The 66,259-nt window shown below is 32.0% G+C and overlaps 5 protein-coding genes, 2 long non-coding RNA genes and 1 pseudogene across 12 annotated transcripts in view; 4 read left to right on the top strand and 4 right to left on the bottom strand.

The window, feature by feature from the left end:
* Nucleotides 1–585, bottom strand: part of LOC114166313 — an 11,856-nt gene extending 11,271 nt beyond the window's left edge. For all 5 annotated transcript variants that reach the window (XR_003599894.1, XR_003599895.1, XR_003599892.1 and 2 more), the window contains exon 1: nt 147–585. This is a non-coding gene — a long non-coding RNA (uncharacterized LOC114166313). The remainder of the gene's footprint in view (nt 1–146) is intronic.
* Nucleotides 586–6,292: 5,707 nt separating this feature from the next.
* Nucleotides 6,293–12,491, bottom strand: LOC114165437 (annotated as a pseudogene).
* Nucleotides 12,492–17,894: 5,403 nt separating this feature from the next.
* On the bottom strand, nt 17,895–18,959 carry LOC114165436. Its single transcript, XM_028050062.1, has 5 exons — nt 18,819–18,959; nt 18,556–18,745; nt 18,322–18,397; nt 18,101–18,228; nt 17,895–18,025 (listed from the first exon to the last, which is right to left on the bottom strand). The coding sequence occupies exons 1-5, from the start codon at nt 18,957–18,959 to the stop codon at nt 17,895–17,897; spliced, it is 666 nt and encodes a 221-aa protein (XP_027905863.1).
* Nucleotides 18,960–22,086: 3,127 nt separating this feature from the next.
* LOC114166444 (germin-like protein subfamily 1 member 20) lies at nt 22,087–23,179 on the bottom strand. The gene is made up of 2 exons (XM_028051178.1): nt 22,993–23,179; nt 22,087–22,785 (listed from the first exon to the last, which is right to left on the bottom strand). Exons 1-2 carry the CDS (start codon nt 23,105–23,107, stop codon nt 22,238–22,240), a joined length of 663 nt encoding a protein of 220 aa, XP_027906979.1. The 5' UTR covers nt 23,108–23,179; the 3' UTR covers nt 22,087–22,237.
* Nucleotides 23,180–27,647: 4,468 nt separating this feature from the next.
* LOC114167310 (germin-like protein subfamily 1 member 20) lies at nt 27,648–28,866 on the top strand. Its single transcript, XM_028052363.1, has 2 exons — nt 27,648–27,837; nt 28,152–28,866. Exons 1-2 carry the CDS (start codon nt 27,723–27,725, stop codon nt 28,697–28,699), a joined length of 663 nt encoding a protein of 220 aa, XP_027908164.1. The 5' UTR covers nt 27,648–27,722; the 3' UTR covers nt 28,700–28,866.
* A 2,242-nt stretch (nt 28,867–31,108) lies between these two features.
* On the top strand, nt 31,109–33,037 carry LOC114167649. Of its 2 annotated transcripts, XR_003600287.1 has the most exons (4): nt 31,109–31,497; nt 31,585–31,705; nt 31,794–31,926; nt 32,349–33,037. It is a non-coding gene; the product is annotated as an uncharacterized LOC114167649 (long non-coding RNA). The 2 variants fall into 2 exon arrangements; XR_003600285.1 differs by lacking the exon at nt 31,794–31,926.
* Nucleotides 33,038–49,707: 16,670 nt separating this feature from the next.
* On the top strand, nt 49,708–50,779 carry LOC114166500 (germin-like protein subfamily 1 member 20). Its single transcript, XM_028051243.1, has 2 exons — nt 49,708–49,897; nt 50,108–50,779. Exons 1-2 carry the CDS (start codon nt 49,783–49,785, stop codon nt 50,653–50,655), a joined length of 663 nt encoding a protein of 220 aa, XP_027907044.1. The 5' UTR covers nt 49,708–49,782; the 3' UTR covers nt 50,656–50,779.
* Nucleotides 50,780–63,532: 12,753 nt separating this feature from the next.
* LOC114166440 (germin-like protein subfamily 1 member 20) lies at nt 63,533–64,595 on the top strand. The gene is made up of 2 exons (XM_028051175.1): nt 63,533–63,719; nt 63,927–64,595. The coding sequence occupies exons 1-2, from the start codon at nt 63,605–63,607 to the stop codon at nt 64,472–64,474; spliced, it is 663 nt and encodes a 220-aa protein (XP_027906976.1). The 5' UTR covers nt 63,533–63,604; the 3' UTR covers nt 64,475–64,595.
* Nucleotides 64,596–66,259: the final 1,664 nt, after the last annotated feature.

Raw genomic sequence — 66,259 nt, 5'->3', positions numbered from 1 at the left:
AAATATTCAAACAAAAATTAACATCTTCACGTGACTACTAATGTTAATGCAAATAAAACACTAAGATAATACAAAAAATAGGAACCTTTCAAAAAGACCAATTAATTGTTGAAAAGACGAGAAGGAAGGGTGTGACGTTGTTTTACCAGAAAGGGGCGTTGTATGCGATTCACGATGATGATGTTGCATGAAGAACAAAATAAGACCGGCAAGAGAGAATGTTCTGAGAAGCAACCAGAACCAATAATCTAAACGTTTCTGAACTAGGCGACGAAAATGGGCGGCCACTCGCCTCCTCGTTGTCGCTACTATCGTAATCGCCAAGCATTTGAGACGACAGGGAAGACAATCCCTAACTTCGTCGTCGGTGAAGAGGTGAGGGGATCGGAGATGGTGGAGATAGGGGAAGAGGAAGAGAGCAAAATTTCTGTCATCGTCGCCGGAGATCAAGGCATCGTCTAGGTTCCAACGCGGGTGAGGTAAACAAAGGGGCCGCAACAGTGGTTGTCCGGAAAGGGTTCATGAAAGGAGGATTTGGTTCAAGGGTTTTCGTAAGAAAACATTTTCAGAGTTAAAAGAATTTGCTTCCCTAATCTTTATGGAACGAGTTTTATTGGGATGTTTTATTTAAAATTATATATTCAATTTTAAATTTTTTTTAATTTTTATTTTATCTACGGATCAAATGATATTACTCATTGCATAAGTTTTCCCACGTACCTTACATTCATAGGTAAAATATCTGATTCCGTTTTTTCTCTCTTATGTAAATAAAATCATTTTCTACTACTACGCTCCGTAGATAATAATAATTTACATATAAATTTTATTCCGTAAATAATTATTTGTAAATAATTTGATATTTTCTAGTAGTGGGCGAGATATAAACTTAACAAAACCATATTGTATTATAACTGCTTCGGATTATTATCTATTTATTAAATCTTTATAAGTATATGAAACTTATTTTTTATTTTTTATTAATCATTTTAATCTTTATAAATATTATTTTAATCTCTTCTAATTGTTGTATATGTTATTTTTAATCCTTTTATTCCCGATGTGTATTATTTTTAACGTTTTCATTCCTAAGATTATAGGATTATTTTCTTTTAAATATGCGTAAAAGAAATAGTTTTTAAATAAATAATATAAAAGGAAAAGTTGTTCCCGTAACTTGTGTTCTCTGCAGAATCTATATCGGTACAAAAATTCTCTGGTAAGTTGATAGTTTTTGTTTTACTCATGCATTGCATTGTATACTTTGAAAGGCACGCCGTTTTTCTAAATATATGTATTACAATTTTCAGAGATAATCTTCCGATTAGGTTCTTTGCCTAATTGTGGTGACAAATGTGAGAAAGAGAAAAAGCGGGAAATGAAAAAAAAAAATTGTATGACTCGGTTATTCATATTCTCTTTTTAAATTTTAATAACTTAAGGCTTCGATTATTTTTTCGATTATTTTACTGACAGTTTTCTTTTTTTGCTTCGGTTGCAACTGAGACAGAAAGATTAATTCTGTTTTTTTAACTTTTAATGATTATTAGGTCTCAATTGGTCTAAAAACTGAAGTAGTAGCATTTGGATATGTTTTGATTTTCAACTTATGTCAAAAGTTAACTTTTTTTTTTGTCTCGATTTTATATATTTTTGTCTCAAAACAGAATAACAAAAATAACTGTTATTAGATATTTTTTCTGCATTTATGTATATTAATCATTATAAATTGTTTGGAAGTTGTATTTGTGAAATTGACTTTAAATAAAACCTTAAAAACTTCTTTTTTCTGTTGTACAACATTGGATTTTTGATATTTTCGTTTAATCGGAGGATTTTACTTAACTGAAAATATAATAAAGATTTAATCCTTATTTTTTCTCAAATGAAAGATATTTCTTTAAAAAAAAAAATAACACTACCACTCATCCCTTGATCTAGTCAAACTTTCACTCAAGTCAGGAAATTTTTTCTCCAACGAAGGAAATTTCGGAAATGAGCTACTTTTCGCTTAGGTGAAAATATATTCACTTAAGCTAATTTTTTTTAACTTTTTTCTTTTTCTCTTCTTATCAAGAGATTATATGTGAATGTTTAATAAAAAAATAAGGTGATTATCAATTTTTATATTTAATTTATAAGTTAAATATGATTTGAGTTGTTAAACTTTGATCTAAAATTGAAATTTGTCCTTATTCCAAATATTAAACAATATTCTAAGTTGGTGTTGAAATTGTTTAAAATTTTTTATACATGTATAACAATATATAGTAGTATAATAATATATAGTAGTGACATTTGAAACAAAGAAAATATAAAAAAAAGATATGAACTAGAGTTTCTTTAATTTGAGAACTATGATAGTTATTTTTTTTATGTCTGCAATGATTATTTTTTTTATCATCAAAACTAATGTTACTTTTTGTTATCAATTTGTTAGACTTTTTTTGATACACTACGAGTAAACTTTCAATTAGCATTAACTAAGATTGTATTTTTTATAATGTCAATTGGAGAAAATTTCCCATCAACATTAATATAAGAATTAAACAAAAAAAAAAAAAACGCCCAACCAACAAAGTTGTAAAAATAACCCGTTTTTTATTAAAAAAATGTAAAAATAAGCTTAACGGAGATCTCAAGCTGAATAACTATGATGAATTTCACTAATTTGACTGATAACAATCAAGAAACATATTTGTTACTAGTAGTTAAACAAAAATCTTAATAAACTTCGACAAAAATTTGTCATCAACCTAGATTGATTAGAAAAATCATCAACATTAATATTTTTAATAGTTAAAATGATTTATCATCAACCTAAACAATAATTCATTAAATTTAAACTGTCTTACCAAATAAAATATTTAAAAAATAAAATAGTTTTTAAAATATACAATTGATCCCTATTTTTGTTATTTTTATTCAATTTGGTCCTATTTTCGTTTTGTGTTCAATTAGGTCCTCATTTTCGTCAAATTGTGGTCAATTTGATCCTTTCCACTAACGGTGTTTAAATAGTTAACGTTTTTGAACAGTACATGCCACGTGTCAACTCTTGGTTCTTTTGATTTTTTTTATTTTTTTAAAAGTATTTTTTTAATTTTTTTAATTTTTTAATTTCAAAAAAATTGTTCATGTATCAAGTCACAATTGTGCCACGTGTCAATGCTAGTGCCACATGTCAATTTGTGGTAGTATTATTATTTTTTATTCAATATAGTCCCTATATTCATTATTTTCATTCAATTTAGTCCCAATTTTTGTTAAAACTAGGTTGAGACACGTGCATACGCACGGGTCGTTTTTTTTTTTCTTTGTGTTTTTGGTTTTGGATTTCACATTTATTTATGTTTTATGTAAGTATATATGGAATTTTTGATTAATAGAAATTTTAATTATAGATATTGGTTTTTAAGTAATAAATTTAATTCAAAAGGGAAAATATTATTATAATATAGTAATTTTTTCACAGCAGAAGTAGTATGATTATGTTTAAGATTCGATTTGGAGAATCTAATTTTGGCAGTAGGTTCTTATGTTTATTGTTTATGTTTTCGAAATATGTGGCGTTTTGTTATATGTGGTGTCTCGATTTGATTAAAGGACGAAAGGAAACGTTGGAGTAAAAGAGGAGAGAAACGCTTTATTAAGTGTATTGTTCGGTTTTTGGAAAGCAGAACAAAAGAAAACCGTTCAGAGTCCATAGGTTTGGGTTTCGTTTGGGTAGAAGGGAAAATGTCAGCTTCCAAACGTTTGAGTTTCAAAAATTTTTACCAGAACTCGGTCATGTTCTTGGATCCTTCTGAGGTTAGTGTTAATGCAGTTTTCTATATTTTTGTTTTTTTTTTCCTTTTTAATGTGATTTGGTTTGAAAGCAGTCGTTTTTAATGTGATTTTGTTTGAGAGTAGGAAATTTCTTAAAAACAAAAATTATTGAACGCATTCCTTTCCGTTTCTGTTTTTGCCAGGATTTTTTAGTGTTTGATGAAGGCTTCTTCTTGGAATGGGGTAAATCATTAGTAATAGGGACGAACTATTTTTGTGATCCGGCGGGAAATGTGCTTAACATTAAGTTTGATGAAAATCTGGTCGCAAAGAGGAAATAATGTGGTGTTTTTCATATATTAAGGTTCTATAATCTGCGATTCATGTGTTACGTGTGCACTCTGTTTTGTGGAGATAGGTACTTTCGATTAAGAGTCTTTGACTCATATTGGAAGGAAGTTGAGTATCCTGTGCTAGGGCAGTCAAGGATTGGGATGACGTATGACCCTTTTGGTTCACCAAGATTTTTTCAATGTTTTAGAGTGAAGCTACTGCGGTTGACGGTAAAGTCTTGTAATCCTTACATAGTTTGATTAATTTTGTGCAGGTTTATCTATATTTACTAATTGTTGATTAACTTGTATTGCTTGTTAACAGCCATACATTATTCTCCTAGACGAATTTCAGATGTTTTCTCAGGATGAACTAAAACTTGATCGTAAAGTTGAACTTTATGATCCTCTTAGGAAAAAGTTTGAGCTGTCTGTGGATACAACAGATGTAGGCACTATTGTATTGTTTGGGTTGGCGGAATTTCTGAAGTACTATGGGTTCAAGAAATGTTTTTTCTTACATTTGAGTTATGTAGGAAAAAATCAATTTATCCATAAGATTTTCTCCCCTGAAGGAGTATAAATTGTGTACTGTAGGGATTCGGTGAGTGAAAATGATATACAGCATGGTGCTGTTAATGAACCTGATGGTAGTGCCATTCTTGATAATGCTGGTGTTAGCGCTATTGCTCATAATGCGTCACCTATTAGTGATGATGGACTGGTGAAATACTTAACTCGTTATGATGTTCGAAGTTCATGTTTGGTATATTTTATGTTTATGGCTGTATATTTCTCATAGTTGTATTGTTATGGAATTGGTGTTTAACAGAGCAATTTTGTTTGCAGTATCTGAATTCCAATTTTGCTGGACAGTTTTTGGATAAAAGCTGCAAGAGCTATTTGCTGACAAATGAACTGCTATATATTGGCCTTGTTCAATCCGTTGGACTGGAAAGAGCAATTTTGAATGCTATCTGACATGTGGATGGAAGACGTTTTGCAAGGACAATGGCTTAGCAGCTGGTGATGGCATAAAGTTTGTAATAGACGATGATAAGAAAAATATCATCCATGTTGTAAAGGTTTAGGTGTGTTGGTTAATTTAACTTTTTGCAAGGACAATGTCTGTTTTGTGAACTCGTGTTTAACTTTGGATTATTATTTTGTTGAATGATGATATTTGACCAAGTAGTCGACGTTGATATTTGACCAAGTAGTCCAGGTTGATATTAAATATTGTTAAAATGTTTTAGATATTGATTGAGACTATACGTAATAATATTTCATTACTTAAAATGGTTGACGTGGTTTTAATGTAGTAATTAAAGTAATAAATTATCTGGTATAAAATTGTTTAATTTTTGTTGGTATATTAACGTGGGCACTAAATTACATGAATGTAACATTTTAAATAATAAATTCAGCTGTACTAATTAAAGTAATGTGTATTTTCGTATAATTTTGGATGTTATATAAAATTTATTAATAGAGCACAAGTTACATAGAAAATTTATTAAAAAGAGAATTAATCCCAAAAATTAATTAATAAACCAAAGTTTTGTAGGAATATGATGAAAATATTTAACTGCAATAATTGATTAATAAGGAAAATTGTTTAATCTTAATGTTAATCAAATAATTAAGTGCGATGATCCTGTTGTGTACCGATATTATAGTCATGGCTAATGATATATTTGTACCTAAGCTTTTGGGAACAATTGAAAAGTTGGAACAATGGAAGGAAATTGATATCTGTTTTGGTGAGTTCTTGTGGCCTCAATAACGTTGAATTGGTTATTCTTTTTTTAATCTCATATTGATCAATTGCTCTGCAAACCATATTAGTCAGATCTGGATGTTTTTTTTTTCTCGAAATTTATTGAACATTTTTCATTTTTGCAGTTAAGCTTGCAAAGATACATGTATGATTGTTTGCAATTGGGATTTCCAGGTTTTATCATGGGTAGATCTTGATAAGCTTATTGCAATGGTTCTTTCTATGCACAAAGGTAAGAATTTTTTCGCATCTTTGGTAATGTATTTTGGTATCACCTGTAAACTTAAATAATAGATCGAACTTCTTTGTATGGAATCATAATAGAGTAATATATCTTTTTCTAATAATTTCTTTGGCAATCTTGTACAAAATGTTTAGTAAATAGTAAGAAAAAGTTTTGTCTTAAGAACAACTATACATTTTGGAACACTTCTTTGTATACAACATTAGTTGTTGTATTCGAAGGTTTGTTGTTCTTATCATGGATTAGGATTCTTAACCCAGATTTACTTTGAACTCGAGAGACTGCAACATATAGCTGACCGTGACTAAATACCGGTGTCGATAAATACAATCCAACAAAACGTAGAGATTGACCTTGAGATTTGTTTATTATCATTGCATATGATAGCATGATAGGAAATTGTTTTCTGATTAGCTTAAATGGCCATGGGGATTGTGAAGGGGACATTGACATTCGTGGAATATAAATGTCTTGATTATCTTTATTACCTGTAATCATCTTAGCTCCAATAACATGGTTTTCAAGTCTTGTTATTATTAATCTGCTTCTTTTGCACAAACCTTCTGCTTGATCCAAGTTCCTCAAAAGCATTATTGGTGCTCCAATCTTCAGTTTGATTTTATGGTTAGGAAGGCCAGATGTAGAGAGAGAATTTAGGAATTCGGAAGTTATAGTGTTGTAGCTATCATTTGTAGCAGATTCTGTTTCATCAACTGAATCACAGCTGAGATACTCCTTCTCCTCCCTTGTATTAGTAATAACATTAGTCACACTAAATTTCCAAATCATAATCATCAGTTTGAGGGTGTAGACTAATATACCTGGAATTAGTGATAACATGTATTAATTGATTTCATTGACTCTCTCAATCCTACTTGCCAATATTGCCCTACACTGTAGATAGGACTCGTCCGTATGGTTTTGTATCAAATTTGGGTAAATGGCAGACACAATTGCTTTTATAGGATCATTGAACTCTGAAATTAGGAATTCTTCAGGTATTTCAATTTCAACTAAACCGTCATTAGGTTCTTGTAACTTACCATCACCAATTTGAACAATCCAATCTGAGAATTCTTGAATCTCTGATGCAGTACTTGATTGTAGGCCTTCTTGTAATAGACGCATGTTTTTTGTCAGTTTTAAAACTTCACAGTGATCCCATATATAAGATGAATTAATTGTAGCGTTGACAATATCTGATCTTGACCCTCCTGGTATAACAGGTAATATTTACCTAAAGTCTCCTCCAAATACTATGACTTTTCCTCTAAAAACTGAACCTTCTTTTGTAATACCGTTCATTATGTCATTTAGAGTTCTATCCAGAGCTTCAAAACAAAATTTGTGTGCCATAGGAGCTTCATCCCAAATAATTAGTTATGCTTTCTTTAACAACTCTGACGCTTTGGATCCTTGTGAAATGTTACACATCGAATGTTCTAGTGTTGGAACCGGTATCTTGAATTTAGAATGTGTTGTTCTTCCCCCTGGCAATAGTAGGGAAGCTATTCCACTTGAACCTACTGTGAGTACAATTTTACCTTCAGAACGAACTACTGCTGAAAGCGTCTTCCACATGAACGTTTTGCCAGTTCCACCATACCCATACAAGAAGAATACACCTCCTTGTTTATTAACAATTGCTTGCTTGATATTTTGAAAAATATTTTTTTGTTCACCTGTAATTGAATGGTTATTCAAACTGATTGCATAATGTAATTCGATTTAGTATTCAAGTACAAAAAACGATAATAATACTTAACTTGTCATGGATTTGAAATTTGATTGGAATAAATGTCGTTGGTCAGCAGTGTTATAGTCAAGTTCTGCATATACCAATCTATTTCCACAATTTTGGTTAACGAATCCATTTGGGTATGGCATTGTTGGGAAGAACTTTAAACTGCTTCTATTAGACTCCAAGATCTTTTCAATCTCAATCAAGGTTAGATTTTGGATTACTTCTGGAGTAAGATTCAGTTCTGCACACAAAAACATTTAAGACATTTAATTTTGCATTATATATTTATGAATACAATTTATTGGAGCTAACCTGGAATTCTTGCTATTATTCTCTCTCGGTAGAGAATTCCATCTGCTAACCATTCCCATTTCTTGTTCCATAGGTCTTCTGGTCGATTAACACTATTTGACAACATGATAGTGACAAATAATTTTCTTAGATAATGTCCGGAACCCCAATCCTTTTCTTCTTTTATAGCTTCAACATATTCTGTATCATCTGCTAATATTCCCAAAGCTAAGCAAGCTTCTCTAAAAGTAGAATATATTACATTGTTAACTGTTCTGATATCAATGTAGGATGTTGGTCCTCTTACATGGGTTAGCATTTTTCTAAGATAAAATACTTCACCAATACTTGGAGGAACCCAAATCAGTCTTCCAATAGTATTCTCAATTTTCCTTGGTTTCCAACATCTATCTTTCTTGAAATATACAAACTTAGAAACAAATTCAGCATATGTTAATTCCCTGGCTTCTGCGTATTTCTTATTACATTCCATCCAACCTATAAACATTGATTCCGAAACTGTTGTCTTTCCCATGATATCATCAATCACGTCATCATCTTTAAAGTATACTGCCTGTTCTCCACGAAGATGGAAAAACAATCTTTCTACTGCTGGATTTCGTCCATGAATTGGAAACGAAAATATTCTCCAACATGCTTCACAAGGAGATACATATCTGCAATCAAGATATTGCTTAATTTCATCTATTGGTTCTTTGTTCAAAAAGAATTCATTTTGCTCGGGAACTATAACAGTCGTTATTCTGTCGTAACCCTTGTTGATATATTTGAATAAGTACTTGATGGAAGTGCTACGATTACACCATTCAACATTTATATGTGCTTGGTACTTCAACAATAATTGTGGATTGTAAGGAACCACAAACCAATTGTTTAGACAAACCCCATTCTTGGTTACTATTAATGAATCGTTCCTTCTACAATAATAAGGAAAACCATCATCTGATATGGTAGTTGTCCTTCGAAATTTTTTTGGAAATAGGCGTGAGCATTTTTCGTTTTTCATGCAAGGCAGAGATTTGTTTGACATTCCACAAGGTCCATGAATCATATGATCTTGAACACATTTATGCAATTCAAGATTACTTATTGGATAAGGGATTTTTGCAGATATTACCTTATCAATATCATCAGGAATTGGGTATTTGCTACTGGGATGCAAAAAAATCAGTAGGTGTGCATGAGGTAGACCATGCTTCTGAAATTCTATGGTATACATGACTGCAAATGAAGAAAAAGACATTTATTGACAAAACAAAACAATCCAAACTGATTTGATAGAAACCATATTAGAGAACAATGATTACAAAAAGGGATGACTTACATGCAATGGTTTTGCTTAGTAGATGATTATTAGTTAAGTCTGTCAAAAGTTGTTCAAACTTAATTTTGAAGACCCTTGAAACTATATCAAGACGATCTGTTGGAGATAGCTTTAGCTTAGCAAGTAGTCTGGTTATTTCTGGCCATTTAGGATTGCATGTGAAAGTTATAAAAAGGTCTGGGAATCCCATATAACTACAAATAGTCATTCCATCAAAATATAGTTGGTCCATGAATCTGCGACTACCAATAAAAGATGACGGAAGATCAACCCTCTTTACCTATTGTGATTCTTGAGTTTGTGAGCTGATGGAAGCCTGACAGAGGTTATTGTATTTATCAACCATTAACTTCGATTGATTATATTTAATGAATGACAATCTTTCAGACTCCATCATTGTATATCCATCAACTATGAATTGTTGAAAAAGTCATTTAGATCTAAGCAAAGTTTGTGTTTCAGATTGTCTCGTTTGTAGTCTAAAACAAAACCATTCCCTAATTGTGAGTCTGTTCCTTTTGTTGTTGAATCCTGGTTTCTCTCGATGATTGACATCATGTCTATAACCATCTTCCCCATATGGGAAGAGTAAAGGATATTGAAATCCTAAATAGCTAGTGTGCAATTCATTTATTCTTTGCAACTTCCCAGACTGCTTTTCCATTATGATGTCTCTCCCTGAAGCACTATCTACAGAGGCGGAGCTTACAAGGAGCAGGCGGGGGCCACGGCCCCCCCAAACTTCTCCAATTTTTTTAAATTATTTAAATTAAATATATCTTTTAAAATTAGATAGTATTACATTAAAAATTAATGAAAATTAAATTAATTATTATTTTTATTTCTTTTATAAACTATAATATTTAATGTTAATAAATAAAAAAATATAAAATTAAATATAATAAATCAAAACAATTATTAAGATAATTTTTATTTTTTCTTCTTATTGTTTTTTGAGTTTTTCATATGTTGTAGTCATCTCTCACTTTTACCTAATTTCTTTTGTTACCAAAGAAAAAAAAAAGTTAAAACAGAAACTCATTATTTTTGTTCTCATTCTTTATATTTTTTCTTCCATTTTTAAAGAAAAATACTTGTGTCACTTGACAGTGAAATACTTGTTTAATATTTAACACTATTTTTTATCTCATGATATTTTGTATATTAGTTTTTACGAATATAGAAGAGTAAATAATGTATTATGTGATTTTTTATAAACAATTTTTAAGTGGACTTGATTATCATAATTTTTTGTTGTCTCTTAATTTTTTATTAGATTATGATAAATTATTTGTTAGTCTTAAACTTATTTTTTAAATAGGTATATTGATGAAAAACAAAAGAATAAATCTATTTTTTAAAATTGATAAAAGAGAAGTAAAGATCAAAATAGGACAATATAGTTGGTCACCGCATAACAATGAAATAAAATGTTTGTGATGACTTTTGTATCGATATGTACACATTAGTAAAATAGAAAATGAATATTTGTAGATAATATGGTTATTTATATTGAAAAAAAAGGTGAAAAATTTAGTTATGATTGAATAATTTGATAAGTTCAAGAATATGAAAAAATAATGGATAATTCTTCGTATATGTGTAGTTTCTTTTATAGTTATAACTATACTAAATTATCTATTTATTTTTTTATTGAATTAGTAATAGTAATGTTAAATATATAAATTTTAAGTATATTATTTTGGCTCCCCCAATAATTTTGGTCAAGATCCGCAACTTCTGAAACATTGGGGATATTATATATCCTTCCATTTTTTGTCCTATCTGCAATAAGTCGCAATTTCAAGTCATCAAATGGTTGGTCTCTATATTTTTCTCTTGCCATTCTAAAACATTTTGCATGAACATTGAATTCGTCTAGCATCATCTTTAATTTGTTGACAATTTCTGAATCAATCCTGTTTTGATTCCTGCAAAGGTTAACTGGTTAAATAACCAATTGTTCTATTTGATTAACATTGAATAGAGGAAACATTCATGTACCTTAAAGATTCCATTTTGTTTTGAAGTTCATTTTCAGTGTCGTAAATATAAAGTTAGGCAAACTTTGGAAGTCTTCCAAGGATTGGTAAGAGGCTTCCTATTCTATGACAAGATTGACCTTAAATTCGTAAATTAGGTGGCCATTTTCCATTTTTGAAAGTGGTATCGACTTTTGCTCCGGGAGATGTAAACGCAAACATCATATTGTATGTTCTAATGTGATTTTGATAGTTCTTGCTCTCTTTTGATTCATTATCAAACAAAAGACGTTGCAAAACAATTGGCAAGTCCTTTAGAGTTGGTAATTGAACTTTACCATTACCACAACACATGTGAAATGCCTGATTGCTGGACCTTCTGTTCTTGTTAATCCTTTCCTCGTACCACATATAGGCATTGTATTCCTTACATATGAATAGTGGATCACCAATGTCTGCATACATTGTGCATAATTAAATATATGGTCAGTAAATAGAATTCAATATACATTTAGTAGAAACTATAACTATGAAATACAATCTTATCTTGGAACTATGTTTTGTGGAATTTCGTCATCTTGTTCTATACTTTGATCTTCCATTTCCTCATTAGTATCAGCTGCTGAATCTGAAACACTTTCTCCTATGTCTAAAATGATGTTGTTATTTTGTCAATAGATACTTCTTTAGTAAATAAGAAAGTATAAAATTTAATTTAGAATGTATAGTCATATGCGCAGAAATTTAGAAACTACTACCTGTACCCATATTTTCGATTGGAGTAGTTGTACTTGGACATATTGTAGTATCATTGAGTACTCTTTGGAAAGATGATTGACCTATGGATCCAGCAACCTCAAACTTTCGAAATAAATTTTGACGATGAAAAGTCTGATGAAATAATCTATGGTTCATTTCGTTAGTCCTTCTCTGTGGTGGTTGACCTTTATAATAGCCACCTATATCATTATGTGTTGGAGTATCTTGATTGAGGAAATCATTCATTGTTATATCACATAATGGTGTGAAATTCCTTTTCTTACGTTGTTCCTGGTCAAGTAGGAGACTTTGAGTCTTTTGTGCACACTTCATTTTCTTTTCTTTTAGCACTAACATTCTCTTTAGTCTTGCATTTGCACAACCTAGATTTGATAGCACCTTCGGATCACTCATATTGGTTACTATGGCAATAAAAGTTGGAACTGAAACAAAAGCAATTTGTACATTCACATTAATCTGTTAAAGGTAAAGTCATTAATGGTGTACATAGACAACTTTAAAAATTTTCCCAATACACAAACACATTGACATAACATTAATGTTGAAAAATTAATTCCAAGATGGAATAAAGAGAGGGTAGATGTCTAATATGTGCAAGAACCAAACATTAAAAATAGCATTTAATCCAAGTTACCTCACACTTCATTTACTTAACTGGTTGGCTACATGATCCCTTGCATTGCCTGTTGCTGTGTGTATTAGTTTTTCTGATGTCTGAAGCTTTGAAACAGTTCTTCCTAAAAAAGCTTTTCGTTCACGGTCCATGAATAATGCGCGCCAAAAATAATTTAATTATTAAATTAATTTTATTTTATGAAATCCTTTATTATAGAAATGATTGATTGCATGGTATGGGGGCAGTTCGACTTCTAAACGCTTTTCTAAAACGTACTTGATGTAAATGTCTACATCCATTAATTAAGCTTTCATTTCTATGGTTTTTTTTTGAATTAAAAAAAAATAACTGTAACGATAGAACGCTCCATTTGGATAACCCCTTGCGTCGTTTCAGCATTTATATATATTGTTAACTTTTTGCTTTTTGGAACTTCACCATCCAAACTCTTCAATGGCAACCTCTCAGGAAAATGAAAATAACTCTGCAAAACGTTACTCCTTCAAGAACTGGTTCCAGACTTCGATGACTTTGGTTCATCCACAATGGGTAAGTCTTAAAGTTGTGATTTCATTTACTTTTAACGCTTCTTTTATTGTTAGATTGCTGGAAAAAATCAATCTTTCATGAAATGTTCAACCACTGCACTGTGTATAGTTATTAGTTTTCTAAAAATTCCATCTTTGTTGGCTTTTGTAATTGTTTGTAGGAATTCGTATAGTTTGATGAAACCTTCTTTGCTTACTAGGGACAACACAAGCTAATGGGCCCAAACTATTTTCGTGATCCGGTAGGAAATTTTATTATGGTTGAATTTGAAGATTCTTTGATGGAAAACCGCAAATTTCGGATAGCTAATGAACTTGCAAAGTTTTATAAGTTTGATGATCTTTATTGGTTAGTAATCCTTTATTGTGGAAACCGGTATTTCCAGTTTACCCATGGAAGAAATAAATTATCCTGCACCCAATATGGTTCCTATGCCGCAACGTACTTTGTCTTCTTCAAGGTTTATGACTTGCTTTAAATCCGAGATATTAGTATCTGAGGTATTATTTAAAACTTCGAATCATTGTATTCCATTATCTGAAACATTTGCTTTAAATAATTTGTTTATGTTTAACTTGGTTGTAGAAAATCATTCGCCTAGACGACTCCTTTGTTATTTTTTGGGGACATGAATTGACTATCAACAAATTTAAACTTATTGATCCGCGTCAGAAGAAACATGATGTTGGTATCCAGAAATTAGAGAATGGAGATTTTATAATACATGAAGGTCTCTTGGAGATATGTCAATACTACAATCTGAAGGAAAACAAAGTCATACATGTGAATTATGTTGACAAAGATACGTTTTTATTCAAGGTTTTTTCCGCTGAAGCCATTGAGATTGATTATACTTCGTAATTGGTCATTAGTAACAATTCGGAAGCCTTATCTTCAAATGATGGAAAATCTTCAAATGATGGAGGTTATGATCCTGCAGACTTCTACCATTCAATGTCAAAATGCTTATCTTCAAATGATGCAAAATCTTCTTCACTGGTAACGGATTCTTAAACTTGGTTATTTGAATTATCAATTTGTTTGATGTGTTCTAATTTATTAAAATTCAAACTTCTTTCAGTACTTGGATTATGAATTTGCTGGAAAAGCTTTGGTTAAACAGAGGAAGCGCTATTTATTGGTGAATGCAAAAGGTGATTGTTGGCCTTGCAAAATTAGATGGTCTGGAAGAAATAACAGTCAATGTTATTTAACTTGTGGATGAAAAGACTTCTGCAATGAAAATGGATTCAAGGAAGGCACTATGATCCAACTTGGTGTTGATATGGACCTCAGCATGTATATTCATGTAATGGAGATAAAGATTTAGTTCCGGTCTTCATCATATGTTTGAAAACATTATCTATATTTTGTGAACATGTTTAATGAACTATTAGCTATATATATATATATATATATATATATATATATATATATATATATATATATATATATATATATAGCTAATAGTTCATTAAACATGTTCACAAAATATAGATAAAGATTTAGTTTCGGTGTTCATCATATGTTTGAAAACATTATCTATATTTTGTGAACATGTTTAATGAACTATAAGATATATATATATATATATATATATATATATATAATAGTTAATTAAACATGTTCACAAAATATAGATAAAGATTTAGTTCCGGTCTTCATCATATGTTTGAAAACATTATCTATATTTTATGAACATGTTTAATGAACTATTATATATATATATATATATATATATATATATATATATATATATATATATATATTGCATACTATTTGCCTAAATGAATCTTTATGCTTCTCGTTGTGATCTCGTAATGCTCCATCTTAAGTATTAATATTAATGGTCCAGTGTTGATCATATGTTTGAAAATATTACATAAATTTTGTAAACATCTTTAATGAGCTATTAACATACTCGCATACTATTTTGCAATCAACGTACTTTTTACACCAAATAGTATCCCATTTGGGTTCTTGTCCATATAACATTTAAACTTGTAACAGCACTGGTATCATATCACAATCAATAATCAATACTTAACTCTTTAACCCGAAATATATGTATAACGATTCTTAGAATAAAATTACCATAACATTAGATATCCAAAAATATTTACATTGTAATAATAATGTGCGATATCCTTTGGTTCTCCCAACATTAATTATAACCATTTTGCATCCTTGATAGCCAACTCCAACAAAATACACCCAAGTCCACCACAAAAAACATTAACATGGGTATGGTTTCCAAAATCCAAGTTACCATTTACCACCCACATTTAATATATATTATATATATATATATATGTCTAATTACAAACAGCAGTGGCCCACATAACTGTTTTTCCTGTTTCATTCGTTTCTTAGTCTTGGACCTCGAAAATTATACACTTGGTATATCTTCAAGGTGGTCGCAATCAACTTCAAAGTCCAGCATAAGTCCTTTGTAGGGGTAACACAAAAATCAATATAAGGATCATGATCTGTTGAACCACTCACAGTCAACTGCAGCATATCAAAAAAGTATTACTATGACATCCATTTTGTTAGTTATAAAACATTTCATATTTAATAAAATTACATATCTTATCTTACCATGCAATTGTCAGCTTCGGTATTTTTATTAACACTTGGCTTACCCCTAGATTCTTTAATCTGTCCATTTTAAAAAAAAAAGTGCTTAGAAAATGGGAAATTTAATGCAATGAAAAAAGTATACAAACAATTTTAATTATAGAGACCTTTCCTGTATGACTTGGAGTTTTAATGGAAGCATGTGTTTTAGATTGCGTATTGCAAGGACTTAGATCTACAGGATCAGACTCTTTAATATGTAAATTGCATAAAAATAGCATATCATAAATTTAGTGTCAACTGAAAACTATAAAAATTGGTTGAAGTATAGATACCTCATTTCCATGAAATCCAGTTTTACTCGGATTTGTAGCTTTCGATTGTGTACTGGAGCCACATATTACAGTGGGACTGGACTCTTTAATCTAAAATTACCATAAAAGTACCTCATTAGAAAATTAGTGTGAACAGAGAAGTATAAATATAGGTTAAAGTACACATACATTTTTTCCACGAGATCCACTTTTAATCAAACCAACCGCCATAAATTGCATCCTGGAACCACATATATGTGGGACTGGACTCCTTATTAATCTATAATTTCCAAAGCAATAATTATTACATCATTTATTTAGTATCGCAAATAAATGACTAACATAAATTTAAATGAGTCTTACCACATCTGTCTGAGACTTGTAAGTAATAATGGGAATTGATTCATTTTCGTTGTTAGAGTCACATACAAGTAGATCAAAAGACTGTTTACCCTGTGCGTTTAGACAAATATTTATTACATGATAAAAAACTACATACAAAGCAATTAGTGACAAATTATTTCACCTTTGTATTTGGTCTCTACCCTTAGAATTTTCCTCAGTACTGGAATCAGACGTAGCTTCAGCGCTGGAGTCTTTAATCTACATATCAAGAATCAAAAATTGAGTAGTTAAAAAGATTTAATTCGATGTAACTATTCTAGTAGGGTATCTAAACTTAAAGCATCATATAAATGAGTTACCATCTTTGACTCAAGTTTACTTCTAATAAAAGCAATGGTTTCAAGATTGTTTGAAGCTTTCATGACCGATGAAGATCTGTTTTTTGGTTGAACTCTAACCTTGAATGCAAGAGTACATCCCAACATAACATCTATATCCTCTGAAAAACATTTCGGATCATCCTCCCCATCCTAAGAAGAAAAGAAAAAGCCATTAACAATAAAATTTTGTTAAATTAATAAATCAACATAGCAATACTACCTCAATCATCTTATTCATTAACTTAACAGCTGATACACCAATCAAGTTAATACAGTCTTGATCCCATATGACGAAATTCGCATAACTATCTCCATCACAGACCTGTAATTCCAACTTATATCTACAACAAAATCGACCTTTTTAATTAAAACCATACAACATACATTAACATATACAATACTAAAAGAAATACAAACCTAATTCTAGGTTTTTCATTATTAAACCCACACATGACACACTTAAAAACACTTATCTCTTCATTCTTCTTCTTGCAACCATTGCATACTGGATAACACCATCCATCATTCCCTAAATTAAACTTGACGGTAGTTGCAACAGTAACACAATACACTTCCTATATACATAAAAAAAAGTCATTACAATAACAAACTTAAAAATTCAGTAAGGATGTTAAAACCATTACTTAGTGCTATATTACCTCCTTCATTGTTGTGATTTCGGATATTGTACTCACAACAGCTTTATACATAAAATTTTCATGTTCACTATATTGAGACGGTGAACACAATTGGCTAGCTTCTTGACTTTGACTAACTTCATTGCCAAAACGTTTGTAATTCCAATATGTATGTGAGTATAATATAATATATGGAAAACAATATTCTAAGAACTAAGTAATTCAAGAAATGTGTACTGTATCCATTGCTCCTTGAACCGGACCAATTCAGAACATTCATCACCCATAAACAACTTTGAACCATTCCAAGAATTTGATATTGACACTGGCCACCATCCTAAATCCATCAGAAAAATAATGATTACAAAATCACATTACAAAAGCACAAAATAATGAATTTAAATTCACAAACCTGAAGACGACTTGATCTTAGCTTGAGTCAACATAACAACAACAACAAAGGAAACTGGTTCTCCCCTCCAATTACTCATAAATTTAAAGTAATAGGAATCCCAGAACGTACACCCAATAACAACAAAACTGTAAAATGAAAACACAATACATTATAAATTACAACACATATACAAAACCCTAATAAATTAAAACACTATACTTATATCAAAATACAAAAACCTTAAATCCCTTATATGAAATACAACATTCTTGGACTGGGGATTACACCTCACATTATCCACCACTCCAATAATATCTAAAACCAATATTACCACGAAAACAAAATAATTAAATTTCTACAGGGTAAAGTAAAAAAGCATTAGTATATGTACCTACCATACACCAAATCAGCAGAGAATTTTCCATCAACTATATCCTAGATACTTTTGAAATTATAAATGTTTAGAGGAATACTTGAAATTGGTTGTTCTTTTATAGTTGTTGCACCTATGAACAATAACTTGTAAGGGTGGTCACAAACACGAAATTGTCCTTGGTTCTTCATGATTTTAAAATTATGCATTATGTAGGTATGACCCTCAACCAACTTCTCTTCCCACAAATCTATATCTTCTTTTTTTACCATTGCAGGAATCATATCTCCCTGGAAAAATAAGGTAAACAGTAAAGATCATTCCATATCCCAAAAAATAAAGAAGACAACAAACTTTATTTACCTTCTGATCCAAAAGAATAAACTCCATATGACGATTCGTATCACGGTTTTGAACAAACCACAAATCCTTTACTCTCACAGCAAGCTTCAAAGTCTCTTTCTTCTCATCTATATCTTTGATCAAATCAAATTTTCTAGCCATTTGAAGACAACAAATGCAACCTACACGAACTGAAAAAGCACACACGAAATAAAATCCATTTACACAACCTGAAAAGTATACAAATAACAAAAAATAAAACTAAAAAACAAAGCAAAGCAAGATCATACCTCACGTAACTGGGGAAACGAAAATAGAAACCAAAAGCGTTAAACACATCCAAAACACAATAACAATAAACAACAAACAATGAACTGCAAAATACAAACACGAAATCTAAAATAATTTTAGAAAATATATTAAAGAGGAACGAAGCAAGAGGAAGAAAAGAAAAATTATCTCAGAGGAATTGAGATACACGATCACAGTAAACAACATCCAAAACACAGTACTAACAGTGAATAATCAACAATGCACTAAAAATACAAACAATAAACAGGATCAAACCAAAAGGAAAAAACAAAAAATCATCTCAAGCCAACTCAGCTACACCTTCAAACGAAAACGAAAAATCATCTGAAGCCAACTCAGCCTGGACACAACAACAGAGAAAATAGGGTACTATATGGAAGGAAAAATTCAGACAGTAAACTGGAAAAAAAATCGCATACCCAAACTGGAGAAAAGAAAACGCAAAAACCATATGAAAAAATCAAACCACTAAACACTACCCTTGAAAAACGATTTCAAACACGGTTGAGATAATTAATGCATGCAACATCAATCACCTCATGCACAGTTTCCCTTTTTCTAACACTTAACAGGCGGGAAATACAAAATTACTTTTAACCCCGCACACTAAACGAAATTCATTCTGAAGTAAAGGGTTACAGCAGTAAAATATCGAGGTTTGGGTTTCTGATCAGTCCCAAAACGTTATTTGACCAAAATACCAGTTTAGAAGACAGGTGTCAATGAATTCAGTTGGGGTATTTGGGTAATATCCACCTATGAAATTACTAAAAAACCTGAAAAAGGGACACATGTCAATGATTTGAGTTGGGGTATTTGAGTAATATCCAGAGGTGATTGTTTTCTTATAGTTTAGATAAATCAATTGTGTCCCTTTCAAATTGATACTAAATTTAATATCTTTTATACAAATTATATTAATATTTTTTCTAAAATTGACATTTGAATTTATTATTTTTTAAATTCAATCATAAATTATTAAATTTAATTATAAATTGAATAAAATTATTATATTTAATTGCTAAATAGAATATAATTATTCAAAATATTATAAGAATGTAATTATTAATTTTTTTTCTAATATTTATATTCTAAAATACTTTTAAAATTGATATATAAAAATATTTTAAATATTCAAAATATTTTAGAAAAGTTAACTAATATTTGTAAAATTAACATTTAAATATTAAATATTTTAAATTTTAATATCTAAAATGCAATAAAAATATTAAATATTTTAGATTTAAATTTAAATTTTACAAATGTTAATATATATTTTTAAAATTTTAATAATTATATTTTAATAATATTTAAATAATTATATTCTATTTAACAATTGAATATAAGAATTATATTCAATTTATAATTATAATTTATAATTAATAATTGAATTTAAAAAATAACTAATAATTATGTCTATTTCAAAAATTAAATGGTTCCATTTTAAAAAAATTTGGAACTAAATTAAACAAAAATAACAAATATAGAGATTGAATTGAACAAAACTAACGAATATGAGGACTAAATTGAACAAAAAGAAAATAATACAACTACAAACTGATACGTGACACTAGCATCGACATGTGACATAATTGTGACTTGACATGTGGAGAATTATTTTGAAATTAAAAAAATTTAAAAAAACTAAAAAAACTAAAAATAAAATAAAAAATCTAGGAGCTGACACGTAACCTATATTGTTCAAAATCGTTAACTATTTAAACACCGTTAGTGAAAATGACCAAATTAATTAAAATTTGACGAAAATGAGAACCTAATTGAACACAAAACGAAAATGAGACCAAATTGAATAAAAAAAAAATAGGAACCAAATGTATATTTAAATATATTAAAAATTTTGAAATTGGTATACCAAGAACATTGCCTCTCTTATTCCACCATCTATTTCCAATGTTAGATCGTTTATCAAGCATCAAGCATGGTAGTTTCCGTCAACCACATCTATTATTGTCCCATTTCTTTGTATTTGTGGCATACCCTTTTCTAATTCACAATTGTTTTATTTATTTCATTTAATTTCGTTTCCTCTATTCGATCTTTATCTAACTAGTTTAGTTTGAACAAAAATATACCAATATTCTAATATTTATGTCATCATTAGCATAAAATATATAATGATTTTAAAGTAAAATCATATGTACTTTGAAAATAAAAGTAGGAGTGATAAAAGGTGGCTTAGTGATCGGATAGAAGGAAAAGGTGGTGAATTTAATTTCCTTGCTAATAATTTGGAAAACTAATATTGGTTTTGTTGGGTTTAGAAGGGAGGGGGAGAGGGACTGTGAGTTCACTTCCCTGATAATGAAAACTAAGAACTAACATTTGATGATAAAAAAAAGTCTTTGAAAATAAAAGTTATTTTCTAAAGTAAAAACTATGTGCACTTCTATGGTGTTAACAAATGTGCATTTTTTTCTGCTTGATGATAAAAATACAATGTTCAAATATGTTACTGACCGTAATATAATTATTTAAATTGTATTAGCAATGTCAAAAATATGTTCTAATATGAGTGAATCTAATTCACTAGGAGTTAGTTGGGTTGAATTGAAAAAAATTAAGATATTTTCTATTTCTAATTATGTATGTTAACAATTTTATTTTTTAAAATATTAGAGTGTTGATTAATTATGTTTGAATAATTTAGATGTTTAATTTATTTATTACATAGAGTGTGTATTTATTATATAAGTTCACCAATCTATGTTAAGTTAAACTCTATTAAAAAAATTTCGACTTTCCAAAAAATGAGTTATTGAACTGATTATGTTTTACCAAACTCATAATGAGTTAACTCGTGTAAGTTAGGTTGACTCGCTTTAACCGAAAAAATGGAATAATATAATTCAATTCAAATAGTATTATTATTGAGAAATTATTTAAGAAAACATCAACAAACCGCACTTAATCAACCACATTATCTTAAAGACTCTAATATTGGATCCAAGCATAACTCTTGCAAGAATAGATTGTTTCATTAGATCGACAAACATTGGAATAAACGAAATCAAACTACAACAAAAAACAATACTACCATATAACAATCAATATGCATTTTATTTATTATATTATTTTTTTTTTGAGGTCTAGTGCATGAGGGTTGTAGTCTAGTCCTTTCCGTACCATGACTTCCTTTGAAGATCTTCAATTACCCTGTTATCCACTTGAAGAGCTCTGGCAAGAACCTCAACAGAAATAGGTGGAACAGCTTTAAACAAAGCATTTGCAACTATAACAGTTCCTGGATTTTGACTGCTAAGACCAGCAATAGCAACTGCATTGCCATATCCAATGTTGAGTTGGAAGTGAACGAGACCAATTGGGAAAACAAAGACATCACCCTTGTTCAACACTTTGGTGAAAAGGCGATTTCCATCTTGATTCGAGGTTACAAATCCAACATAAAGTGTTCCCTCGAGAACTATAAGGATCTCTGTGCCACGAGGGTGGGTGTGGGGAGGGTTTAAACCCTTTGGAGCAAAATCTATGCGAGCCAAAGATATGCCCAACGTGTTTAGTCCAGGTAGTTGATCAACAGCCACGGGAGTCACCTGTGCATTCAGTGGGTTGTCGGTATTCCCAGGTTCCACGTGTAAGAAGAAATCTTCAGCTTTCACAGTCTTAGGGTCTTTGCAAAATTTTCCATTCACAAACACTACAAATTACAAAGCAATGGTTAGTATAATTTGAATAATATTTTGAAAAGTGCATGGATAAAAAAAGGTGTTATAACACCTGATATAAAATTAGAAAGATAATACAAATGAATGTTTATAAGTTATATATGATAGGATAAGAAAAGAAAGACATATAGATAAAATCAAGATATATGTGCATATATTTCTTGGAATATTTTACGTACCACCATCGGATTCCTTGATTGCCACACAAAAGTCTTGGAGGGGACTAGGGTCATAGGCAGACACAAGTGAGGAAGTGAGAGCCAAGACAGCAACAAGCAAGTAAACACCTTTCATTTTTTTTTTTTCCTTTTGGTATACTCAAACGATTCTTCTGCTATGTAATGTTGTGAGAAGTGAGTTATGATTCATTTGGAGATGGGTATTTATAAGGATGAATCATCAATTGGTTTGCATATTGTATTTAGCGTACCTAATATTTTATTTAGTGAGGAAGCATTCCTTAACAACTACATGCATACTTGATCAAAGAGTAGACTAAGGAGATGCCCCATGTGAAAAAGAAAACGCAAGTGTTTCGGTCTTACCTTATCACCTGCCTTTGCTTCTCATACTTGTTCCAGTAATATTATTTTATGAGGGGATCATCTTTAACTTAATCAAACTTCAGTTTAGACTTTTTCTCAATATATTAATTACATTGATGACGATACTTTAAATGGGCTGAATACGAAAAGTTCTGTGTGGGACTGGGCCACACTTATCAAACAATGGATATTCATCACTTTTCATGCCGCTGTCAACTTCAGAAAATGACGACTAAAGTATTTCAATAGCAGAAGAGTGTTTGAAGATGTATATTAACTTGAAACCATTCACAAAATAAATTTGCCAAAGTAAAAACGTTTTTCCTTGGACTCCATGCCATGTAATGCAAAAGTGCACTTTGAATCATATTTTTCTATCATGGATCCAAGTGAATGACAAAGAGATAGTAAATAAATAAGTAAATATAGAAAGATACATTATTTATGTTGAGAATACTTACATATCTTGAAACCATAAATCGAAAGCAAACCTAGATGTTTGGATTCACCTATTCTAGAAATTCACTACAAGAATACATTAGATTAACAACGAAAAGATAACGCCGGCCTCCAACGTTAAATTGGACGTAACTCTCACTATAAATTCTCATATTATATTATATGAGAATATTTTTGCAAATTTGTTAAAAAAAAGTTGCAAAAAAAAACTTTTTTCTGATTTTTTTTTAAGAATTTTAATTAGTAGGTAATTTCTTCATGGATAATCATTTTCTACAAAATTATAAAATTTGCAAGTATTTCTTACAAAATATGTTGCGAAAAGTGTTTTATACAAAATATTTTGCAAGAAAATTGGTAGCAATTTCTTACAAAAAAATTTTCAAAACAAAATTGACGGTATATATGAATTTTTTTAGAAATGTCTTATGTGAGTGAACTAGTATAAATTTTTTTTCTACATTATTATTTTTGTTTTTATCAATTTGTAATTCCTTCTCTTTGGATCAAGAAATTTAATTAGTTGACTGTGTGTGACAAACTTTAATGTGATTTAGTGTATAATCAATTAATGTGTCATTTTCAAAAAGTCTTGCAATTCAACACACAAACAAACTAAACAAATTTTCCTTCAAACCCCCAAACTCATGTAAAATAATGTAAGCGCACTTGCAAATCCTCAAACATAAAAACAAATAATTTTCGTGAATCAAATGTAGAAATACATAATGTAAACAAAGAGCAGAAAAAAAATAAAAAAATAAAAAAAAATAAGACAAACTAAATGGTTAAATATGTTTTTGGTTCTTTAACTTTCAGTGAAAATTGTAATTAGTCCATTTTTGAAACTTTGAACCAATTTAGTCCCATAACTTTAAAAATGTGCGAATTTAGTCTTTCAATCACATACTGTTAAATTTATTTGTTGATAGCATTTAAGCTAACATTAAAGCGAAAATGTGTCAAACAGTGTAAACAACTTAACTGCTATCATGAAACACGTTTGAAACATCAAATAAACTTAACAAAATTCGGTTAGAAGAATTAGTAGTTACTAGCAAACCGTCTATTTTAATATCAATCAGTAGAAATTTCCAATTACATAACTACAAATTTCAATGAAAAAGAAAATATTCTATCAATGAAACTTCATAATGCAATAATTGAACTCAAATATTCTCTTCACCCAGCTTAGTTTTTGTCTTGTGTAAATTTCTACATATAACAAAGTAGTATTTTGTGTGTGCGAATATGCCATTTTTTTTACTGAAAGAGTTAAGTTATATAAGAAGAAAAGGAAATGAAAAAAAGTTCAAACCATGAACAATGCTTTGATGTGACCATTTGCGAGATCTATGGAGAACAAACGTTGCTTCTTTAGAGAAAGCAAGATATCTATTATGTCCTCGTTCTCTGGGGTTGTTCTATTTGGATCATTGTGTTCATCAATGGCTTCTTGGTAGATCTTAACCAAATCCTTGAAAGTACGTTCAAGACATGCATGCAGTCCCCTGATTTTATCAATCCTCCCTAAGACTCTAAGTCATGGTCTTTCATTACTTCTTTGGCCAATTTAGGATATGAAACAACTATTGACCTTAAACCTAACTGAAGGGAAAAAATTCGACCATATTTATTTGAGAGTTGCCATAGGTGCAGATAAAGAGTTGAATTATTTAGTTGATGAAGATTTCCTATGATGGGAAGGCCTCTAGGACCAGGTGGAAGGGTTGAGTTCTTGAAGTTTCTGCGGTTTTGGAAGAACAACAACAAAAGAAGAGGAAGAGTTAGGCATGGAGTTAGAATCATGATCGTACTGCATGTATTATTTCTTTTGTTTTAGCCATGAAAGAAACATGTCCAAACTAGAACACCTAAATTAAGAACTAAGGACTGTTAGCACCTGAAAAAGTCTCACTAAAATGGTTTTTCTCCTTCTATGTGCGAAATCACTAAGTTTAATGATTTTGAGTTTGGTTTAAGTTTGTATTATTGTCAGGCATGTTGTAAAATGCAGGAAGTTTGATTAATTTGATTAGTTATGTTCTAAAATAAGTTTCTTCATTAATATTACAAGTCAATGAAATGAAGATAATTATGAGTTTCTTTGTAGAAAACTATTAAGGAGAATTGCCTCATGACTTTCCTGTGTTTCATTCATCATCGGTAATATTTTAATGTTTAGTATATTAAAATATATATTTTATATTCTAAAGAATGGTACTAGCTATGATTATTTTTTATATTAGGTATCTGATTAAGGGAGTGTTTCTTATGAAGAAACAAATGATTCAGATCAAGATTGATAGTTGAAAAATCTTATTAGACTTTCATTATGTTTGACTTTGAAACTATAAGAACTAAAATATTGCAATATTTCACTAGTTTGAACATTTAAACTTTATATTTACCTTGAACTTATAAACAATGTTACTTATTTTTATGAATGTTATATCTAGTTATAAACAAATGTCAAAATGTCAATTTTTTTGTTTTTTATATCATATGTTTAAGGAATTATATGCATTAAAAAAGTGTTACAAATAAAATTAAGGGAATTTGAACATAAGTAAAAACATCGAGTAAAAAACACTCAAAATGGGCTTTCATTAATGTCAAAGATTATAAATGGTTTAAAACAACTAGTAGAGGTTTGCAAAACCTTGCCAAGTACCAAGGATTCTAGAATCGTCGACTGGTAAATAACAGGCATTTCAACACGACTGGTGAATAACAGGGTTCTAAAACTGTCGGTTAATACCATGGGTTCCAAAACTGCTAGTAAATACTAAGGGTTTCAAACCCTTGGTAAATACTAGGGGTTCCAAATTGCCGGTAAACACCAGATGTTTCAAAACCGCGAGTAAGTACAAATTTATTAGAAGTTAGTCAAAATCACGGAGAATCTGTTAATGACGCTGGTTTTCTAGGAAAAAAACAAACCATAGTAATTCCTTTAGTTAGGGTTAAAACTCCTGAAAATGTAAAAAATAACTCCTGATAAAAATTATTTTTTTTGTAGTGTGTATATAATAATTAACATAATATTGTGTATAAATGTTAGAAACTTTGAACAATTTCTAGAAGGAGTGAATCCAAACATCTCTCGAAGAGAAATAAAGTCTAGGATTACTTTGGATTTCCCAATATTATGATTTCAAAGATATGTAGTATTGTGAATGTTGATAATTTATCATTTTATATTTACTTATTTATTCATCATTGACTTTTAGGTTCATGATATTGATAGGGAAATATGGTTCAAAGTCAAGTTTTGCGAGACATAGTCCAAGGAAAAAAGGTTTTCACTTGGCCAATTTTTTTTATGGATGATTTGAAGATCATGTACATCTTCAAACACTCTTCTGCTATTGAAATGCTTTAGTAGTAATTTTCTGAAGTTGTTGACAGCAGCATAAAAAATGGTCTCTATGTATGACCCAGAAGGTCTAGCCGTGATCAATATACATTGGTTGATTGATAAGTATGACCCAGTCCCTCACAAAAATTTTCGTATTCAACCCATTTAAACTATTGTCATCAATATACTATATTGAGACAAAGTCTAAACTGCACTTTGATTAAGTTAACGACAATCCCTTCGTAAAATAATATTACTGGAATAAGTATAAGAAGCAAAGGCAGGTGATTAGGTAAGACCGAAACACTTGCGTTTTCTTTTTCACATGGTGCATCTCCTTAGTCTACTCTTTGATCAAGCACGTACGTAGTTGTTAAGGAATGTTTCGTCATTAAATAAAAAATTAATTGCGGTTAATACAATCTGAAAAGAAATTAATGATTCATCCTTATAAATACCGATCTCCAAATGAATCAAAAACTCACTTCTCACAACATTACATAGCAGAAGAATCGTTTGAGTATACCAAAAGGAAAAAAAAAAAATGAAAGGTGTTTACTTGCTTGTTGCTGTCTTGGCTCTCACTTCCTCACTTGTGTCTGCCTATGACCCTAGTCCCCTCCAAGACTTTTGTGTGGCACTCAAGAAACCCGATGGTGGTACGAAGAAATCTTTATTTTATCTACACGAATTATATTTCTTTTTAGAAAAATTATTTGTTGACAATATTTTTTTACAGACTTCACAAACTTTCTATAAATAGAATTAAATAGATTAATTTTTATTTTTTAATCAAAATATAGAAATAAAGTAGTACCTTTTTTACCTAAAAATGTAGTTTGTCAAACTTTATTAAAATTTTGTTTGTATTATCTTTTTAAGTTTATACTAGGTGTTATAATACCTTTTTCATATCCATGCATTTTTCAAAATATTATTCAAATTATATTAACCAATGCTTTATAATTTGTAGTGTTTGTGAATGGAAAATTTTGCAAAGACCCTAAGACTGTGAAAGCGGAAGATTTCTTCCTACACGTGGAACTTGGGAACACCGACAACCCATTGAATGCACAGGTTACTCCCGTGGCTGTTGATCAACTACCTGGACTGAACACATTGGGCATTTCTTTGGCTCGCATAGATTTTGCACCAAAGGGTTTAAACCCTCCCCACACCCACCCTCGTGGCACAGAGATCCTTATAGTTCTCGAGGGAACACTTTATGTTGGATTTGTAACCTCGAATCAAGATGGAAATCGTCTTTTCACCAAAGTGTTGAACAAGGGTGATGTCTTTGTCTTCCCGATTGGTCTCGTTCACTTCCAACTCAACATTGGATATGGCAATGCAGTTGCTATTGCTGGTCTTAGCAGTCAAAATCCAGGAACTGTTATAGTTGCAAACGCTTTGTTTAAAGCTGTTCCACCTATTTCTGTTGAAGTTCTTGCCAGAGCTCTTCAAGTGGATAACAAAGTAATTGAAGATCTTCAAAGGAAATCATGGTACGGCAAGGACTAGTCGGGCAACATGGTCCATCATTTCTTATTCTACAACTATAATGAATTTCTTGTTTCTGTAATCCCTATACAATAGGACTCCAGATAATTACTAATATAATAAATGAAATGCATGTTGATTTTTATACCTAAGTATTGTTTTTTGTTGTAGTTTGATTTGTTTCTTCCGATGTTTGTCAATCTAATGAAACAACATATTCTTACAATAGATGTGCTTGGATCCAATATTAGAGTCTTTAAGATAACACGTGATTGATTAAGTTCGGTTTGTCGATGTTTTCCTAAATACTTTCTTGATAATACTATTTGAACAGAATTATATTGTTCGGTGCTTTTTGGTTAGGGATGTTAAAGTGAATTAACCTACTTGTACGAGTTAACTCATCATAGATTTGATAAAAATGAATCAATTCAATCACTCACTTTTTAGAAAGTAAAAAATTTTGTAACCCAATTTAACTTAACATAAATTATTGAGCTAGTAAGTTGACTCACTTAAAGATTTTTTTTTTTACTTATTTTATATATTTATTGGAGTATAATCTAACTATATTAACTCAATTATTTATTTATAGTATTATAATCATTGTGTTCATATATTTATGTAATATAAAGATACCAGTGAAAAACTAAAATGTCCACCTATATAATAAATAAATTAATTTTATAAGCTATTCAAATATTACAGTATTTAAAAAAAATCAAATTATCAACTTACAAAATTAAAAATAGTAAATAATTGAATTTTTTTCCAATTCAACCTGAATTAAATGCATGGTGAATTAAATTGACTCAGAATCTATTTTGACATTCCTATTTAATATAATTTACATAATTATATTACGGCCGGGAACATATTAAAACCTTATTTTTATCATCAAGAAAAAAATATTCCAATTTGTTAACACCATATGGAAGTGTGTATAGCTTTTACTTTAGATAATAACTTTTACTTTCAAAGTACATTTGCTTTTACTTTAAAAACATCGTATATTTGATGCTAATGATGGCACAAATATTAGAGCGTTATAATTTTGTGCAATAGATAAAGATAGAAGAAAAGAAAGAAAATAAAATGAAATAAATAAAACAAACAATTGCGAATTGAAAAAAGGATATGCCTCAAATAAAGAAAAATGTTACAATAATAGAGGTGGTCGACGGAAACTAAGATGGTCGATGAACGTTCTAACATTGAAAATACATGCTGGAATAAGAGAGGTAATGTTCTTCGTATACCAATTTCATAGTTTTTAACATATTTAAATATATCAAGTTTGAATTAACTTTATGTTAAAAAATATTTTATTTTTTTCGATATTTTATTTGATAAGACAGTTTAAATTTAATGGATCATTTTTAGGTAAAATATTTTTATTACTACTAAAGATAAAAAAAAATTTAAGTAAGAAATCATTGTTAACAAGTAAAAATATTAACGTGGATGCTTTTCCTAATCAATCTAGGTTGCTGACAAATTTTTGCCATAAGTTTATTAAGACTATTTTTACTACTATTAACAAAGATGTTTCTTGATTATTATCAGTCAAATTATTGATATTGAACATAGTTATTTAGATTGAGATCGGTTAGGGTTACTTTTAAAATTAATTTTAATAAAAGAAGGGTTATTTTTACAACTTTGTTGGTTTTTATTTTTTTGAAGTTCTTATATTAATTTTGATTGAAAATTTTCTACAACTGACTTTATAAAAAATACAATCTTAGTTAACGCTGGTTGAAAGTTTGCTCAATTAGTATATATGAAAACAATCTAGCCATTTGTTGACAAAAAATAACATTGGTTCTGAGGATAAAAAATAATCGTTGCATACGTCAACCAAAAAATAACTATGACAGTTGTCAATTTAAAAAAAAAAAAAACTATTTCATTACCAATAAAAAATATTCTCCTCAACATACTACAAAAAATTGTGTACATAGTGACACTTACTTTTATATATATATATATATATATATATATATATATATATATATTTTTATATCAAATGTCACACTATAAACACATGTAACGATTTTAAGAAATACCATAGATTTTGTCATCACAAAATATAATATAATGGTCTTTATCAAACTTTTTTAATACTTGTCATTTAATATAATGTACAATGACATTTAAAAGTGTAAATAATATGCACTAGAATGTTTGGTTTTTGCTACCCAATAAGGTTTTGGTCACACGTCAGACATAATTAGCGTCGGTCAAAATGACGCAAAACAGACGTAATTATGTTGTTCAATATATAGCGTGGGTTTAGCCGACGCTTAGTAAGAAAAAATAAATAAAATATTCATTCAATAAAAAGAGATAAAAAAGATTGAATTTAACATTAAGTATTTAAGGACTAGCGTGAGATGACCGACGCAAATGACGCGAGAATAAAAAAGAAATTGCAGAAAGGGTTTTAAAGTTGTGTTAAGGAAAGGAGCGAAAATGTCATTTTCCCCAAATTTTTCCCTTTCCCCTCACAAACGCATCTTCAGAAACCCTCGCTTTCTTCACTGCATCGCAACGCAATCGCAAGGTCCACGATTTCCCCTTCTTTGGCCTCTGCATTGCGAAATAGGGTAGTTTTCCCTTTGATTGCGAAGCTAAGCATTGCAAAACACTCCTCCCCTGCAATTGCTAATCTATATTTGACGGCGATTGTGGGGGTGATTGCAATAGTGAATCTGGCAATGATTGCAGCGGTGATTGCAAAGCGCATCCTGAGATTGCGAAGCGTCCCGATTTTGTGTCCATTCGAGCCATTCCAACTGCATTGGTGACTATACCTGGTAAGGATTCAATCCAAGCTTCCATTAGTCATTGATATGAACTGAGAAACCCTAATGAGTGACTAATTTTTTTATGATGGGACCCAGATGTTGAAGGTGATCATGTTGGTAGGAGTTTTGGGTGGAGGTGAAGCTTCTTAGGTGGAACTGAAATCCTTCAACCTTTGGTGAAGCTTTAGGAAATTGAATCTTTGTTGAAGCTTCTTGGGTACGTGTGTTGAGTTGCGTAATTTAGTATATATTAACTTGTATATTGTTTAATTTTAGTTTTAATTTGGTTTTATGATTCGGATCAGCTGGTGTTGTGATTGGAACAAATGGTTCTTTGAATCATTGGGGTGAAGCAAAGGCTTTTGGAATCAATTGGTCTTTCCAACTACACGAAATATGATTTGGCTATTTGGATTGATTTTGAAATAGGATCGAGAGGTATAATGTATTTTTGAATGTGTATTATTAATAATTGAACCTATTAAATCAGTTTGGTTCAGTTTGTTTAAAAACCTTTTTCTCAACCTATGCTAAGAACAGAAAACTCATTCAACATGATTCTCAAACTGTAACCTCTTTGCTTTATTTGTTTGGATTTATGAGTTTGGATTGTTCAAAATACTTCATGTGTCTAGAATTGTCCATTTACTTGTAATATTACACACAAATATATATTGCATTCATATGTTCCAAGTGAAACACCAGTAGCATTAGTGAGCTTAGAGAAGAAGAAATGGAGACTTTGACAGGGTATCATCTAGTTTATTTATTATACATGGTAATATAACTTTTATAAAATGAATCATTTCGGCTATTGCTTTTAATAAATTGTAATAAACTTTACCTTGTAATTTATGCAGGGGTTAGAGCTGATGCTGAGAATCATATCCCAGAAACATGTAATGCTACGATAAACCAGCACATATCAAACAAGGCAAGGTCAATTAACAAAAAACTTCGAGCATGATCTTTTAGTTGAATTCTTAGGAAAGGTAAATCTTCCTTTATTTGACTTTTTACTCGTGTGTTTGCAATGGTAAAAAATGTTTGTATGTTGTGTTTAATATCTACTATTTTCCAGTGTGCACTTGATCATACACTTTTGAGTTGTGATGCATCAATTTGAGGATAGTCTGTGTTTTTTTATTGTCATGGCAATGCTTGATTTGTTTGCGCTTTTCTATAAGTCAATTGTGGTGGTAAATTCTAGATTCAATTATGCATATTTTCTTATGCATCGGCTAAGCGCACGAAAGTTGTTTTAAATATTTTATTTTGTTCATATAATGTGTGGGCTTAATCAAGAAGCAACCATGCGTCCCCAATTGACCGACACAAAGAGTCTTTGCATCCCTGAAATTAGCGTTGCACCCCTATCGTCGCTAGACCGACGCCAACTTGCTATTGGAGTCGGTTTTGCCCCAGTTACGTCTTGTTTTGGCCAACACTATATGGCTGCATTCTTGTAGTGATTAGTTAAAATTTTCATAATTTCTTTCACTAGAAAACAATTTCAATGTAATAAATAACAAAATATAAGTAATTGAAGTTCAATGTCTATTCAAATAAATAAAGATAGCAATATAAGAAATTATTTAACTAATTTTCTTACATAAAAAGTATACCTCATTAACATAAGGATGTACCAAACCAACCGTAGTTACAACGAAATGTTTTGAAACATCTTATCTAAAGCAATGTAGGCAAGCAATGTTTGTATTTGATTTTTGAAAGTTGTAACCTCATTTTTGCATATTCACTACCTTATCCTCCATATTTGGTGATGTTGCACGAGGTGAAGCAAATTTTTTACAATTTAATCTTGTAATAGATTGCTTAAAAGCAAGGGTAGGACAAGCTCCATATGTCATACTAGAGACTAACATTTTATCTAAACAATTACTTAGATTTACAAGTGAACCTAAGAATAATGATCATAGTACGTTCATTCTAATGCAATTCCGCATTACTAAACATGTCATGAAGTGTAAAAATTTTCTCCTCAGTTTCTCACCACCTGATTTCTTAATCTATATGAATTAGACCATCAGTGAAACAAGGTAATGTCTTTGTCTTCTCAATTGGTCTAGTTCACTTCGAACTCAACGTCAAATATGGTAATGTGATTGTTATTGTTAGTCTTAGCAGTCAAAATTCAATAATTGTTATAGTTGAAAATCCTTTGTTTAAAGTTGTTCCACCTATTTTTGTTGAGGTTCTTGCCAGAGCTCTTCAAGTGGACAATAAAGTAATTGAAGATCTTTAGAAGAAATCATGGTACGACAAGGAATATTCGGGGAACATGGTCTATCATTTTTTATTCTACAACTATAATGAATTTCATGTTTCTATCTCCGTCATGCACTAGATCTAGACATTCAAATAATTGTTGACAAAAATAAGAAGATGGGCATCTTTCTTCAATAAGAAGTTTTGATGATGATGACGATGATGATGATGATGATGACCTATGGAGAAATGTTAAAAAGTTAAAGAATGCATGGAGCTTGGATTCAAGAGATTAATTGAAAACTTAAAAGTTTAGTTGTTTAGGTCTTGTAATATGTGTATTTTTTTTAAAATAGTTAAATTAGTATGTCAAGAGTCAAAAGGCAACATCCAAGTAGTAGAGCACCAAAAGAATTTTATTTATTTGCAAAACTCACTGGAATAATAGATTATTCTTAGTGATAATCGATTATCTCAATTAAAAATGATTCTTGAGAAAAACCTATGTGATAATCGATTATCACCTGCTGATAATAGATTATCCACGTTGATAATATATTATCACTACGAGAATTTTTTTTTTAATAAATGTTTCCATGATAATTGATTATCTGTGGCAATTATGACTTAACTTAATCTCTAAATAGGCTTCTATAATTAAAGTGGTAGGCTTTTATTTATAAATAGAGAAGTTTGAGAAGTTTGAGAACTTGAGAAATCTCTATGGGAAGGCTTTGAAAAACCTAGTGTGGGTAGAGCGATAACTTTCATCAAGTGAGATCTTGAGTGATTGAGTGTTGTTGTTGTTATTGCTCGGAGAAGTCGATCATCCTTTATGTGATTCAAAGGATGTGTTCATTCCTTGTGTGATTCAAGGAAGGTGTCTTCATCTCTTGTGTGATTCAAGAGAGGTTTCCATCCCTTGTGAATTTCAAGATAGGTGTTCACCCATTGTGGATTTCAAGGAGGTGTCTTCTAAACCTTAAAATTTCTTATCTGTGATTGTATTTGTGTTTTATTTTAGAGATTGAGTTAATCTCGTTTTTGAAAGATTAACAACTGGACGTACGGTCTTTTGATCTGAACCAGTATAAATACTCTATCCAATTTTCTCTTCCCTTATCTCTTTATTTTATTGTGATTATTAAAATAAAGAAAGAATTTTAATTGAACTTTTATATTAAAAGGGAAAAAGATAACATGTGTTGATTTAGTTTAGTTTGTCGATGTTTTCTTAAATAATTTCTTGATAATACTATTTGAATTGAATTATATTCTTCCGTTTGTTTGGTTAGTGATGTTAAAGTGAGTCAACCTAACTTACATGAGTTAACTCATCACGAGTTTGGTAAAAGGAAACAAGTTCAAAAATTCACCTTTTGGAAAGTAAAAAAATGTGTAACCCACTTTAACTTAACATGGTTTTTGAACTGACTTGAAGTTATTAAGTTGATTGACTTGAAGATGTTTCTTATTTTTGTTTTTGTTTTTTATTTTATATATGTATTGTAATACAACCTAACTAGATTAACTAAATTCATTTTTTATAGTATTATAATCAAAGTGTTCATCTATTTCTCCATTATAAAGATAGTAGTTGAAAATTAAAATATCAAATTACATAACTTTGCAAATAAATATATTAAATATCTAAACTATTCAAACATTATTAATAAACATTCTAGTATTTAAAAAATTAAATTGTCAACTTACATAGTTAGAAGTAGTAAAAATAATTAGAATAAAAAATGTATGAAGAAAATTGGTAAAAATTCAATACAAGATCGTTATTAATGGATTACGAATCAACTCACCTTCAACCCGACTGTTAAAAAAATTGACAAGTGTATCTAGATATTGTTTCCAACATAGACTCGTATTATTTAGAAAAACTATGATTATTTACTAATTAAAGTCAAGAACTTTAAAATAGTGAAAAATATTAATCTTTGTTTATAAAATAATTCAAAAGTATGGAAAGCAAATTAATTATATGAAATTAAAATATATGATAAAGACTTCACTGAGATGGATTTCATGCATCAAATCAAAAAGCACTAAACAATATACTTCCAATCCTAACTCTAGCCTTTAGATCACTTTGTAGCAAGTCTTATTGTCTTAGATACAAGTCTAAGTTTATTAATAAGAATTATAATGTCTTAGAGCTTTCCTTTTTAAAAGTTTGCTTTAAGACTTACGTTAAAATGTTAAGAATGACCAATGATGAACTTTATGTCTAGATGCCCAATCAATTAGTTGTTCGATGCTAGTCTAGGTTCTAATATCGCGTCTAATGATTAGATATCCATAATCAATAATTATCATGCAGTTAAGATTGAGAATAAAACACAAGAGTAGGAAAAAGAAATATATTTGTTAGGTCTTTAGAGGGGGTTTCATTGGAGAGAAACAATACCAATGACATTTGAGCTTGGGATTGATACCACTCTCAATGCAAAACTTTAAGGCATTGAGTTTATGGGTTTTCATTCTTATATAGTATTCTATTTTCTAATTTCTACCCAATGTGGGACTTAGACTCACACTTGGATTTTCAACAATATTGAATAGCTCGAATCATAAAGAGTTAAGATACATTACATTCAACCCCGTGAATAAGGGAGTTAGTTATTCTTATACATTCTGAACACTAGGAAAAGAATAATGATGAATTTCTCCAACTTCGAGAATGAATTTCCACCAAAGAATTAATTTCCCTCTCTCTCCTAAAGGAGAGGCTTATTTCCCAAATGGGGGGTTAATATTTAACTATGTAGCGACTTTCAGGATTTGACTGGACTTGAAATTTCTACTTGAATTTGTAATTGAATTAATTAAATCTATTGATAATTGATTATGTTGATAACTTCTTATATCTATGATGTTTACACTTATCTGCCAAATATAAACCAAATACTTATCTTTATCAATTTATTAAGTAAAACCTTAGTTATCTAATAAAAGATAAAATAGTTATCTTTTATAAAATTATTTAATAAATCCTTAATTATTTAAAAAGATAATAATAAAAATATCAATAAAAAATAAAAAGTAAACATAATAAAAATACGATAATGTCAATTATCACTAGTTTAAACATGTTTAACCTATGGCTCAAGTGATCTGAATATAGTTTGACTTACATTTAAAAAACATGGTTTTTTTTAAACCAACCCAACTCAAAACCTATAATGAGTTGGGTTAACTCAAAGGTTTAAACTTATTTTAACATTTTTAATTTGATTTATATATTTATATTATGTCCAATAATATATTAAAATATAGCTTTTTATTATCAAGAAAAAAGAAAAATGTCCCTTTGTTAATATTATAGAACAACTGTCTATAACTTTTACTTTAGAAACTAACTTCTAATTTTCAAAGTACATATGCCTTTACTTTAAAAATATTATATATTTGATGTTAATGATGTCATAAATATTAGAGTGTTATGTAAATAAATTTTGTAGTTTTTCATACTAATCAATTCATTATAGATAACTATTATAAGATCTTAAGATTCATGATTCTCACACATTCACATATATAAATTGTAATAGGATATTAACGTTGATCCATGAGAGATCCAATGAGAATGCGTTCTTCAATTGCATTTCTTCAACCTCCTTTTTCCAATCTATCTATTTCCTTTTCTTTCTCCTCTCACACTCTCTTTCTTGGTGGCTTATTGTGAAAGAACCTTATGGCCAGAGACATAACCTTAATCTCTTTTATAAACTAACATCCATCAAGTTGGGTTGGGTTTTATTTTATCTTTAATTTATTTTATTATAACTTCTCATAATAATCAATAGGTCCTTATATTTTATTAAATCACATTTAGACTCATCATAATATTTCAAATAAGTCATATAATATAATTAATTCGTCAATTAATTCTAACATTCTTCCCCTTGATTCATATGATGACATAACATTCTTTGATTTAATATATAAATGTAATGCACATTAAAAGACCTTACACAAATTGGTTCCATCATTATTCATGATCAAAGATACAAAAATAACAAGAGTCATGGTGGTTTCACATCAGTTAGTTGATATGGTCCATTCCATATAGTACTGTATCATCCCTTTCTCCTTAATATTTAGAATGAGAAATTCATAATGGGTTCAAACATAATATCATTTCAATAACAATAACAATAATATAATGTGCACGCATAAACATAAACATAAAGAATAAAACACAAATTTCAAAAACTTATACATCAAAGAGCTCAAAGTGTCACATAAGCATTAATAACACTAACATTCAACATTTAACATTCACGAGTAGACATAATGCCCATATTCTTTACATGGCCGGCGAAAAATTTGGCGATAACCCTTTTGTGAAAGGGTTTGCAATCTTAAGATCAATACTAATATGTTCTATTGACACTCTACACTTTTGAATTCTTCTTTAACGACAAAGTATTTTAATTCCCTATGCTTAGCACCTTTGGAATACTTGTCGTTCATAGTAGAAAAGATTGTTGCGAAATTATCATAATAAATTTTCAACGGCTTGGAAATACTATCAACTACTTCAAGTTCTAAAATAAAGTTCTATAACAAATTAAGCCTGAATCGTGGCCTCAAAGCATGCCACAAATTCAGCTTCTATGGTGGATGCAACAATGACGGACTGCTTCACACGTTTCCATGAAATTGCTCCTCTAGCTAAAAGATACACATAATCAAATGTAGACTTTCTTGTATCCATACAACCGACAAAGTTTGAATCTATATAACTGATCACCTCAAGGCGAGCAAATTTCCTATAAGTAAGCATGTGATTCTTTATTCCTTGTACATATCTTAAAACTTTCTATGCAGCTTTCCAATGCTCCAGTCCTGGATAACTTTGGTATCTACCAAGCATGCCAACTGCAAAGCTAGTATCTAATCTCGTAAATGTTTGAGCATAAATCAAACTCCCAACAATATACGCATAAGGGATATCTTCCATTTGTTTTTGTTCCAAATCATTATTTGGACATTGCATGAGACTAAATTTGTCTCCTTTCTGTATTTGAATGAAAGATGCTGAACATTTATCTATTCTGAATCTCTCTAAAACTTTATTAATATATGCTTTCTAAGATAAACCTAACAGTCCTTGTGATCTTTCACAAAATATTTATGTTCCTATCACATAGTATGTCTTACCCATATCTTTCATTTCAAAGTTATTGGAGAGAAACCTCTTAGTCTCACCTAATAGACCCAGATCATATAGTCGTAAGCAAGATATCATCAACATACAAAATTAGAAAAAAAAATTTCTCCCACCAACCTTCTGATGTATACATCAATTAAGAGTGTTTTTCTTAAATTCAAAGGACATTATAGTATCATTGAACTTAAGATACCATTGTCGAGAAGCTTGCTTAAGCCCATATATTAATCTCTTAAGTTTACACACAATGTGTTCCTTTCCTTCTTTAGTAAACCCCACCAGTTGGTCCATATAAACATTTTCTTCTAAATCCCCAGTTAGAAAGACAGTTTTAACATCCATTTGATGTAACTCAAAATCATAATGAGCTACTATAGCCATGACAATTCTAAAAGAATCCTTCTTAGAAAAAAGCAAAAATGTTTCCTTATAGTGATTTCCATCTTTTTAAGTGAAACCTTGGCAATAAGTTGGGCCTTGTAAAGTTCGATATTGCAATGAGAGTCATGCTTACTCTTAAAGACCTATTTACACCCAACTCTCTTGCATCATTTTGATAATTCCACAAAGTCCCATACGTCATTCAGTGCCACTGATTTAAGCTCCTCTTTCATAGCATCTAACCATTTATCAAAGTTATCACCAATTAATGGCTTTTGAAAATAAAACTAGATCATTATCAATACTCAAGTAATTTTCTAACTCTAGTAGATGTACCATATAATCATTCGAAATAAAAAACTTTCTTTCTTTATTAGATCTTAATATTATCTCTTGTGGTTGTTCTTCTATTTACTCATTGTTAACCTCAAGATCATTAATTTGTTGTTCTTCTTGATTGTTCTGAGTTTCTACAATATCTAGAACAACATCTCTTAAAGAAGAAGTACTAGCTACAAGAACTTGTAATTTAACTTCCTTGATCTCCATATTCTGTGAAACATCACTCCCATTAATTTCACCATTTTCAATGAACCGAGCATTTCTAGTTTCAACGATTCTTGTACTATGGTAGGGTAGTAAAACATACACCTTTTTTGATTTTTCTGAATAACCAATGAAATATCCACTGTTTGTTCTTTCATCCAATTTCTTTTTTTTGCGAATTATAAATTCTTACTTCTGCCTGATAACCCCAAACATGTAGGTGTCTCAAACTGGGTTTCCTACTCACCCACAACTCAAAAGGAGTCTTCTGAACAACTTTACTAGAAATTATGTTGAACAAATACATGGCAATCTTTAAAGCATACATCCATAACTATACAGGTAAACGTGAATCACTTAACATAATCCTAACCATAAACATTAAGGTTCTGATATGTCTTTCTGATAGTCCATTTCCCTTATGAAAGCCCTAAGACATTTTGTCTATTCAAGTATAGTGGGATGTCAAGGTCTCTTCCAAAAACATTAGAATCCTAAGGAATCTGCATCAACTTATAAGTTATGATCTCAACAAGTTGGTGTAATGCACCAAGAGGATCGTCTAAAGAGAGAGGAATCTTCTTAGGTTGAGGACTTTCCTGATGATGCAACTCAAATTAAATAAAATACAATTTAATGTTAAATATAAATAATATGTAAACTTAAAAATTTTAATGGCGTGTTTGAGATTTTGTACAGGGGGGTCAGAATAAGAATCAACGTAGTCTCTAGGCCAGGTAAGGAAACATTGAAATGCATGTGCCATTGTATATACATCATCTGTTGGCATAGGAACTACAACATACGACATGATAACTTCACCTATTGTGACCTTAACATCATCCTTTGATAGCTCCATACCATGACGAATTGTGACTGCCTCAAATGCTTTTCCACGAGTCACTAGTGTCTTTCATGTTCATCCAAAATATATAGCTGACATAGAGGTGTCATACATGTCATCTCTTGGTATGGGTGGAGCTAAATAACTCCTTTTTCCGCTTCTATTTGCTATAGTCAATGTTTTGTTAATATTATTCAATTATTTTATTAAATATCAATTCTTCAATTCATAACTTATAGAAAAAACATTGTTAATTTTACTTGTAGGAGGCACAAATGGTTCTAATGGAGGAGGAGATAATTGCGGACAAATGCCATAACTCTCAAATTGTTGCTAGATTTTGCGCATAACCCTTTCAGTCACCTTCTTAGTGATTTCTTCCGTCAGTCTTTCTTCATAATTAGTAGTGTGTGGGCATGAAGACTAACGAGAGGAGGCACCAAAATATTGATGAATGTCGACTCCTGATCTAGCAACACGCACACATCGAAGGTGCTCAGACTGTCCAATTGCAGTAACAAATATGTCATGGCGACCTTCTAGAGTGAAAGTTCCTTGGGAGCTCTAGTCAACCAAGGATTCAAGCAATATAACAAAGAAAAGTTACAGAAAATCATATATTATAAAAAAACTTATACATGACAGACAAGCTATTTATAGAAAAGTTATATCTTACAAGTTTCTCAGAGATTTCTCGTGCAGTATCAAAAGTGTAGGAGCCTAATCTGTGTAGATGAACTAACTTCCACTTTTCGTGACCAGATGATAGTTAAGGAGGCTCTGAAAATTTACCCTCAAAAGATGGGGTCTAGATTTTTTCTTTTTTGTCATTATCTTTTTTTCATGTTTTCTATACCCAAACATCATCCCTCTTTGGTTTCAATTTTCGTCAAGTTTTGTCAAATAAGTGCTAATTTTGGTTGTGTTCAAATAGGTCCCAATTTTTGTTAATTTTGTTCAATTGAGTCCTTTTTTGCTAACACCGTTTAAATCATTAACGACCATGAATAGTGACTGTCACGTGTCACTTCATGGTTTTTTCTGAATTTTTTTTAAGTGTCCACGTAACCCAACAGCGTGTCATGTGTCAAAGTCAATTTTTTATTCAATTTGATCCCAATATTTGTTATTTTTGTTCAATTTAGTCCAAATTTTATTTAACATGAACCAATATGGTTCCTTTCCAAATTAAAACCAAATATAATTTTTGTATTAAAATTCACATATTTTATTAAATATTTTTATATAATATATTAAAATTCACATCATTATAACTTTGATATAAAAATTAAATTTGGTCACAACTTCGATACGGACAAAATTGGTCGATTTCAAACAAAATTGGGACTAAATTGAACAAAAATAACAAATAAAGGGACCAAATTGAATATAGAACATTGACTTTGACAAGTGGCACCCTACTGAGTTGACACGTGGACGTTTAAAAAAATTAAGAAAGTTAAAAAAAATTAAAAAAGAAATTAAAAAGGTAATTAAAAAATAAAAATAAATAAAAAAGATTCAAAAACAATCACAAAGTGAGACGTGACAGTCATTGTTCATAGTCGTTAATGATTTAAACGGTGTTAGCCAAAAAGGACCCAATTGAACAAAATTGACGAAAATTGGAATCTATTTGAATACAAAACCAAAATTAGGACTTATTTAACAAAAGTTGATGAAAATTGGGCCCAAAGAAGAATTTTAACCTTAATATTATTTACTAATAAATCTTCCCATATCATGTTTCAATCATTTCAGTCACATGATCGAAAAATGGAGTAAAGATGGATATTTTAGCTCATGCCAATACTCCCAGATATCTCCTAAAGACATTCGCATGAGGACTTAAAGCTATACTAGTGCTGACATCAATATGGACAACTGTTTTCTCAGCATTAGCTATTCTCATTAAGAGTTGTCTCAACCCAGTGGCTCCTTTGGTAGGTCTCATAATGGGTCCTTCATCCCCTGATGAATTATGATGTTCAGGCATATATTTGTGAAAAGAAAAAAAATCACAAAACATTAATAAAAAATATATAAAATCACATATAAAAGATTATTTAACAAAACATGTAAATGTTTACAAGAATGTGAAATTCATACTTAAAGTTATGGATTGGTCATGTGTATATTCCCTCATCATGATCTTCCCAACACTAAATTAGTGTTTTATTTCACTCTTTTGTCTAATTTTTCCTTTTTCTTAAATAAATTAAACACTCATTTTTAATTATGTTTTTAGAAATAAAATTATTTTTATTGAACGAAATCAAGTGTTAACAAGGTTGCTTAAGGGCCTAGATATAGCCTCAAGTGAAAGTGAGTTAGTATAAATCCTTTATGTACATTTTCTTTATCCCTACTATTTACTTTGAATATTTTGTGTGTTTGTTAAATAATGGAGAATAATAACGAATACAAACATCTCATACACTTACATCTTCATCATTCCTAAACCATTCAGGAAAAAGATTGATGTATAGCAGTGGACACTTGTTCAGTGTTGATGGAGTTCAATTGTAAGAACAATCTTGCAAAAGAAAATGTAAACGGTAAGTAATATAAGTATAATGTTAACATTGTGTGAAGCTTTTATGAATACTAATGCACATACTAAATTACTGAAGTATCAATTTAATCTCACTACAATTGAAGAGAATGTTCATATGAGCATAACGAAATTCATCATTTTTAGTACTCCATTTTGTGTTATTTTTCCTTTCTAAAACTTTCTTTTTAGTTTAAATAAATATTTGTTTGTCTTTAATTAATTAGTTTTTATTGTGAGTGTAGAAAAATAGAGTTTTCTTAAAAATATGGTGAAAAGGTTTTTTTTAGTAGTCTTTTAATGCATTTAGTTTTGTTCCTTTAAATTTTCCCTTTTAAAATAAATTTGCTTTGCCAGGAATTCCTTTATCTTTTTTGAATTACATGTGAACCCCTAATCCAATTTTCATCTTTTTGTAGGGAGCCCCTGGTCAACTCAAATGCAGTCAAGTCTTTCCTTTGCTTTTGTCAACTGTAGTTGACCAAGTCATTCTTCCAAAATGCACGTTTCATTTAATTGGATGGATCAATCCTTGGCTTATGATGAAGGGATGAAACTTGATGCACAATGAAGGATGAACCTCATCTGATGTTGCAACGCTAATTCGAGAGAGAGAGAAAGAGAGAGAGAGAGATGCGGCTGCTTCGCGATGGTTAGAGATGATTTGGAGATCTAGATGATGAGATTGAAGTGAAGAAAGATGGACAAACGTGAGATGGTCAATGCAAAATCAAGGACATTGAAAAAGGCATTGAGAATCGCGGTTCTAGTTCAAGCCGTGGAAGAGCACTGTTGATACAGGGAGGGGCCATGCCTCCCCAAAGTTTTTTTTTATATTATATATATTTTAATTTTTTTCTATTATAGATATTAAAAATATATTATAATTAAATCAAATATTTTATTTCTTTTATAAAAATAATAATTAATGTTAATAAATAATAAAATATAAAATTAAACATAAATAAAAATAAAGAATAAAAAAATTTATCAAGATATTTTTTTATTTTTTTATTTATTATGGTTTGAGTTTCTCACAAATTGTTATCATATTCCATTCTCACCTGTTTTTTCTTGTTTTTGAAGAGAAAAAGATATATTATTTTTGTTCTTATTTATCCTCTGTCCTCTTCCTTCCATTCTCATGGAAGTAAAGAAGAAGGTAATTCTTTGGTCTCAATTGATAATGAAATATTAGTTTAATAATTTATTTAATGATCCTCTTTTATATTAATTGTTTATTTCATGAATATAGAAAAAAATATTGTACTGTGTGTTTATTTTATAAATGAATCTTAATTGTGATTTCATTATATGTCTTGAGCTTCTCACAAATTGTTCTCATATCTCATTCTCAGATGTTTTCTTTTGCTTTTAAAAAGAAACAAATATATCATTTTTGCTCTTATTTCTCCTCTATTTTCTTCCATACTCGAGGGAAAAAAAAGAAGGTAATTCTTTGGTCTCAATTAATAGTGAAATATTAGTTTAATAATTTATTTAATGAGTCTGTTTTATATTAATTTTTTATTTTATGAACATAGAAGAAAAAATATTATACTGTGTGTTTTTTTTATAACTGAATTTTAGTTGTAGTTTCATTATATGTCTTGAGTTTCTCATAAATTGTTCTCACCTATCTTCTTTTGTTACTGGAGAGATCAAGATCTATTATTTTTGCTCTCATCTTTCAGCGATTTTCTTCCATTCTTGAAGAAATAAAGAAGAAGGTAATTCTCTCTTGTCTCACTTGATAGTAAAATATTAGTTTAATCAGCCTCTTGTATATTAATTTTTTATTTTATGAAAATAGAAAAAAAATATTGTATTTTGTGTTTTTTATAACTGAATTTTAAGTGTGGTTTAATTATTATTGAATTTTTTTTGACAATTTTTTAGATATGTGTGATTTCTTTTTAGTTATTGTTATACTAAATTATGTATTTTATTTTATTTTATTAGTGACAATAATTAAATATATAAATTTTTGATGTATTATTTTGACTCTCCCAACAATTCTCGTCAAGATCCTCCACTAGGTTCAAGAGCAACAAATCATGGTTAGGAAAGTTTTGGTTTTCTTTTATGTTTTTTTTCGTGAGGGGTTTAAAAAGGGGCAGATTTAGACTTTGTTTGGAGGGCCCTAATTCCGTGAGTAGAAACATGTCGAGAGGCTAAGGTTCTTCGAGGGTGTTCTTGCAAGAGAGGGAAAGAGTGCATTGTAAGAAGGGTTCTCCATCTCTGATGAGCACAAAGCGGCCTTCAGAGATTCGGGTTTTCCTTAGTGTGTGGGTGGTTTCACTTGGCTTTTCACCAGCACAAAGTGGTCGGGAATTGCTTAGTGAACCTCTTTTCACAATTTTAATTTCAGATTCTTTCTTGACATTGTGTAACACTTCTCTGAATTTGAAACGATTACACTGATTCTGCTTCCATTTCAATTTCCAATTCTGAATTTTAGCTTGTGTTGCTTGCTTGTTTACGATTCACTTTCATTTTATGTTTCTCAGCTTTAATTTTCTGAATCTTTATCACATTCCAGTTATCAATTTAGCTTCATGTTCTTAAGTCAGTGTAGTGATCATGAATCCACAAATTCTACACAGTTTAATATTTTCTCCTACAAACCAAGTGACTCCAAAGTGGGCGCATAATATCGAGATGTCTTCTCGAGTGTAGATGGATTCTTATTCACTCAATGAAACTGTTCCAAGTCTAGTTTATTCCAATTCTGCAGCAATTTTAAATTTCCTTTTATTGCTTTATGTCATCATTTTGTTTGCCTTTAAGTTTTTGCACCAATTTATGTTATTTATGTCCTTGTTTTTAAGTACTATAGTAGTTAATGGATTAACTCATGAACTCCACAAATAGTTCCTCTTAAGCTTTTATGTTTTAGTTTTTGGTAGCTTTAATCATATCTCAAGCATACTTAGGTTATGCATCTTTTAGTTCTTTATGATTGAGCATAGAGCATTTTCATTTGATATTCACAGCTGCACCTCAAGTTACTCTAATGATTGGTGTTAAACTAAATGCTGCCTAACAGATACACTACTGCAATATGGTTTCATACAATTTTTCTGATTAGGAACATCTGCATTGCATTTGAAATAATTCTGTTTGGGTTGGTTGCTGTGATTTAATTCCAAATTTGTCTAGAGAATTAGCCTAACACGTTAGGGTTGTTTATGCTTGAATATTTAGCATGCTTATTTGGAATTCACTATTGTGTTTCAGTTCATGTTGTTGAGAATCTGATTGAGTAATTCTACTACTGTTTTGTGCTGATTCTCTACTATTTTGCTGCCAAATTATAGTTCCGCTGATGCCATTTAGTTTGCGTATTGTCTTGTTCCAATTTCATTTCACATTAGGCTTAGCATTGTTTAGGGCATACAGTCGTTTATCACATGTGCATGATAACTAGATTTGCATAAGGTCTACATATGAATTCACATTCACGTAGACTTTTCCTCATTATAGGTTCTCACGCATTGCATTCATGCATATCTTGGCATATTTTCATTCATGCATTTGCATAGTTTAGATTCAATTCAATAAAATTCTACATTTTTTCTAGGTTTTAAAATTTCTTTTTTCCACTTTGTTTTCTTTTATTTTCATTTTAGCAAGATTAAATTATACAAACTATGTTCGATACAGACCATTTCCTTGGATTTGATATCCAGGGTTTCCCTATACTTCATTAGGGGAAATTTGGTTTTATTTAACTCTAAACGACTGAAAAAAAAAAGTGAGTTAACAATCATCATGTAACAAATGATGTTTATATGCTCTATTAAAACGTTGATATTTGTTTAAGATTGACAATGATGACTGGAATGACTGGAGTTCATCATTTAAACCTAATAACCAAAGATAATTTCGCAAAAGAAGTATTGGACAATAAGCTTACACTTTTTAAACAAGGAGAACAAAAATATTTTATCTCACTCTATAAGTAGAATGATAATATTGACCCTTCTACCCTTAGACAATTTCCTATAACTCGCTTAACATCTCCCATTATCCTATAGGAAAGAGCACCATAAATTTTGTTATTGTATTGACTTATACAGTCCATACGGTGAATAACAAAATTGTTACCTTTCAAATGGGTAGATCTAACGGTATTTAACAGAACCATCAAGTGTTACTTCCATGCGTAGATGAATAACAAGGTTGAAATTTTTTTCTTTGAAAACCGCTATAATTCATATCACCACAGAGTATAATGTGGTAATTTTGAAGGCTAATATGGCACAACATTTTTACCAATGTAAGCAATATCATTTTTCAAATTTGATGACGAGGCATCATTCAATTAAATTTGCTACTTCGAAACACAACAACACACCAAAGTAAAATACACTTTTGTACAAGGAAGAAAATCTCATCAGACCAATGGATAAATAATAATATAATACATAATCCATGCACAGTAAAAGCTACAAAATAAGATGCAAAAATAGTACATGTAATCCAACTATCTTCTTAATCATTGATGATGAATTTGAATTCAATCCTTTAATCAATGCCACAATTATTTGCTTCAGCATAGATAACCTTCTATCGTTCTCTCAATCCACACTAATGACATCAGCCCTAAAAGCCTCTCCACCCAAAGCTTGAAGCTCATCCAAAGTAGAAATACTATCAAAAAGCTTATTGAGTCATTTAGTACTTTTGGGTCAATGTGGTCATGATCGAGTTTTGGGTTTTTTTTTTCTCAATCAAAGCTTCTCACAGAGAAAACAGGAAAGGGAGAACTTATCTACATTTTATTTCTTTCCTCCCAAGCGAAATGAATAAAAATTCTTATTACCAAAGAATGATAAGAGAGAATGGAAGAGGAATCCAACCCGATTCAAATTGAACAGCCAAATGATAACCTTCATTGGGTAAATCCTTTATAATAAGAGTATGGAAACACGATTCAATGGAAGAAAAAGAAACTTGAAATTCAAATCCTCAAAGATAAAAACCCTAAATTATACATTTTTTTTGTTAAACTTACTACAATTTTTAGTGGACTAATGCGATCTTGAGCGTGCGTAGCAATCCTAAAAGGCGAGATTGAGAGGGGAGAGTGAGAGCGGAGGTTTGAAACGTAAAAGGGAAAGCGGAGGAATGAAAGTATTGAAGTTTGGAAAAAAAAAACTTTAGGGAAACCAAAAAAAGAACTCGGGAAAAATTATTTGTAGATTTTATTTAAAAAATACAGTTAAAACTAACATATTTTACACATAAAAACCGGCATTTTAAATAAACGTCATAATTTGTATGATTTTTTGTAGTGAGTATCCACTAACCTTGCAAAATCACTAATATATTTTTGTATTTATTTTTTTCTATTTTATAATATAGAATTAGCATCCTCCAGCTGACGTTAATGGACACAAATTAGTGTCGACTAGCCCTAACAAAATAACTAATATAATGTTATATTAATTTCGGTCTTATAATATTATGTTAGAGTCCTCCAAGCTGTGATATTGAGGATAAAACAGTGTAGGTCAGTCCTTGCAAAGATAACTAATATAAATCTATGTTATTCAGGATAAAATAACGTCGTCAAACCCTCGCAAACTAACTATAATAAATTTTGATATTATTTTCAATTTTATTTTTGGTAATAAATATTGATTTAGTGATGTGGTATATGATTTGTGTTGTTGTTGTGTCCTTTCGACTTGCTCTAAATAGCGGCTCACGCTATATATTTTTTTTCTCAATTTTCATAAATTTTGTCAAATAAATCTTAATATTAGTTTTATATTCAAAAAAGTATTTTAACCTTAATCAAAACATCTCTCCAAAAGAAATTGAGTCTAGGATTACTTTCGAATTCCCAACATTATGATTTCAAAGATATTTAAGTATTGTCAACGTTGAAAATTTATCATTTTATATTTACTTATTTATTCATCATTGACTTAGGTTCATGATAGGAATATATGGTTCAAAAAGTCAATTTTTGCAAGACAGAGTCCAAGGAAAAAGGTTTTCACTTGGCCAATTTATTTTGTGAATGATTTCAAGATCATGTACATCTTCAAACACTCTCCGAAATACTTTAGTGGTGATCAATATACATGGTATTCAAACCAATGTATATATTGAGTATGACCCAGTCCCGATCACAAAAATTTTCGTATTCAAACCATTTAAACTATTGTCATCAATGTACTATATTGAGACAAAGTCTAAACTGCACTTTGATTAAGTTAACGATCATCCCCTCATAAAATAATATTACTGGAATAAGTATAAGAAGCAAAGGCAGGTGATTAGGTAAGACCGAAACACTTGCGTTTTCTTTTTCACATGGTGCATCTCCTTAGTCTACTCTTTGATCAAGCACGTACGTAGTTGTTAAGGAATGATTCGTCATTAAATAAAAAATTAATTACGGTTAATATATACAATCTGAAAAGCGATTAATGATTCATCCTTATAAATACCGATCTCCAAATGAATCAAAAACTCACTTCTCACAACATTACATAGCAGAAGAATCGTTTGAGTATACCATAAGGAAAAAAAAAAATGAAAGGTGTTTACTTGCTTGTTGCCGTCTTGGCTCTCACTTCCTCATTTGTGTCTGCCTATGACCCTAGTCCCCTTCAAGACTTTTGTGTGGCACTCAAGGAACCCGATGGTGGTACGTAAAAATATTCCACGAAATCTTTATTTTATCTACGCGATTACATTTTTTTTGTCTTTCTTTCCTTATCATATCATATAACTTATAAACTTTCATTTGTATTATCTTTCCAAGTTTATATTAATTGGGTGTTATAATACATTTTTGATATCCATACATTTTCAAAATATTATTCAAATTTACTAATCATTGCTATGTAATTTGTAGTGTTTGTAAATGGAAAATTTTGCAAAGACCCCAAGACTGTGAAAGCTGAAGATTTCTTCCTGCATGTGGAACCTGGGAACACCGACAACCCACTGAATGCACAGGTGACTCCTGTGTCTGTTGATCAACTACCTGGCCTCAACACCCTAGGCATATCTTTGGCTCGCATAGATTTTGCACCAAAGGGTTTAAATCCTCCCCATACCCACCCTCGTGGAACAGAGATCCTTATAGTTCTCGAGGGAACACTTTACGTTGGATTTGTAACCTCGAACCAAGATGGAAATCGCCTTTTCACCAAAGTTCTAAACAAAGGTGATGTCTTTGTCTTCCCAATTGGTCTCGTCCACTTCCAACTCAACGTCGGATATGGCAATGCGGTTGCTATTGCTGGTCTTAGCAGTCAAAATCCAGGAACTGTTATAGTTGCAAACGCTTTGTTTAAAGCTGTTCCACCTATTTCTGTTGAGGTTCTTGCTAGAGCTCTTCAAGTGGATAACAAAGTAATTGAAGATCTTCAAAGGAAATCATGGTACGGCAAGGACTAGTCTAGGAACATGGTCCATCATTGCTTATTCTACAACTACAATGAATTTCATGTTTTTGTAACCCCTATACAATAGACCTTCAAATAATTATTGATATAATAAATGAAATGCATCTTGATTATTATACTGTAGTATTGTTTTCTATTGTAGTTTGATTTCATTTTTTCCAATGTTTGTCAATCTAATGAAACAACATATTCTTGTAAGATATGTGCTTGGATCCAATATTAGAGTCTTTAAGATAACACATGGTTGATTAAGATTGGTTTATCGATGTTTTCTTAAATAATTTCTAGATAATAATATTTGAATTGAATTATATTGATTAGGAATGTTAAAGCGAGTCAATCTAACTTACACGAGTTAACTCATCACAAATTTGGTAGAAAGGAATCAATTCAAAAACTTGGTTTTTGGAAAGTCAAAAATTTTGTATATATTTGTTGCGGTACAATCTAACTAGATTAACTCAATTCATTTTTTATAGTATATTATAAACAAAGTGTTCATATATTTCTCCAATATAAAGATACTAGTCAAAAACTAAAATGTCCACCTACATAATAAATAATAGAAACATCTAAACTATTCAAACATTATTAATCAACATTGTAGTATTTGAAAAAATCAAATGGTCAGCCTACATAGTTAAAAATATTAAATAACTCGTGTTTTCTAATTTAATCCGACTTGAACTCATATTGAACCAAATTGACTCATACATTTCTAATATAATTTACATAGTTATATTACGGTCAGTAACATATTAAAACCTTGTATTTTTATCTTCAAACAAAAAAAATGCCCATTTGTTAACACTATAGAAATGTATATGGCTTTTACTTTATAAAATAACTTTTATCTTCAAAGTACATATACTTTTAATTTAAAAACATTATATATTTGATGTTAATGAATGCTTAAATATTAAAGTAACAGAATAAACATATGGTTTATTCATTATAGTTACGAGTCTTTGATGAGAGACTTGATATTTTGTGAAAAATGGGAGATAATACTCATTTTTGGAGGATATGTCATGATGATCCTTGTATTTAGTTTATTATATTGATTAATAATTGGATAAATGAACCAAGTGAGAGAATGTTGGAAATTTCTCAAATATGTGATATGTGGGATAATGTGAGATATTCACATGGTTAATTATTTCCATAGATGTTGTCCATTTGTCAATCAATTTTATAATTGTGGCATAAATTTTGATACTCTAATCTCATATAATTGGCAACGATGTATTATGGAAATCACTTTGTGATGAATAAAGAGCTATATAAATTTCACATGCCCTTTGTGCTTTAGGTCACTAAATCTATTATCTTCTACGGTATAATATACTATCAAAGTTTAGAGAGTGAGTTTGAAACTAAAAAGCATACAAAAAGATTCTCGTGACAATGGCAATGACAGAATGTTAGTTCTTATTTCTTTTTTCACATTAATTTTAGGAAGAAAGAGAAAGAGAGTACACTAGAGTGAGGGACTCAATGCAACTAGTTTAGTTAGAAGTTTGGTTACTTTTGTCAAAATGTTTTAATTCAAATCACATTATATATTATGATCATAACAAAGAGCGGGGATTTTTTACACAGACTTTTCAGATACCATTTGTTGGAAAAGTACTTAGAGGCTTGTCATTCTGTTTTCACTTATGTACCTTTTTGGTATATATATCATATGACATTTTTTATTTAATTTATTATTCATACCTTGTTATGCATGTTGATATATGTTCTTTTGACATAATAGAGACCCTTACATAAGATGTGATGCACTTAACTATAAGTATGTACAACAAAAGGTGAAGAGCAAAGAACACAAACATCTCCCTTTTATGGCTTAACATAGATTTAACATTTAAAGTTTTATGGCAAACTATAAACAATCAATAGGATGGTTCCCTAATACCTAAGGATTCAGGTCACTAAAGCTATGAAATTTTTCGTCGTGTATCAAAAATAGTTAAGTAATCAACTTAGTGTGGAAACATAAATGAAGAGAGCAAACTATAGCATGGGATAGCCAAACATGAAGTACATCCAAAGTGGTTTTGTTACATAACCCTCTAATTCTAAACTTCACTCAGATCGGGGTGTAGGACCCCACTCATGGAAAAAAGTGGGATAAGTGTCACCTTAGGAATGAGAAGGATTTTAGGTGATGTAGGTAGGGGTGCAAAAAAATAAGGGGAGTGTGAATGTAAAACGTTGGGTTAATACGCCATTTAAAAAGAGAGGTGAATAGAGTAACATGGGGGAGGTGAAATTAGAAACATGTGTTGGCTTGTTAGCTGATAGGGAAAGAAAGTGTTATAAGTGGTATACTTTTAGATCTTTTCCACTTTGTTTGTTTTTATTTTTATTTCACTTTTTTTCTAGTTTTTCCTTGTTCTTAAATAAATTAAACACTTATTTTTAATCAAGGTTTTAGAAATAAAATTATATTTAGTCGAACGAAATTAAGTATTGACAAGGTTTTTTAAGAGACTAGACGTAACCTCGGGTAGAGGTGAGCTAGTATAAATCTTTTGTGTGCATTTTCTTTATTCCTACTGTTTACTTTGAATAGTTTGTGTGTTTGTATAAGTTAAGTAATGGAGAATAATAACAAAATATGAACATCTCATACCTCAACATTTTCATCGTTCCTAAACCATTAAGGAAAAGACTACTAATATATAGTAATGAACGTTTGTTTAGTGCTGATGGAGTTCATTTGTAAGAGCAATCTTGCAAGAGAAAATGTACATCGTAAATAATATAAGTATAACGTTAACATTGTGTGAAGTTTTTGTGAATACAAATGCACATGTTAAATTACTCAAGTATTAGTTTAAACTCAATGCAATTGATGAGCACGAGTATATGAGCATAATGAAATTAATCATCATGTAACCAATAATGTTTATATGCTCTACTAGAATTTTGAGATTTGTTTAAGATTGACAATGATGACTGAAGTTTATCATTTGAACCTAACCAAGGATCATTTTGCAAAGAAGTATTATACAACAAGGTTATACTTTGCAAATAGTGAGAACAAAATATGTTATCTCACGGTGTAAGTAGAATGCAAATATTGACCCTTCTACCTTTGCCAAATTTCTTATAGTTTGCTATGCATCTCTGATCATACTATAGGAAAGAACAACATAAAATTATTTATCGTATTGACTTATAATGTCCACATATGGTGAATAACAAAATTGTTAGCTTTCAAATGGATACATCTAGCAGTATTTAACATGACCACCAAGTATTACTTCCATGGATAGATGAATAACAAGGTTGAAAAAGAAAGGAGTTAGACAAATTGAAATAAGGAGGCTCAACAAATCATAAAATAAAGCAGTTGTGTCTAAGGCGTAAGAGAGGGGAAAAACTTTGAACATTGGCTCTAGCTTGAGAAATCACAAAACAAAAAGGAGAATGACATGTGTAGGTTTCGATTGAAGGTGAAGAAAGTGAAACTGTACAAGCTGGCGAGAAAGGGAGAATGAAACTCGTACGAAAAATTGAAACTTATTTTGAAATTTTTTCCTTATTCATCTTATTAAATGTCTGCTAGTCAATGCTACCCTAATGACTACCTAGTGTCGGTCACCAATTCTAATGGTAATAAAATAGTCACTGCATAAAATAGTGAAAATTGTGATAGTTATTTTCGTAAAATGATGTGTTTTTAACCACCACAATTTACATTTCTTGCAGTTTTGAAAATTTTCGTAATTCGTATCGCCACAAAGTATAACGTGGCACCATTTTTATGGAATTAAAGGCTAAGGTGACACCATTTTTACTAATGTAGTGCTACGCCATTTTTCAAATTTCTCGATGAGGCAACGTTCTATTAACTTTGCTACTTGGAAACCCAACAAACATACCACATAAAATACCTTTTGTACACGGAAGAAAATCTCTTAGACCAATGGAGAAATAATAATATAATACAAAATCCATGCACAGTAAAAGCTACAAAATACGATGCAAAAATAGTACATGTAATCCAACTATCTACTTAATCATTAATGGTGGATTTGAATTAAATCCTTTAACTAATGCCATAATTAGTGGCTTCAACACATATAACCTTTTATCTTTCTCTTAATCCACAACAATGACATCAACCCTAAAAGCCTCACCTAAAGCTTGAAGCTCATCCAAAGTAGAAATACTATAAAAAAGTTTCTCGAGTCTTTTGGTAATTTTGGGTCAATGTGGGCATGACCAAGTTTTAGGTTTGTCTAAGTCAAAGCTTCTCACAGAGAAAACATGAAGGGCAAAACCTTCTTATCCACCTTTCATCTCTTTTTCCCCCAGCTAAATGAATAAATATTCCTGAAAGGATGAATGCGATATTGAGCGTGCATAGCAATCCTGAAAGGCGAGAGTGAGAATGCGTGCTAATGGATGGAAGGGGGTTGAAAAGCAAAAGTGAAAGTGGAGGAATGAAAGTATTGAAGTTTGGAGAAAAACTTTATGAGGAACTAGAAAAAGAACTCAAGATAAATTATTTACAGATTTTATTTAAAAAAATAATAGTTAAACCATCATATATAAAATATAACGGTTCAAAACACTTAAAACTCCCATATTTTGTATGTTAAATGTGACGATTCAAAAACTGTCGTATTATCATGTAAAAGGTAACGGTTTTAAATAATTGTTATACTAAAATTGTCACAATTTACAGTGTAAGGCCCAATTTTATTTCTGCCCTAATGTTTAAGGGTTGACCTTAATCTAATGGACCTAAGGGCTGGCCCATAGGGTGCTAAGGCCCTAAAGCTGCTAGGGTTTCCAATTCTGATTCATTCTTGCAAAATAGAACCCTAAGCGTTGCCCATTCCTTTTAGAACACTCTGCTAGGGCTTGACTCCGATCTTGGCCAAAGATTTCTCAAGCTCAGTTTTGTTTTTCACTCCATGTAAGTGTTTCTCAAGCTCGTACCTATACTCCCTAAAGCTTATTTTCGTGTTCTTCCTTTTTAGGGTTCCATAGTAACTTTGTTCTTTCACTGCCCCGCTGTTCTTCCCGTTTCTCAGATTGCTTCTCGAACTGTTGCACTCTGTAGTTGGTGTCGAGGTCTCGTATAAGACCCTTCCAGGTAAGGGAAGCTAGGGTCCTTGTGTCTAGTCATTTTTTGCTTGCTCTAATATTATTGTATGATTCTGTAGACTGGATGCTACTATGCTTTGATGAAAATGTCGTTGTAGCCTTTGGGTTTGATGTTTGCGTGACTGTTGTATGAATGAACAGTGGCGGGCACTGGTTTTCTCGCCCAAGCGAGCATGCCTCGCCTAGGCAAGACTAACAAAGGCTCGCCCAAGCATTTATGTGCGAACGGTCGCTCAAGGGACCTGGTTTCTTTTTGAGCGAGGTGTAGTCTCACTTAGGCGAGAAGGGGCTCGCTCGAGTGAGACATCGCATAACCCATTGTTTCCATGTCGCGCTCTCGCCTAGGCGAGAAGGGTTTCGCCTGAGCGAGAGGGCCTCTCTCGCCCGAGCAAGGCCTGTTAGCCTGAGCGAGGCTGTGAACAGGTTTTGGTGCTATTGTTGAATGGTTTATTGATGTGAGCAGATAGAAGAACATCTGGTAGTGGTAATGATGATAGGAATGATACAACTTGATGGATTGAATGGGTATTGGGCCCACTATGAGGCCCATCGCTGAAGAATTTATTTGCTATGCTTTTCTTATCTATACAAGACCTAGTATTATTAGTTCACTAGTGTATTTTGTTTTAGGCCGTGTAGGACCTCTTTTATGTTTTATGGATATGTTGGGGTACGGAGTACTTCATATCCCAAATCTTCGTACCCTCTGGATATTTGGGACGTTACATTTATGCTATCAGAGCGGTCGTTCCTTAGGTCTGTGGACTTGGGTGTCCGCTTAGCTTTCTCTGTGTCTTTATGAGTATTCTTAGCTAATTCCTGTCTTATTGAGCCTAACCAAGTGATCTCCTGTGTGCTAGTGAACTATGCACCATCTTGTAGGACTCTGCAATCTTCCTAGGGCGATGCGCCAGATATCGTCAGAGCCGATTGAGGCAATGGTAGCTGCTATTACGCATCAAAGTACGACAATGATGCAACAACTTGAAGCATCAATGCAGCGACAGGTGGTAGCGCTTGAGCAGCAACAACTGGTGATGCAGCTGATGGAGGCTGCTAGGGTGGCGGCTGAGGACGGTCACAGACAACATATGGAGGCCCTCCGCCAGTTGGAGGAGAACAGGGTAGCTACCCTTGCTTTTGGCCCGGAGCTACGACCTACAACCAGGGAGTGGAGTCTGGAAGACTTTCTGAAACACCATCTAGTGAAGTTTGGAGGCAAGACCAGTCCGGACGCAGTAGACTAGTGGCTGAAAGACCTAAAGAGGATATTTGACGCTAAGATGTGCCCCGAGGAGAGTAGACTGACTTTCGCGGTGTACATGCTCACGGGTGAGGCTGAACATTGGTGGATCGGTATGAAGTCCATTATGGAGGAGAGGCAGGAACCAGTTACTTGGGATGTCTTTAGGAGGAAGTTCCTCTCCGAGTACTTCCGTGACAACATTAAATACGCTAAAGAGGTGGAGTTTCTACAATTAACACAAGGGAACAAATCTGTGACTGAGTATGCGGAAAAGTTTAGGCATCTCAGTCGTTTCTACACCATGATGCTGGATAAAGAGTGGCGATGTAGAAAGTTCAAGAACGGCTTCCGTGGAGATCTCCGTTTGATGGTGGCCCCGCTATCCATCAAGGACTTTACCGCCTTGGTGGAGAAGGCAAGGGTCATGGAGAAGATGAAGGTAGAGGTGGAAACTTAGCACCCATCCCAACAGAGAGTGGGAGGACCATCTGGTCTAGGCATAGGCACGAAGAGAGGAGGAAGCCCTATACTAGGCCTCATTTCCAGTGTCGGGGGTCTAGGGAGTCTTCTTCCCAGCAGAGTAGGATTCAGTGCTACCAGTGTGGAGGACCGCACAAGAGAAATGTCTGCCCCCAGCTTGCAGGCTTCAAGAGGTGCAACAACTGTGGCAAGGAAGGCCACTTTGGGAGGGACTGCCCCACCCTTGCTAGGACAGTGACACGATCTCCTGTACAGACTCCTACGCAGAACCAGCAGAGGCATAGAGGCAACAGACCTCAAGCGATTGGTAGAGTGTACGCCATGACCGGGGCGGAGGCAGCAGGTTCAGGTAACCTCGTTATAGGCCATTGTATGATAGCTAGAAAAGCTTGTTGTGTGCTATATGACTCTGGAGCGACACACTCATTTATGTCAGATGCATGTGTAAAAAAGTTGAGTCTGCCGGTGTGTGAGCTGCAGTGTGAACATGTGGTGTCTACTCCGGCATCGGATTTGGTCAGGACATCGTCCTTGTGTGCTAGGTGTCCAGTGGAGGTAGAGGGATGTAGGTATAAAGTAAATCTGACCTGCTTACCTCTGCAGGAGTTAGAGGTGATCTTGGGAATGGATTGGCTCTCTGCCAATCGCATTCTTATAGATTGTCGAGAGAAGAAGGTGTTTTTCCCCAACTCAGAGGAGCTTGAGTTGTTAACATCTTAGGGGGTTGTGAAGGAACTACAAGGGGGTGCACAGTGTTACATAATCTTCACACATCTGGAGGTGGAGAAAGAGGGGAGGACGTCACTTATACCAGTCGTGCATGAATTTGAGGACATATTCTCGGCAGAAGTGCCAGGTTTACCTCATAGTAAAGAAGTGGAATTCTCTATTGACTTGGTACCAGGAACCAGCCCAGTGTCGATGGCCCCATATCGGATGGCGTTGGTGGAGTTGGTGAAACTCAAGAGTCAGATTGAGAAGCTGTTAGGGAAACAGTTTATACGACCTAGTACGTCACCTTGGGGAGCACCAGTGTTGTTGGTAAAGAAAAAGGATGGGAGTTCATGCTTATGTGTGGACTACAGCCAGTTGAACAAAATGACGATTAAGAACAAGTATCCTCTCTCGAGAATAGAGGACCTGATGGATCAGTTGCATGGGTCATCGATATTCTCAAAGATTTACTTACAGTCGGGTTATCACCAAATATTGGTGAAGGCAGATGATGTGCAGAAGACGGCCTTCAGGTCCCGATACGGACACTATGAGTATGTGGTTATGCCTTTTGGTGTGACCAATGCTCCAGCGGTGTTCATGGACTACATGAACCGGATATTCAGACCGTTCCTAGATAAGTTTGTCGTAGTCTTCATAGACGACATCCTTATCTATTCCAGGACTCAGGAGGAGCATGCTGAGCACCTGAGGGTAGTGCTTGGTATTCTGAGGGAGAAACAGTTGTATGCTAAATTGTTCAAGTGTGAGTTCTGGATGGACGAAGTGCAATTCTTGGGACATGTGATATCCGCCCAGAGGATAGCAGTGGACCCAGCAAAGGTAGAGGTAGTGGTGAAGTGGGAAAGTCCCATATCAGCGACGAAGATAAGGAGCTTCATGGGTTTAGCAGGGTACTATAGAAGGTTTATTGAGGGATTTTCCAAGATAGTGGCGCCCTTGACGCAACTTACACGGAAGGACCAACCTTTCACTTGGACGGACAAGTGTGAGGAAAGCTTCCAAGAGCTTAAGCAGAGGTTGACGAGTGCTCTAATCCTAGTGATCCCCGATATTGGATAACCTTTTGAGGTCCATTGTGATGCCTCTCATTTAGGGTTGGGCTGTGTGTTGATGCAGGAGAAGAATGTGGTGGCCTACACTTCGAGGCAACTCAAGGTGCATAAGAGAAACTACCCCACTCACGACTTGGAGTTGGCGGCTATCGTGTTTACCTTGAAGATCTGGAGACACTACCTCTACGGTGCTCAATTCTGGGTATTTGGTGATCACAAGAGTCTAAAGTACCTATTTGATTAGAAGGAGTTAAACATGAGACATAGAAGATGGATGGAATTTTTGAAGGATTATGATTTTAAGCTTTTGTACCATCCAGGGAAGGCGAACGTAGTAGCCGATGCTTTGAGTAGGAAGACGGTGCACACCGCTCACCTCATGATCAAAGAGGTGGAACTACTGGAGAAATTTAGAGACATGAAACTGTAGGTGAAATTGGAATCATGATCCATTAGATATAGTAACCTGACCATATTTAGTGACTTCCTAAACTCGGTTAGAGAAAGACAGTTATTGGATGCTAGTCTGAACAAAGTGGGGGAGCAATTGGGGTCGGAAGAGGCAAAGGACTTTGCTTTGGGTAATGACGATATATTGAGATTCTAGGGCATAGTGTGTGTGCCTGATGATGTTGAGGTGAAAAGGCTAATCCTTGAGGAAGGGCACAAGAGTCGCCTTAGCTTACATCCGGGAATGACTAAGATGTACCAGGACCTCAAGGAAAATTTCTGGTGGTAGGGTATGGAGAAAGAAGTAGCATAGTTCGTGTCGGCCTATCTGACTTGTCAAAAGGCAAAGGTGGAGCATTAGAGACCCGGTGGAATTATGCAACCCTTAGAGATACCAGTGTGGAAATGGGATAGCATCTCGATGGACTTTGTGACCCTTCTGTCACGAACTTTTAGAGGGCATGACACCATCTGATCATAGTGGATCGACTGACCAAGAGTGCGCATTTCTTAGCAATGAACCTGAGGATGTCTATGGTTAAGTTGGCTCAGTTGCACATCAAGGTGATTGTGAGGTTGCATGGGGTGCCTTCGAGCATTGTATCAGACAGAGATCCACGGTTCACATCACGGTTTTGGCAAACCTTGCAGGGTGCTTTGGGAAGCAAACTCACGATGAGTTCAGTCAGATGGTCAGTCTAAGAGGACGATCAAATCACTTGAGGACTTACTGCGAACATGCATACTGGATCATTTGGGTGCTTGGGAAGAAGTGTTATCGTTGATTGAGTTTACCTACAACAATAGTTTACATGCAAGCATTGAGATGACACCATATGAGGCTCTTTATGGTCGGAAGTGCAGGACTCCCTTGTGTTGGTATCAGGATGGGGAGGCCGTGTTAGTTGGGTCAGAATTGTTGGAGTAGACCATCGAGAATGTGAGATTGGTGAGGAATAGAATGCAGGCTTCATAGAGTAGACAAAAGGCTTATGTAGGTCGCACAAGGAGGCCTTTGGAATTCGAGGTTGGAGATCACGTGTTCTTGAGGGTGACCCAAACCACTGGTGTGGGAAGGGCTCTCCGCTCAAGAAAACTTTATCCTAAGTTCCTTGGTCCTTATCAGATCTCGAGGAGGATTGGACCAGTAGCTTATGAGATAGCTTTGCCTCCTCAGTTGGCAAATCTTCACCTGGTGTTCCACGTGTCGTAGTTGAGGAAGTATGTGTTTGATCCGGCTCATGTGTTGGAAGCTGAGGATATACAGATCAGGGAGGACCTCACTGTGGAAGTACCACCCATTGCTCTAGAGGATAGCAAGGTTGAGGAACGCAGAGAAAAAACAGTCAGATTGGTCAAGGTCGTCTAGGATCGGAAAGGTAGGTGACTCCACTTGGGAGTTAGAGGAGGACATGAGGAAACCACACCAGCACCTCTTCACCTGGTAAGTTTTCATTTTCGAGGTCGAAAATTTTGTTGTTGGGGAGAATGTAAGGCCAAGTTTTATTTCTGCCCTAATGTTTAAGGGCTGACCTTAATTTGTTGGGCCTAAGGGCTAACCCATAGGGTGCTAAGGCCCTAAAGCTGCTAGGGTTTCCAATTCTGATTCATTCTTGCAAAACAGAACCCTAAGCGCTGCCCCTTCCTTTTAGAACACTCTACTAGGGCTTGACTCCGATCTTGGCCAAAGATTTCTCAAGCTCAGTTTTGTTTTTCACTCCATGTAAGTGTTTCTCAAGCTCGTACCTGTACTCCCTAAAGCTTATTTTCGTGTTCTTCCTTTTTAGGGTTCCATAGTAACTTTGTTCTTTCACTACCCCGCTGTTCTTCCAGTTTCTAAGACTGCTTCTCGAACTATTGCACTTCGCAGTTGGTGTCGATGTCTCGTATAAGCCCCTTCCAGGTAAAGGAAGCTAGGGTCCTTGTGTCTAGCCGTTTTTAGCTTGCTCTAATATTATTGTATGATTTTGTGGACTGCATGCTACTATGCTTTGATGAAAATGTCGTTGTAGCCTTTGGGTTTGATGTTTGCGTGACTGTTGTGTGAATGAACAGTGGCGGGCACTGGTTTTCTCGCTCAAGCGAGCATGCCTCGCCTAGGCAAGACTAATAAAGGCTCACCCAAGCATTTCTGTGCGAACGGTTGCTCAGGCGACCTATTTCTTTTTGAGCGAGGTGTAGTCTCGCTTAGGCGAGAAGGGGCTCGCCTGAGCGAGACATCGCATAACCCATTGTTTCCCTATCGCGCTCTCGACTAGGCGAGAAGGGTTTCGCCTGAGCGAGAGGGCTTCTCTCGCCTGAGCGAGGCCTGTTAGCCTGAGCGAGAAGGGTTTTGATTAGTTCACTAGTGTATTTTGTTTTAGGCCGTGTGGGGCCTCTTTTATGTTTTATGGATATGTTGGGGTACAAAGTACTTCATATCCCAAATCTTCGTACCATCTGGATATTATGTATGTGGCGTTTTATTAAATGAGTTTTATCTATTTATTTGGAACGTTACATACAGGATTATTTGTAGTGAGTGTCAACTAATCCTTGAAAAATCGCTAATATATATTCCTATTTTTTTTTTCAATTTTACAATATAAAATTAGTGTCCCCTAGTCGACGCTAATGGGATAAAATAAAATTAACTAGCCCTCACAAAATAACTAATATAATTTTACAATAACTAATATAATTTTACAATATTTTCAGTCTTATAATGTTGAGTGAGAGTCTTTCGGCCGAAACTATTGAGGATAAAATAGTGTTGAATAGCTCTCGCAAAATAACTAATATAAATTTATAAAATTTTCAGTTTTATTATCTCGAGTTAGCATCCTGGAGTTGATGTTAACAAGGATAAAATAGTGTCAGACTAACCCTCACATATTAACTAATATATCTTTATATTATTTTCAATTTTATATTTGGTTATAAATATCGATGTAATGTTGTAGTATATGATTTCTTCTTGTGTTTGCATCTTTTTTGCTGATTCTGACAATTTCTCGGTGGTGGTCAACGTTATCTTTACGTTGCTAATCTCATGTATTCTTGTAGTGAATTCCTAGAAGAGTGAATCCAAACATATGTGCAAGAGAAATTGAGTTTATGATTGCTTTTTATTTTTCATTTTGATTTGAAAGATATGTAAGTATTGTCATGTTGATAATTTATCTTTTCATGTTTATTTATTTATTCATCATTAGGTTTATGATAGCAAAATATGGTTCAAAGTCAACTTTTGCAAGACAGTCCAAGGAAAAAGGGTTTTCACTCGGAAAATTTATTTTGTGAATGATTTCGAGATCATATACATCTTCAAACACTCTTCTGCTATTGAAATACTTTAGTAGCCATTTTCTGAAGTTATTGACAGCGGCATCAAAATTGGTCTCTATGTTTAGCCGTGATCAATATTATATCCATTGTTTGATAAGTGTGGCCCAGTCCCACACAGAACTTTTCGTATTCAGCCCATTTAAAGTATCGTCATCAATGTAATTAATATATTGAGAAAAAGTCTAAACTGAAGTTTGATTAAGTTAAAGATGATCCCCTCATAAAATAATATTACTGGAACAAGTATGAGAAGCAAAGGCAGGTGATAAGGTAAGACCGAAACACTTGCGTTTTCTTTTTCACATGGGGCATCTCCTTAGTCTACTCTTTGATCAAGTATGCATGTAGTTGTTAAGGAATGCTTCCTCACTAAATAAAATATTAGGTACGCTAAATACAATATGCAAACCAATTGATGATTCATCCTTATAAATACCCATCTCCAAATGAATCATAACTCACTTCTCACAACATTACATAGCAGAAGAATCGTTTGAGTATACCAAAAGGAAAAAAAAAAAATGAAAGGTGTTTACTTGCTTGTTGCTGTCTTGGCTCTCACTTCCTCACTTGTGTCTGCCTATGACCCTAGTCCCCTCCAAGACTTTTGTGTGGCAATCAAGGAATCCGATGGTGGTACGTAAAATATTCCAAGAAATATATGCACATATATCTTGATTTTATCTATATGTCTTTCTTTTCTTATCCTATCATATATAACTTATAAACATTCATTTGTATTATCTTTCTAATTTTATATCAGGTGTTATAACACCTTTTTTTATCCATGCACTTTTCAAAATATTATTCAAATTATACTAACCATTGCTTTGTAATTTGTAGTGTTTGTGAATGGAAAATTTTGCAAAGACCCTAAGACTGTGAAAGCTGAAGATTTCTTCTTACACGTGGAACCTGGGAATACCGACAACCCACTGAATGCACAGGTGACTCCCGTGGCTGTTGATCAACTACCTGGACTAAACACGTTGGGCATATCTTTGGCTCGCATAGATTTTGCTCCAAAGGGTTTAAACCCTCCCCACACCCACCCTCGTGGCACAGAGATCCTTATAGTTCTCGAGGGAACACTTTATGTTGGATTTGTAACCTCGAATCAAGATGGAAATCGTCTTTTCACCAAAGTGTTGAACAAGGGTGATGTCTTTGTCTTCCCGATTGGTCTCGTTCACTTCCAACTCAACATTGGATATGGCAATGCAGTTGCTATTGCTGGTCTTAGCAGTCAAAATCCAGGTACTGTTATAGTTGCAAACGCTTTGTTTAAAGCTGTTCCACCTATTTCTGTTGAGGTTCTCGCCAGAGCTCTTCAACTGGATAACAGAGTAATTGAAGATCTTCAAAGGAGATCATGGTACGGCAAAGACTAGTCTGGCAACATGGTCCATCATTTCTTATTCCACAACTATAATGTATTTCATGTTTCTGTCATCCCCATGTTGTAGACCTCCAAATAATTAATATAATAAATGAAATGCATCTTATTTGTTAGACCATAGTATTGTTGTAGTTTGATTGCATCTATTCCAATGTTTGTCAATCTAATGTAAGAACCTATTCTTGAAAGACTTGTGCTTGGATCCAATATTAGAGTCTTTGTTGACGTTTTCTTATACAATTTTTTGATAATATTATTTGAATTGAATTATGTTGTCTTGTTTTTAAGTTAGGAATGTTAAAATGAGTCAACTTAACTTACACGAGTTAGCCTCGTTACGAGTTTGATAAAAAAGAATTAATTCAATAACTCACCTTTTGGAAAATAAAATATTTTGTATCACAGTTTAACTTAACATATTTTTATTTATTTCATATATTTATTGCATTACAATTATAATGAATTAACTCAATTTATTTTTTATAGTATTATAATATATTTCTCGAATATAAAGATAATAGTTAAAAACTAAATTATAAACCTACATAATAAATAATATAAAAATCTAAACTATCCAATCATTATTAATAAAATTATCAACTTATATATAATTAGAAATAATTAGAAATAGTTAATAATTGAATTGACTAAGATTGACATTTTACATAATTATATTAGGCTAGTAACATATTAATACCTTGTATTTTTATCATCAAGCACAAAAAAATGCCCATTTGTTAACACTATATAAATGTATTTAGCTTTTACTTTAGAAAATAACTTTTATATATTTAGTACATATGCTTTTACTTTAAAAACATTCTATATTTGATGCTTAAATATTAAAGTGTTATACTTTTGTTCAAATTCAACTAGTTAGATAAAGATAGAAGATGAAAAAAAAAATGAAATAAATAAAACAAACAATTGCGAATTAAAAAAAAATGTGACAATAATAGATGTGGTTGACGGCAACTGCGATGGTTGATGAACGTTCTAAGTTCTAATATGGAAATACATGGTGAAATAAGAGAGGTAATGTTCTTCGTATACTAATTTCATAGTTTTTAATATATTTAAATATATTAAGTTTGAATTAACTTTATTTTAAAAAATATTTTATCTTTTTTAATATTTTATTTGATGAGACCACTGGTGCAGAATAAACTTTTTACAGCGTCCAATATGCATCGGTTCATGCACAAACGAGGCATATGAAGACGCGGTGGTACTTTTGTAATTTTTCTGAACTTTTATGCCTTGGTTGTATATAGAACCGAGGCATAAACCCCCCAAAAACTTTATCTTTCCCGTTGCTTTGATATTTTTAAACTAGTGGCAGACTTTTATGTCTCAGGTCAAATCAAACCGAGGCAGATAGATGTTTATGCCTCGGGTCTCCTATAACCGAGGCAAATAGATGTTTATGGCTCGGGTCTTTTATAACCGAGACATATTTGATTGCTTTTTGAGTGAAATATGTTTTGGGTTGCATGTAACCGAGGCAGATAGATGTTTATGCCTCAGTTTAAAATCAACCGAGGCAATAAGTCTTCTTCGCGTGAGCAGCAGCAATTTCTCTCTCTTCCATTTTCAAACGCAAGTTTCGTTGCAGAAACAAGTTTCGCACCCCTTCCTCTTCAACTTCTCGCATCTTCCTCCTCGGTTTCTCGTCCAACTTCATGATTCTTGCGAGCAACTTCACCTTCTCGCTCTCGCAGTCCTCCAATTTCGAAAATGCAACGTTTCGCTTCTCTTCGGCGTTTTTCAGAGCGAA

The sequence above is a fragment of the Vigna unguiculata genome, chromosome 10 (genome assembly GCF_004118075.2).
Source record: "Vigna unguiculata cultivar IT97K-499-35 chromosome 10, ASM411807v1, whole genome shotgun sequence".
Lineage (NCBI taxonomy): Eukaryota > Viridiplantae > Streptophyta > Magnoliopsida > Fabales > Fabaceae > Vigna > Vigna unguiculata.
This window is presented reverse-complemented; position numbering and strand designations above follow the sequence as displayed.

What these genes read in the sequence shown, in the direction of transcription:
- LOC114165436 (XM_028050062.1), bottom strand. Translation starts at nt 18,959, where the DNA reads ATGGCTAGAAAATTTGATTTGATCAAAGATATAGATGAGAAGAAAGAG. An exon ending in TTATTCTTTTGGATCAGAAG is followed by an intron (nt 18,746 to 18,818) that starts GTAAATAAAGTT and finishes TTATTTTTCCAG; the next exon opens with GGAGATATGATTCCTGCAAT. An exon ending in TAAGATCAAGTCGTCTTCAG is followed by an intron (nt 18,026 to 18,100) that starts GTTTGTGAATTT and finishes TGATGGATTTAG; the next exon opens with GATGGTGGCCAGTGTCAATA.
- LOC114166444 (XM_028051178.1), bottom strand. Translation starts at nt 23,107, where the DNA reads ATGAAAGGTGTTTACTTGCTTGTTGCTGTCTTGGCTCTCACTTCCTCA. An exon ending in AATCAAGGAATCCGATGGTG is followed by an intron (nt 22,786 to 22,992) that starts GTACGTAAAATA and finishes TGTAATTTGTAG; the next exon opens with TGTTTGTGAATGGAAAATTT.
- LOC114167310 (XM_028052363.1), top strand. Translation starts at nt 27,723, where the DNA reads ATGAAAGGTGTTTACTTGCTTGTTGCTGTCTTGGCTCTCACTTCCTCA. An exon ending in ACTCAAGAAACCCGATGGTG is followed by an intron (nt 27,838 to 28,151) that starts GTACGAAGAAAT and finishes TATAATTTGTAG; the next exon opens with TGTTTGTGAATGGAAAATTT.
- LOC114166500 (XM_028051243.1), top strand. Translation starts at nt 49,783, where the DNA reads ATGAAAGGTGTTTACTTGCTTGTTGCCGTCTTGGCTCTCACTTCCTCA. An exon ending in ACTCAAGGAACCCGATGGTG is followed by an intron (nt 49,898 to 50,107) that starts GTACGTAAAAAT and finishes TGTAATTTGTAG; the next exon opens with TGTTTGTAAATGGAAAATTT.
- LOC114166440 (XM_028051175.1), top strand. Translation starts at nt 63,605, where the DNA reads ATGAAAGGTGTTTACTTGCTTGTTGCTGTCTTGGCTCTCACTTCCTCA. An exon ending in AATCAAGGAATCCGATGGTG is followed by an intron (nt 63,720 to 63,926) that starts GTACGTAAAATA and finishes TGTAATTTGTAG; the next exon opens with TGTTTGTGAATGGAAAATTT.